General features: G+C 41.0%; 8 protein-coding genes and 2 long non-coding RNA genes across 12 annotated transcripts in view; 5 read left to right on the top strand and 5 right to left on the bottom strand.

The window, feature by feature from the left end:
• Window positions 1-4,597: 4,597 nt before the first annotated feature.
• On the bottom strand, window positions 4,598-7,627 carry LOC128893909 (uncharacterized). Its single transcript, XM_054155239.1, has 2 exons — window positions 7,302-7,627; window positions 4,598-5,719 (listed from the first exon to the last, which is right to left on the bottom strand). Exons 1-2 carry the CDS (start codon window positions 7,375-7,377, stop codon window positions 4,626-4,628), a joined length of 1,170 nt encoding a protein of 389 aa, XP_054011214.1. The 5' UTR covers window positions 7,378-7,627; the 3' UTR covers window positions 4,598-4,625.
• Window positions 7,628-15,941: 8,314 nt separating this feature from the next.
• Window positions 15,942-22,881, bottom strand: LOC128893889 (outer dynein arm-docking complex subunit 4-like). Its single transcript, XM_054155212.1, has 5 exons — window positions 21,851-22,881; window positions 20,872-21,150; window positions 19,723-20,149; window positions 19,176-19,439; window positions 15,942-16,750 (listed from the first exon to the last, which is right to left on the bottom strand). Exons 1-5 carry the CDS (start codon window positions 22,089-22,091, stop codon window positions 16,123-16,125), a joined length of 1,839 nt encoding a protein of 612 aa, XP_054011187.1. The 5' UTR covers window positions 22,092-22,881; the 3' UTR covers window positions 15,942-16,122.
• A 141-nt stretch (window positions 22,882-23,022) lies between these two features.
• LOC128893896 (uncharacterized) lies at window positions 23,023-27,320 on the top strand. 2 transcript variants are annotated; one of them, XR_008461419.1, is made up of 4 exons: window positions 23,023-23,767; window positions 24,609-25,420; window positions 25,534-26,328; window positions 26,422-27,320. XR_008461419.1 is itself a non-coding variant. In XM_054155218.1 (3 exons), exons 1-3 carry the CDS (start codon window positions 23,600-23,602, stop codon window positions 26,000-26,002), a joined length of 1,449 nt encoding a protein of 482 aa, XP_054011193.1. In that variant the 5' UTR covers window positions 23,023-23,599; the 3' UTR covers window positions 26,003-27,320. The 2 variants fall into 2 exon arrangements, 1 of the variants encoding a protein (XP_054011193.1); XM_054155218.1 differs by having other exon boundaries at window positions 25,534-27,320.
• A 7,225-nt stretch (window positions 27,321-34,545) lies between these two features.
• Window positions 34,546-44,256, bottom strand: LOC128893938 (uncharacterized). The gene is made up of 3 exons (XR_008461428.1): window positions 43,221-44,256; window positions 36,991-37,132; window positions 34,546-35,691 (listed from the first exon to the last, which is right to left on the bottom strand). It is a non-coding gene; the product is annotated as an uncharacterized LOC128893938 (long non-coding RNA).
• Window positions 37,564-40,072, top strand: LOC128893901 (solute carrier family 52, riboflavin transporter, member 3-A-like). Its single transcript, XM_054155225.1, has 2 exons — window positions 37,564-38,415; window positions 38,483-40,072. Exons 1-2 carry the CDS (start codon window positions 38,204-38,206, stop codon window positions 39,564-39,566), a joined length of 1,296 nt encoding a protein of 431 aa, XP_054011200.1. The 5' UTR covers window positions 37,564-38,203; the 3' UTR covers window positions 39,567-40,072.
• LOC128893899 (solute carrier family 52, riboflavin transporter, member 3-A-like) lies at window positions 40,228-42,681 on the top strand. The gene has a single exon (XM_054155223.1). It carries the CDS (start codon window positions 40,613-40,615, stop codon window positions 41,969-41,971), a length of 1,359 nt encoding a protein of 452 aa, XP_054011198.1. The 5' UTR covers window positions 40,228-40,612; the 3' UTR covers window positions 41,972-42,681.
• Window positions 44,257-44,447: 191 nt separating the features above from the next.
• On the top strand, window positions 44,448-47,584 carry LOC128893907 (F-box/WD repeat-containing protein 9-like). The gene is made up of 7 exons (XM_054155235.1): window positions 44,448-44,683; window positions 45,292-45,451; window positions 45,822-45,964; window positions 46,042-46,271; window positions 46,563-46,812; window positions 46,878-47,153; window positions 47,217-47,584. Exons 1-7 carry the CDS (start codon window positions 44,600-44,602, stop codon window positions 47,301-47,303), a joined length of 1,230 nt encoding a protein of 409 aa, XP_054011210.1. The 5' UTR covers window positions 44,448-44,599; the 3' UTR covers window positions 47,304-47,584.
• Window positions 45,305-48,194, bottom strand: LOC128893944 (uncharacterized). The gene is made up of 2 exons (XR_008461433.1): window positions 47,870-48,194; window positions 45,305-45,497 (listed from the first exon to the last, which is right to left on the bottom strand). It is a non-coding gene; the product is annotated as an uncharacterized LOC128893944 (long non-coding RNA).
• Window positions 48,195-48,248: 54 nt separating this feature from the next.
• On the top strand, window positions 48,249-63,186 carry LOC128893884 (transportin-1). 2 transcript variants are annotated; one of them, XM_054155194.1, is made up of 15 exons: window positions 48,254-48,414; window positions 50,112-50,187; window positions 50,273-50,452; window positions 50,536-50,884; window positions 50,962-51,163; window positions 51,237-51,627; window positions 51,717-52,028; window positions 52,115-52,352; window positions 52,434-52,723; window positions 52,824-52,922; window positions 53,009-53,104; window positions 54,425-54,500; window positions 55,809-55,983; window positions 56,082-56,208; window positions 56,574-63,186. In XM_054155194.1, exons 1-14 carry the CDS (start codon window positions 48,310-48,312, stop codon window positions 56,187-56,189), a joined length of 2,697 nt encoding a protein of 898 aa, XP_054011169.1. In that variant the 5' UTR covers window positions 48,254-48,309; the 3' UTR covers window positions 56,190-56,208; window positions 56,574-63,186. The 2 variants fall into 2 exon arrangements, 1 of the variants encoding a protein (XP_054011169.1); XR_008461418.1 differs by lacking the exons at window positions 54,425-54,500; window positions 56,574-63,186 and having other exon boundaries at window positions 48,249-48,414.
• A 5,393-nt stretch (window positions 63,187-68,579) lies between these two features.
• LOC128893904 (short stature homeobox protein 2-like) overlaps window positions 68,580-70,205 on the bottom strand; it is an 11,675-nt gene continuing 10,049 nt past the window's right edge. Inside the window, exon 4 of the mRNA XM_054155227.1 lies at window positions 68,580-70,078. Coding sequence (XP_054011202.1) covers window positions 69,714-70,078 — 365 coding nt within the window. The 3' untranslated portion in view covers window positions 68,580-69,713. The remainder of the gene's footprint in view (window positions 70,079-70,205) is intronic.

The raw sequence follows: 70,205 nt of genomic DNA, 5'->3' as shown, positions 1-70,205 counted from the left end.
GGTATCCCTGTATACTTAAACGAGTTCAACGTTCCTCGCGTTACCTCTGTCCCCCGATATTTTATTCGTAGACCAGTTACCATTATCCACGGAGGTGGGTCGTTTTTTAAAGTAGACGATCCTCGCCAGATCATTCACATTTTCCTCCCGTATCCCACGGCATCTTCCACGGTTCGCGTATCTGCATCTCGACTGCAAAGCTAACCTATCGATTTCCCGTAACGTTATCCTCCACGCGCGCGAACCGAACACGAACGGAAAAATGAAAGCCCGTGGCGCTAAAATCGTTAAATGAAAACGAAACCACGATGAATTGCACTCGGAATCGAAAAAGATGAATTGGTCGTCTCGACTTCTAAATGCGTAAGAAACTACGATGAATCGCACTCGGAATTGAGAAAGCTGAATTGGTTTTCTCGATTTCTAAATGCGTAAGAACCTACGATGAATTGCACTCGGAATCGAACAAGCTGAATTGGTCTTCTCAATTTCTAAATGCAAACGTATACAACGGAACATCTAAACACTGGACTTCGAAATTTATAAACTAACACACTCAGAGCCTTACACAGTTTGGACTTGTAAACTCCTGAATTTCTGAGTACCCCATATCAAATTGTTCAACCAGCGTAACGTTCAACCATCGAAATGGATCCGCAAATAACTAACCATCTAAATACCGAAACCCTACCAGAATCCCAAATAATCGCAATCCCATTATCCCAACAAATCGGTTCCCCCAATAGCCCGTGTCGCACGTCCCGTCGGGTTGTAATAATTTCCTAACGAGGTGAGAACAACCGAAGTCACGAAGTCACCGTCGCGTCGTTCTTTTCGCTTGATTTTCCCCAAGCGGGTTGCAGCAACCGTTTCCCAAGGAGACGTTTCTTCGTTTTATCTAATGGCGGTAAAAGCCTTCCAGCCACCGTTGCTCCCGTGGTTTTTAATCCCGGTAGAATTTTTCGAGGCGAGTTCCCTCGAGATCGGCGAGATTAAAGAAGAGCGTTGTTGCGCTTCTATTCGGCCAGAGGCGGTTAAAAGGTTTTTGAATGGAGTGTTAAAGAAAAATCGATTAAACGTTCCCCCGTTGGTTTTTCTAATCCCACCCTCTGTACCGGTGCGAAATGATTATGCCGTCGTTAAATATCGATCTTCCCAAAGCTCTCGAGCGTCTTCTTGCCATTCTCGGAAATTCCGTCGCCGAATATTCAAAAAACGGAGATGGAATCGCGAGAGCCTCCGGGACAAAGGACGCTAAAGTATTTGCCTATCCCCTATTTGAACACCAATTTCTGCTAAAACTTCTAATGCACAGGGGGTCGGTAAATAAGACGATTGGTAAATAAGTATCCTCTAAAAGGGATGAAGATAAACGAAAAGGGAGGAAAAACGAGGTTTCTTGACGAGTTCGAGAATATTCCCATGCATCGTCGCGATTGAACTTTGCGAAGATCGGGAAAGGCGTTCCTCGCGTGATTTTCTAAAGTGATCGTCAGAGGTGTTAAACTTAGCTCGATAGAGCTAAGTCAGAAGAGGCAGTTGGCTGTGTGTGTTACCACTGCGTGACTCGTATCGTGAATCAGTCTCCTAAGTGGCCACTACATGATTCATATACCCAATACTCACACTGTGTGTCAGTCATATAAGTGGCCATTGCATGGCTTCTACTGTGAGTCAGCCATATAAGTGGCCATATAAGTCACTGCATGACTCGTATACCGAGTCAATCTTTTATACACGTAACCACTGCATTCCTCACGCTGTGAATCAGTCATCTATATAACACGATGAGCCAAATAGTGGCCCGATTTTCTATACTACTAACCACTGAATGACCCACAGCGACAGGTTCTCACCCCCAACAAGACATCCCTGTAAAATACGCGATCATTTTAAATCAACCACACGAATTTCTCGCCTAACTCCCGGAGCAAATGCCGGGCGCCAGGGTCCTGGATATTTCCCGGAACGATTCGAGAATTTCATCGTGGGTGGAACACGCCACGCGCCCGCGCTAGTAAATGTCAATTCCAGGGCGGAATGTGCGTGCGTAGACACGAGGAAAGCTCGTTGAGCATAAAAGGAGGCCAGAGTGGCAAATGGAGGGGGCGAAATGTACTTTCCGAGCTACCTGTTGAGCTACCCTATGTATTCTAGGCAAGGCCTCTTTTGTATGGTCATCAAGGCGGTGGAAATAGCTCTTCGTGCTCGCGTTTTGAAGTCGCTGGCGCCGCGAGGGAAGCGACTGGACCGACCACTCGAATTACTACCATTTCACGGTACAATTGCCGCACGTGTCTCGAAAACGTTTCGCGTTTTTCTCGTCGGGCTGTTGCTTCCACCTGGAAAGCTGCTTTGAAGCTTATTTCGTCGTGGACTAGCATTTAGGAGCTCGTCTTTAAAATTCTAAGCTGTGTCTACGCGTGATCTACGCCTGCGAGAACGTGCGTAATAAAAAAGATTTATGTTACGAGTCCTTGTCCCATTACTTTCTGATTCCAGAAGCCGAAGCCTATAACATCTCAGGCCCAAAGACCATCGAACAGTTTCAACCTCTTATCAGCGATACCCACAACCAGGAGTATAACAATTGCCACGGACTATCCCTGTCATCCCTGTACAATTCATCGGGGTGCCCGGTTGGGTTTTCCGGGGATTTAACCTCTACGCTTCTGGCATACAAATCTCATAAAAATCCCGTAATCCCTTCCCCGAACAAAAAGCCCATCCTCTCGCCGGAGTTTCATATTTCATCATCGAGGAGAATCAAAGGTAGCCGGCAAACCGTGCCGACGTTCCCCTCGATCCTCCCTGAATCCTCTTTCAACCGAGACCACCGCGGATCCCAGCTATTTCGAGCACAAGGGATTATCAGTTATCAGCCGAGCTCTGACGGTCGATTGAATATTCATTCGCGTTACCGATGGCCGAATGACAGATTTCTACGGACGTGTCTAGGCATCCGTGAAACGTTAAGGACGGAGAACCGAGAAAGACAGAAACGCCGGAAACCTCTGCGCGGAGTTTTTGTCGATCCCATCCCGGATCGAGCGGTTCTGCTCGACTCGCTCCTGCAACGAATTCCCACGTCTGCGCCTGACATCCCTGAACTACTTGTCCGATCCTCGGTAATATCTGGAGTGCCCGAGGTACTCGCATCTGCGACCACCGGCGTTCCCTCGATTTATTAACGCTACAACAACCAAGCAAACCAAGTATTAATTACAACAAGTTCTCCATAACGGATAAGTAAATTTATAATAAGCGTTTCGCCATGATCGAATCGCGCACCTCGTCCGTGGAATTTAATTCGTCCCCGATAGTTGGGTTAATTAAGCCGGTCGTGCCGCAGGTGGAAGAATTCCTGAGCCATCGAACGCATCGGGAAATAACGAGGCGTTCCGCGATTGTACGCGCCATTAAAATCGAGAGCCTTTAATCTCCCGCTGGAAGAAGCTCCTGTTGATCGATAATTTATGGCTGGTACTCCAGGTGATTTTAATGGCCGCCGACGCAAGGGTGGAACGAGCTACGTCGAGCAGGCCCTTCTCGGGCTTTTAATTGTACTGGTAATCCACTCGAATCGATTCAACGACCAGCGTTTATGAGTCAAAGAAACATTTCAGGTGAATACGATTCGATCCATGCTGTTTTCCCGTACGAAGAACGTAATTTTGGCGAGTTGAATGGGATTGCTGTTTGCAGCGAGATTTAGTCATCATAGAGTACTCCCATATAAGTACTGCCATTTTTCATCCAAAAATATCATAGTCGTATCAAAATACAGTCGAGCACCCGTTATAAGACTGGTCTAAGAGATGTAGGAGAAATTTTTCTCAGAATTTCAACTACCACGCAAATAGTTTTGTCGCCCGATTACCTCTCATAAGCCTGTTCATTTTTCTTTCAAACGTTATATTTATGTCTAGTATTGATTTAATTATTTCCCGCAAAGTATACACTGTAATATTCCCGTATTATTTTGTGTTCTTTTTTTTGATTGTTAATTAATGACAACAGTAATAATAAATTTTATCTTCATGTATACTCTGTATATCACCATACATACTGGCATGTATACTCGCCAGTCGTCCAGTTCCTGAATGATTAGAAGTAAACGATGTCAGAGGTGGGCAAAATTTCTATTTGAACACAAATTTCTAATTATAAATAAAAAATAATTCAATTTTATATTGTGTAAGAGAAACTGAGATCTAAATGATAGAATGAAATAATTCGTGTCATACTCTTATAGATTACTTGCAATTTGCTTGCAACGTCTTTTCGATAAGTTACATTTTATTTAGCAAATCCTAACTGCGTTCCTATATATATTTAGTTTATAATTTTGACAATTTTAGAGCAGGCTTATACGAGATAGTCTGGCACAAAACGTGCAACTGCTGATTGAGTGGAAGAGGCTTATTAGGGCCAGGCTTATCGCTAATTATTTCGTCAACGTGAGAAAGTATTTTCTCAACCGTAAAAACGTAGCAAATAAGTATTGTGAACCGTGAACGAATCGATTTTACTATTTACCTCTAAAGAGACAAGTGATGTCCCAACCTACAGACTAGATACCTTCTCGCCCGTAAAAGTTTAATGTACTGATAATAGAAATACAATCAATTGGACCCTGAAGTAGCCTCGCAGCCATGGAAATCCTCATTGACGTCGCGTTTCCTAGGGCTGGAGGGCAGAGAGTGTTTATAAAGAGAATGACACGCCGCGACCTTGTCCTGGCTATCCTCGCAGGATCTCGTGTTCTCGTATTTCTCCCCGCCGGCGTCGCCCGAGTTCCCGAGATCGCGCGATCGATCTTTCCCATCGCGTGTCAGCAGCATGTCCGTCAGAACATCCAGCAGCTCCACTTCGTTCTTATTGGCCAACTCTTTGATCGCCCGAAAAGCATTTAGCATACCCTCCCTCGCGTTCTTATCGCTGGAGCCAACGTTCTCCCCGGCCCCCTCGCAGCCCTTATCGGACCTCCAGGACGTCGTTTTCGGTTCGACCTCGTTGTCCGACTCTCCTTTCGCCACACTATCCTCCTCGCTGTCTATCACGTAGGTGGCACCAGTGTTCACGGTGTTCATCGACGTTTTGCTGTCTATTGACCGAATCAACGACTCTTCTTCGAGATTCTGCTTGGTATCGCGAACTATACCTCTCACGGAATCGACATCGGGCTCTTCAGCGAGTTCATCGTCAGCGGATGACGACGAGGATGACGAGGAGGAGAACGAAGCGACTTTGCTTCGATTTCGCGATATTCTCGGATTCCGAGTAGACCTTGATAGACCTCCGGAGCTTCCTTTGAAATCCAGCTTGACCTCGTCGAGGCTTGTCGAACCCTTCGAGTGCATCGTTATCTCCTCGTCCGCGGCGACCGACGTTCCACTACTGGAACCTCCGCCACGGAGCGCCGTAATCACCCTCCTCTGGGAGAACATAGTGGTTATTACGGTTTCCGTTCGGCTGATGAACTGGTCGGACGGTTTCGCGTCCCGGTCCTCCTCCCTCTCCGTGGCCGGCGTGACCTTCGATTTCTCGATTCCGCGACGCTCGTTCTCGATCCTCCTGAGGACGACCGATACTTGGTCCATGAGATCTCGGATGTAGGACAGCATGGGATTGTCGCCCTCCTCCTCGGTGATCTTCGCGGCGATCTGAAGCTCGTCCAACGCCTCCGCGAGCCTCCCCAGCTTCGCCAGGGTCTGACCTTAAACGGAATTTAAGGTCACGTGGATAGTAGAGGTTGAGGAAGAGTCTCGCTTTTGTATCTAGAACTTTTTGAAATTTATGATACGATCCAAGGTCTCCCATAGACTAAGTTTACCCTGACGATCGAATGCATTAAGTAACAACGTGTCATCAATAATTATTATGAGCAATTATAATGAACTTCTTTCGTTGATAAAACTGTTATGAGTGATCAAAATGAACTTCTCTCATTGATAACTGTTATAGGTGATCAAAATGAATTTCTCTCATTGATAATTGTTATGAGCGATCGAAATAAGTTTCTCTCATCGATAACTGTTGTGAGCAATTGAAATGAACTTCTTTCGTTGATAACTGTTATGAGTGATCAAAATTAACTTCTCTCATTGATAATTGTTACGAGCAATTAAAATTAATTTTTGTCGTCGATAACTGTTACGAGCAATTAAAATGAACTTCTTTAGATAGATAACTGCTTTGAGCAATCGAAAAAGTATTGGACACTAATAACTGTTACTTGTAATCAAAAAGTTTAAAAATCGATATTTTGTAATCATTGTACTCTTCGATTGTTTTTCCTTATACTTTGTGTTGATTATCTTGAATTCCAATTATAATCAATTTTTTATTAACAATTTTTATCATTGAAAATTTTAGAGTAACTGTTATTTTTGGTCCCTGCTTTTATTTAATCTATTCTACCCAACGTTCGACGATCGAAAGCATCGAGTCACCGACTACGGATTGTTTTCCATACACCAAGCCTTGCTTTTCCTATCTAGAACCTATCTAGAACCTGCTGAAGTCTTTGATTCGACCCGAGGTCTGCCAACATCCAGCCCGATCGAAAACGCGAAGTAATAATTCGCCGGTTATTCGTGTACACCGAGCCTTACTCTCGTATATGTGGTCATCCTACCGCTCGCAATTCGAGTGGAATGAACGGCATTAGCATACCGGCGGATTAACGGTTCGAGGCTTCCACAGAGCCAGTGTTCCTATCAATATTCCCAGGCGCTGGGATGTAAATCGTGCTCACGTGGAAATTGATTCCGACGTTGGTACCGCAGCCAGCTTCGTCGAAGGCTCGATAGGCTGGATGAATTATAGACTGCGCCGAATATACAGCGTTTAGAGATCGCAGCGTTATAGAGTAAGGATTAGGCGAATCGTAGCCCGGTCATGCACTATCCTGGAGGAAATATCCTGAAGGAAAGTCGCGTGATCGATCGTAGGACAATGTCAGGCCTCGGAGAAGCTAGCTGGACCTCTGTCGGTGCACTAATACCGGAAATCTCTATTATTCTCTTAGATTACGTCTTGCTAAGCGCGTAGCCACGAACGTCGAACCTTTTTTTTATTTTTAACGCGGAAGAAATGCTTTATGCATTTATTATGTTATTGCATTTGTTATGTGGGACTCGCTGGCGAATGGACGCTCTTCGTGGCCCCGATCTGGAAGTGTACCCACTAAAAATCTCGCAATGACTTCCCTGAGCTAATAAGGAGGTGGCCAGGATCTCGTACCGAATGCAACCGACCACCTCCCACACGAACATCGAACCTTGACGCATCCTAACCTAACAGGAGCCTTCCATGGAGCATCCACTTCTCGGAGTTGTCCTTCATCGCTGCATCTATGCACCTGGACGCCATCTCCAGAGCTCGTCCGTACCGTCCAGTCTCCAGGTAGCATCGTCCTATCTCGTGCCTGATCCAAGCCACGGGTATAGGCTCCTTCAAGTCTCTGGACAGGTGCTCCCAGGCTTTCGCCGCCGCGTTCAGGTGACCGAAGCTCAGATGGACCTTTCCCAAGGTGGCCAGCGATCGACAGAACTGAACCACGTCCCCGGTGCTCTTGGACAATCGTATCAGGCGGGAAACGTTGCATACCGCTCGATCGTGTCTCCCCAGAGCCACGTGGATCAAGGACAAGTAATGATACGCGCCTATCTGATAGCGACTGGGGTCCTGGAGTCCGGCTGACACTATGAGCAACTCCTGGGCTATCTTCAAGGAGACGGACATTTTACCAGAATCGAAGGCTGACTCTAGGTTTCTCAGATACAAGTTTGCCAGGTTGCTCTGCTGTCTCAGCATCGTTCTCGATCGCGCCAGGCGGATGCTCGACGGTCTCGGGGATGGCTGGGTCTTCCAGTAACTTTTGTGGTCGTCGAAGTAGCTGAAATTGATGGTTAGTTAGTTTGAGATTGAATAAATAGTGACCGAGTATGTATCGAGGACTGCGCTGGTTGGTGGGCGTTAATTCCTGTGGAATGTATTGTTGGCGCGTTGTCGAAACGCTCTAGCCACGTAGCGATACTAGACTGCCGAAATCAGCCGAAATATGGCTCCCTACTACTAATCAGGTGTCGAATAAGGAGCGTGTTATCGCCGATTGAGTTCCGATAAGGCGACAGTTTAAAGATAAAAACCTGTGTCAGTTAACACTTTATCTACCGGGCTATTTAGAAGCAGACTGTAAAAAAGAATTTTCTACAGTAGCATATGCCAATCTAGGCTGACAATAATTTCTTCATACTGTTACTAGGTACATTGAAAGCCAAGTCTGTTACCAAACACTGAACACTGTTCGTAGACATCCATCAACACAGTAAATAAATTCGAATAATTAAGTACTGCAATGAAAAAGCCTATAAATAGGCTCCCGGTAAGTGATTTCGAAAGGACTCCTATTCTTTTTCCCTTCTGCTCACCTGCGGTATATTGAATAAGTAGACTGAGAAACTGTAGATTCTGAGTATTCGCTGGAAAAGAGAGACAGCTTAGGTCCTGATCTAATTGTCCCGTCTGTACAATCGAGGGTAATTCGGGTGGATCCAGGTCTTAAGGCTTTCGCACCGTGCGTTTCCATTGAAACCTACCGGTACTATCTACCGAGACTCTAAGCCCACACCTATATACGCTACTGTTGAACAGAACGCATTTCAGTTAATCGTAGTCTAAAGGCGCGATGATATCTCTGATATAGGTAGACAACTTGTGGACTATAGAATACAATGATCCCACGTTGACAGACTATAGATATTTATGTATAGACTAGACTCGTTTAATATGGATCGAATGGTCTACATAAGTTTTAGGTAGGTCCACGCGGTGGACTCATTCATTATTCATTAGATGAATCCTGGTAGACTGTCGTGCAGGTGGGCAACTAATGTCGTACTATTACGGACAGGACGGTGGATATACGCGGTAGTTAGGTTCATGGTCTGGCGAACGGCAGAATAGGTCAGCTGTAGTCTCGTGGATTATAGATCGGTTAGATCCGAGGAGTGGAGACACCATCTAATTATTGGTAGACACCTAAGCTCAAGCTCCGATACCTTGCTAGCTCTGTGAAGATCCCATTCGGTGATCTCCTTGCGCCGAAGGACGAAATCTCTAATAGGAAGGTTTACGTTCTCGAAAAGTTATTGTAACGAGACAACGAGGAGTTCAATTGTTACTCGAACGGAACTCATAAAATGAACGAAATTTTATTAGAACGAGTACTCTATCCATATTCGAGTGAGATTAATGGACCAGTGTCTCCAAGTAAACCATTTAAGTAAATTCCAAGATGGAAATCCTATGGCGAGTTTCAAAGTGTCCAAGAGCAATTCTTAGAGAACCTTCACCAAGTCATACACAGTTCCTCCGAGTTCTCACCCTCTCCACCTTAATGTCCCTGCAAACAATCGCTAATTAACATCCACCTCCCAAGCACAGTACCAATGATAGGGTCTAGCAAGATGAGAATAGGTAATCGGCCCTGCTCCAATTTTCATTGCCATTATGTGCCTTGAACGCTTTTGACCTGAAACATCATTCCACAAAGTTTCTATTCAGATATTTAAATTCTGCAAAAACGAAAATATTCGTACTTATAAACTGCATCTCATATATCTTTTTCAGGGTATTCTTTTAATTATTAAGGATGGATATGCGTAGCTGTAACGATACGCGTCGTGTGTCTGACATATATTGTCTCATTCTACTTCAGTCCATTGCACGGAGCGCAACGCATGGAATTTTTGTTTCTTTTTAATTATTTACAACCGAGTCCAAATACCGTTTAAGAAATAATAAATAGAATACTTTTAAGGAAAATTTTATATCAATTACAAAATTGTTGAAGCTGGTTGCCTCCCTGTCGTATGCATAGGTGTAACGCTACACGTAGTATGTCTGGCATATATTGTCTCATTCTACTTCAGTCCATTGCACGGAGCGCAACACATGGGATTTTTGTTTCTCTTTAATTATTTAACCATGTTCCAGGACTCCGACCGTTCTGAAACTTTAACGCGTGTCAGCTAAATAACCGATCATCACTCCTGATTTTTTTGATAAGTGGCCCTCACAGGGTTGTTTGCAATTACCACCCGCAAAAAATAAATTATTTATTTTCTACACTTACTAATAAATAAGTACCCTGAAAAAAATATATCAGATGCAACTTATAAATACGAATATTTTCGTTTCCGCAGAATTTAAATATCTGAAATAGTAACCAAGAAAAAAAAAAATAAAGTTAAGAACGTTTACCCCCATATTACTCTTAAACGGAGGGGTAACAGTCTGAAACTTTGTGGGATGATGTCTTAAGTTAAAAGCGTTCAAGGCACATAATAGCAATGAAAATTATGGTGGTGGCTGATTGCCTATCCTTTTCCTGCTAGACCCTTCTTATACGAATGGCGCACCTGAGGACTTCGGCCACCGAGGACGGGTCCGGCGACTTCCTGAGCTTGTCGTTGGCCTGGATGGCGGCCGATTCCGGGCACAGGCTCGCCACTAATCGCTCCTCAGTTTTCGCGTTCGATAAAACCCTCCGCAGGGCTTTCGACGGATTATTGCAGGAGCTTATCGTTGCCGCCGTCCGCCTGGCTGCCACGCTGTGGCTGCCGTCCCGTGGAAACAAGTTCGCGGCTCGATGATACAGGACCAACGCGGACTCGTAATCGCCGCTGCAAATTGCGATTCGACGGTTGACGGTCGTCTACGACGACGTGACGACCGCTTAGCCGTGCCAGGACGAACCCCGACTCGCGATTAATTACGACCTGACCGGGGTCCTGGTTAAGCAACTCGAGCGCCGTTACAACGACGCGGGACGACGCGTCACGTGGAGCAATTAACCAACGGAACACCGACGCCTAGTCCTGGCGAGCTTGGAATACGGAAAACATGGATGCAATTATTGCTCGGGACGCGACAACTTGGACCGTGCGGGAACGGATTTCGCGATGACGCGGGTCGCTCTAATTTTGGCTGGCTTGGACCATCCTTCTCACATGTCGCTGCTATTAAATTCCACGAATACACTGAGAGGGACGTCTCATATTCTCAGCATCTTCTAGACTAAAGCACGGATATGGAAAATATACGAACGAAATATCCAATTCTTAAAACTAATTTGCTGCGTGAAACCTAATGGCAACTGAGAGTTACGTCTCGAATGCAAAGAGTTAACGAACACCGTAAGTAGAATTGGCGAGAAATGGTCAGACATGAATGAGATGCATTGTATCCCAGACAATATTAACCCTTTGTACTCGAAGGCTTTTTTTCTGGTATCTTTTAGCAACTCGAGATGCTTTCTTAGCATTCTATTGTCACGAATGCTAAGCTTAGATTGACTTTGAAAATGAGATCTCTAATTTGAGATTTGAGAATCAGGACACCTTTGCCTCAACAACAATCATTTTATTGATACTTCCAAGTTCCGAAAAAATTAAACCTAAAGGAAACCTAGTGGTGACTGAGAGTCATCTCTCGAATGCAAAGGTTAAATCGCATTGAGCTTTTTAAATAGGAACTCCTTAACTCATTAACAATAAGCTCGTCTTGAGCACGACAAGAACAAAATAATTTGACGAGTGTACTCTCCCAAAGCACCGAAAAGCTTAACCTCTTTTTCATTTTTCTAAACACTGTAACGTGTATTTTATTCTTCATATTTTCTATGTTTTCCTTGTTTCTACTAAAAGTAAATCTCCGAGTTCCAATCGCATACCGCGATGTAACTTTGCAAAGTAACTTTGTCTTCACCCTAAAAAAAAAAGTCATCCTTTGTTCCACCTTCTGTGACACTTGAGCAATTTCAATCTGAAGCAGCAACAACTGTTCGCGTTTATTGTTTATTTCAGTTGGCGGAAGTCACTCGAAATAATCTGTAAATGGGTTCCATCGCGAGCCGATGAATGCAGCGCGTGTTTCAGCATCGTTGCGATTTAACCGGAATACCCGGATCATTTAAACGAAATTCATTGGAGAGGCGATCGTGTCCACAAACGATCGTATGACAAAGAACCCGAACAACTACCGACGACCATAATTTCGATACCGGCATTATGGGATTACGCGGTCTCGCTCTGGCCGTGTTCAATCGCCCGGAGAGCGCTCGAGTGGGTTCGTCGCGTGAAATTCATAGTGTTTCGCAACGTCGACCAATTGATAACCAGCGAATAAAAGTGCGACGTCGATAGCTTCGACGAGTCGGGACCTGATAATTGTAAACAATTCGTGACTGTATTATTCTTCGAGCTCTTTGAAACCGAACAGTTAATATGTATACATATACTTTGTACCAAAGAGGTGCGTATAATTATTAAAATATATATAAATATAGGAGTATTATATACGTATACAATATTTAATTATTCGTACATGTTAGAGCTTTTGGTGCAAAGATAAAATGAGAATGGGTATTAAAGCTCTCTGAAAACGAACATTTATTACATGTTCGTTTGTACCAAAGAGGCATGTACGGTTATTGAAATAAATATACATATGTGAATATTAAATATATGTAGGTATGTAATTTAGGAATACGTACATACGATATTTAATTATTCGTGTACGTATGTCGAACCTTTATGGTACAAAGCGAAAATGAAAATTGATATTTAATTTCGAGTGGAATCGTAACGCAGAAATGAACATAATTACGCGTCAGGCTTTACAGGTTTGCGTTTCTTTAAATAATTTAAATAATCGTTGCCGATAACAGAGAATCGCGCACGCATCGTAATTAACGATGCAAAAGTGATTAAACGATAGCGATACGGTCGCTCGAATAACTCCACTGGCATTTCCAAAGGAATAAATTAATTTCCCTGATTAAATCATCAAAACCGACCAGGAACAATACAAATAGAAATTCATGGCGTATTAAAACGCGGTTTAATTCTTAGTGTACCGATTTCAATCGTTACTAGTGTGATATTATCAAACAAAAAAGCTATCAATAAAATATACTCGCTGATGCAACATAAGCATATCGAAACATAAATACTATCATTTATATTAACCCTTTGCACTCGAGACCTTTTTTTTTTGTATCAACCAGCAACTCGAGATGCTTTCTTGGCATTCTACATTCTACATTCTGTATTGCAACGAATGCTAAGCTTCGATTGACTTCGAAGATGTCATTTTATTGACACTTCTGGTTCCAAAGAAATTAAACCTAAAGAAACATTATTGCTGGTAGATTTGCTACGCGAAACCTAGTGGTGACTGAGACTCACTTTTGATTACAAGTCACTAAGACGCAACTTTTATTAGATATTTATTTTTATTAAGGCTGCGTTCACGTACTTCTGAGCGAGGGTGTACAGGGTGTCACAGTCTAATTGATACGGAGCTCTAACTCCAAAACTATCGGCCAAATGCAAAATTTCAAATATGGAAATTGCGTGGTACAATGGGCCTCATGTTTCAGCGAGAAAGAATTTTTGTTAACTTTGTTATTGAACGAGATATGATGGTCAAGTTTCGTTTTTCAATTGGAACTATGTATTTTTGTTTAAACCACGCGATAGTGCTTTTCAAGACGAATTCATTAATCTTGAATGCATTTACCCGATTTTATTAGCTTTCAAGATATAACGCTTCAAAGTTTGCTAATTTTCAAGGAAAAAACTCGCTTGGTATTCTAGGCACAGAATATTGGGATTCCTACCGTTTTTAACCGACTTCGAAAAGGAGGAGGTCACTCGATTCGACATGTATATTTTGTTTCTCCTTCATTGAACCTAGAATATCGCACCTGTCGGAACGGTGCCGCTATCGAAAAGATCGTATAAAGCGAGGAAACCTAAATTCGATACCCGACGGATCGTTATCCCTGACAATTAATAATGCATAAAACACTGGAAAGATATAACGTCGCGCGAATTCGCTCGTTAGAGCTTCGAAACGGAAACGACCGCATCCGGTATTCCGTTTGCCGCTCGAGTCGCTTTGAGAACCGATAACCTCGTCCGCGATTTCCGTCGCGGAGGACGTCCCGAAGGCACGAAAAGTTTCGCCCGGGATATGGTAATATGTCTTGCCTGTGGTAGAGCCTATCGGCTTCGCGATGAAGGGACTGCGCTAGCTCGCGGTCGTTTCTGCGACCGGGCTTCGAGTCGCTCTTCTGCTCGAGACGCGCCCGATTTTCCGCGCTTTCCACCGCTTTTCGCGTCTCGTTCAGGTCGACCAGACCGTCCTTGAGGTCTCTGCTCGCGAGGACAGCCATCGATTTTCAAACTTGAACACGCAATGACATCGCGCGGCTTGTTATCCGCGGAGCGACACGTCTGCCTGAACTCTGTCGCGAGATATCAAACAGGATCTGTCCTCGCGAACGACTCGAATGACGTTCGAGAATCGAGAGGTCGAAGCTTTTCTTATCGGAAGGTAAGCGAGGGAGGGATCTCCATACCTTTGCGATTACAAGTGCATAAATAATTTTACGTTGAATTATTTTACTTTGCGATAGAGTCCAGTTGCGCACTTTTTAAATGTACACACATGTATACATATACGTATAAAATTTTGTTGAAATCATTCGGAAATAGAGAACGCTTAAATTAAGGGTGTCCAACCCAAATGATTTCCCATGTTAGATTTAGACCCATTATAGACATTTTTTTTGCTCTTCGGCTCTTCAGCTTTTTTCGACACGTAATCGATGGGACGTGATCGCGCTCCTTGGCATTTTTCGACCGCGTTTCGTGAAAACTTTCTGGTACTTCTGGTATAGTTACAGCTATGCATACGGCAGGCGCTGCACATTTTCACTGCAACAATCTAATAGCTTATAAGAAAATGAATCCATCGAGGTTCGATATGTTGACCTTCGCGTGACATTTAGGTCGTTTCATACTGCCAGTTTTGTTTCTTTTTAATTATTTACAACTAAGTTACAATCCATCGGGCGACGCACAGTTTGTAAATAATGTCTACATATCGTTTAAGAAATAATAAACAAAATACTTTCAGTCTTGAAGCATGGTTAAATAATTAAAAAGAAACAAAAATCCCATGCGTTACGCTCCGTGCAATAGCCTCAAGGAGAATGAGACAATATACGTCAGACACGCCACACGTATCGTTACAACCTCCTAATAATACTCCAAACACGATAATTCCTCCCCGAAGAGACTGAATCTAAGATCTCACCATTCCCCCATAAGACTGAAACTAACCCTCGGGCAATTGTCTGTTCGAGACACGTGTAACTGTATTTACAGACAACTGAACGTTTACAAAGGTTTCGCCTAAGGGAAAGCCCAGAGGGACGAGATAAGGAACTTTTTATCACGCGATGTCTGTTCCACTCTTCGCCAGAAAAAAAGAACGCCGGCTACCTTCTCTAGTTAATTATAAAGTATCCGTAGATACAGACGGTATCCGGCAACGCGCAAACTTTTCCAATAGAACGAATCCGATGTTCCCAGAGAACTTCTTAGACGTGTTCGGCGATGCAGTCCGCGGGGGAGAACTTTCGAACCAACGGCGTGGCAGACAACGACGAAGTCATCCCATTAGGTGGCGCGATTTTCAAGGGCTTTGCGAACGGTATCATCGATTCGATCCTCCTTAGTGTCGGAGAGTGGAAATGAAGCATGGGACCATATAACTTCGCGATCGTTCCACTTTAAAACTATTCTTCGAGAGGGAACAAAAGGAACTCACCTCGGAGACTAGTAAACCCTGGAATGATAATCCGAGAACGGATCCGGGTGTCCGATTCATCCTCTTTACTGTCACACGGTGAAAGTGAAGTATCGCACCGTATGACTCTGCGATCGTTTTACTTCGGAGCTGTTCTTCGTAAATGAGTAATTAGAGCCCACCTAGGAGGCCAGCCAACCGTCGGATTTTCTAAGAAGCTGCGAAAGGTCATGGGTTCACGAAGGCAACTCGGAAACCGGCTCAACGAGCTTCCAAGTAGGTGGCGCTGAATCGAAGTCCTGGAAATTTAATTAAACGATTGAAGCTCTTTCGAGGAACTCTTGAAGGCAGGATTGGTTGCTCTACAAAGGAACTCGCAATCTTTACCTCGACCTCTCTATCAGCATCAGTGCTATATCCTGACAGGATAATTTACGCTCCCAGGGATTGTCAGTCGTACTCGTCGAAGTCCACGAAACCTGGTCTCTCCTTGGAGGGCTCGTACTGCGCCAGCAGAGCCCTCATAGCTTCCAACTCGGGGTCCTTCGCAGGACTAGGCAGAATAGTCATCCTTTTGCAAGGTAGCTTGGTCTTCTTGTCGACGGGTTTACAGCCAGGCATCACGGACAATCTCCTCTTTGCGGGAACGGCGTCCATGCTTCTCCAGAGGTAGTCAACCTTTGGCTTCATGTCCTCTGGCATCAGGTCCAAGATCAACTGCTGCCTCGCGGCGATTGCGTCGTCGTCCAGCAACTTCTCCATGTCCATCTCGTCAATCGTCTCCGCGATTTTCACGTAAAAGTCGACCAGGAAGTCGAGTCCCAGCTTCTTCGCGCTGGTGAGCGCCAGCAGCGCCGACTCTTTCGCTTCGTTTCTATAGTTCTGGACGATCTCGATCCGCATGAACAGGTGGTGGCTGTTCAGCACCCACTGCTCACTACCTGCCTCCTCGCCCTTGTCCAGGGCCTTCTTCCCGTAGAACCTGGCCAGGTCGTAGCGATTGATGCTGATGAGGTACTTGCAGAGCTCGTGGAACAGCCAGGCGAGCTCCAGAGGCTGGGACGCCATGGCCAGTCTCCTGATGGGAAAGGTATTGGGTTGATGGACTATCGGGGCATGGTTTGTTTATTTACTTAGGTTATTTACTAGGGTGTGGACTTCCCGAGGGAGCAGGATGGAACGGGGCAAGAGGGATAAGGGTTTAAGGGAGAAGTAGTGGATAGGCATGGAGTATAGTGTGGAGGGTTCAAAAATTGAAGTGAGCTAGGTGGACTATAAATGTGACAGGCAGCAGCATCAAAGGGAAAGGGATCAAAATAATGATGAGCACTCATGGAGTACAGCATAGAGTGTCTAAAGTAGAGATGGCTTGAACTGCTACTTTTGAATCACTCGTGATTCAATCACGTTCATTCTCAATCACGATGATTTTTCACAGTGATTCGTGATTCTTCGTGATCGCGTCTGATTGGTAGAGAACATTATTTTCACGAATTATGTTGTTCTTAGATTATATATGTATCATAATATGGTCTGAAAGCAATGTTAATATAATTTTAGTACGATTTAAATTTGACTCATTTGTAGTTTCTTGAATTTCCGCTAAGGGAGACAGCGAGACACTAACAATAACAATTAACATGAACTGCTTCTGAAAACGCCATCACGGTCGTGATCGAAGTTTAATCACAACTGCGATCGTGATTGTGTGATCACCGTGAAAAATCACTGTTAGTGACTCGTCTGCTAGTGGACTCGTTAGTAAGGCTATCTAGCAGGCCCGTACCTTGGACGTCGGTATATTTGGAGTTCAATCGGGAAGGGCTTATATAGAAATGTAAGGTGGGACAGTAGGTACCACCACAAGAATATAAAAAAATGGCCACGCGTTACTACAAACTGACACTAACGAAAATTCTACCCAAACGATTGTAAACGAAAATTCTACGCCTCCCCCATGGGAGTTCCTGATATAGCTTCCTAAGAAACCTTCCCCTGGTTAGTTTCGTCTTCCCACTCGTATAAAACTTGCGGTTACTGAAAGCCTACCCGATCCTAGAGAAGGATATAACACGTTCCTGGACTTCGTGACTCGGCGGCTGCCTTAGGAGAAACTGTGCCGTCTCGAAGAATTGCTTACCCTTGCAATTTAGTTTGATCAGGACGAAGGGATACCTCGGGAGAGCCAGAGGGAGGGCTAACTGGCGTTGGTCCGAGGAAATCGATTCAGTTTCAGCGGGAAAACTGTTCGCGTGGGAGATGATACGGGCAACTCCTAGGTTTCGCGGATGCAGACAGTGACAAACAAAGTGGATAAAATGTAATGCTTGACTTATGGCATCCGAACACTCCCGACCCAATTCCGCCTGGCTTTATTTCGCATAAATTCTCCTGGACAGGCTTTGTGTAGCATAAATTACCTCGCCTTTTGTGCTGCTCCTCTCATTCTGTTTCGTTCAAAGAATACCAAGTGTTGCCTAAAATGCCTAAGAATGGCTTCGCGGAAGGATCCGGATTTAAGTTATGCCCGATGAAATATGGTATCGCGATACCATATCGCCGTCAACCGTCAGCAACCATCTCCATCTCGGACGTTATTATACAGGGTGCCTCGGGTTTTCATGGACAAACTCGGGGAGCATATCAAGTTTCGCATTTCTACAAGTGGAAATAAGAAGAAAGTGTTATTTGAAGTTTGCTCGGAAACGCTGTATTACAAAGTTATAAGAAAATAAAATTAGTATTTATCTTATTTGTCTATAGTGTGGTGGGACCTCTTGTCCTCGCCACTAGAGGGACGGACGCCGCGAGTCTTCTCATAAGCGCTTGTTTGGATGGGTATGATTAATGACCAGTTTGTTGGTCCTTTCTTTCTGCCTGAGAGATTGAATGGACTGCTTTTTCAGTGATTCTTATCAAACGATTTACGAATTTTGGTGGAAGACGTGCCACTGATGCTTCGACAAAACAGTTGGATACAGTTAGACGGTTGTCCATCACGTTATGCCAGGCCAATCAGAAATTGGTGAAATGAAAATTACGATGACAGGTGGATTAGTCGACGAGAGCCAGTTCTATGGCCTCCAAGCTCGAGTTTTATTTATAGGAAATTTTAAAAGATAAAGTCTACAGTGCAGAAGTTGTTACTTCGTGTGAAGAATTAAAACAACGACTCAATCCCTCCGTTGCTGAAATGCAACAAAATAAGGAAAAGATTTGTTCCGTAATAAGCTCCATAAAAAATCCAAAGACGACATTTTGAAATAATCCGACAAACATCTTCGACCTTTCAATGTTCAGCGAAGTAAAATCCACCGTCATCAATTCTATTTGTTTGTAAACTTTTTAATAAAGCGATTCTGTGCAAACTTCAAATAACATTTTTTTTCTTATTTCCACTTGTAGGATACGCTCCCGAAGTTTGCCCATTAAAACCCGGGACACCCTGTATTCCGAAGCAAATGACGGATTACGAATATTGTCGGAAGTTCGTCGATTCCTACCTACGAAATACTCTGAGCGCATCCTTCCCATGATGAGAATGTATCCAGGCGATGTCGCAGTCGCGTGGCAGTTCGGCCACGCGTATTCCCATGTGATGCTTCAGATACGTCATCTTCTGCTCTTTGCTCTGGAGCTGGCTGAGGTCTCGAGTGTCGATGTACGCCCACGCGACCATGTTGTACACCGTGTCCAAACACTTCTGCCTCAGGGGGAACATTTTCAGAGAGTACGAATCGAACTTGTCCTTCACGCGGTCCACCATACTAATGAGGCGGAAACGAGGATCAATGAATCATTTGTCTTTGCAGTTCGAAGACCGGGAGGTCTTTGAAACTATGTGGGGGTATTTCGGATTAGTCCCACTTGAGGTCAAGAGGAAATTACACAATAGGGGTGGTCTCTATGGCCCCTATGGAGGAGACAGAGGCATTTGGTGACCAATCGACTCTGCCTCGACTACGATGGCACCTGCATTAGACTTCAAACGTATCTCTGAACAAAACCCGTAGGTAAAAGGCTGTGCTATGACTTGTTCCGAAGACTCACTTGAAGAACGTGATGTAGTCTCTACTCATTCTCACGTCGTGCAGACGGCGCAATAGGAAGTCCGCCTCGATGATGATGAGATTACTGCGCAGTTTCTTCTCCTCCTCCATCATCATTTTGTGACCCTTCGGTATCGCCATTCGTTCGAACATCATCACGTAAAGGGGTTGTCGCATCCGAAGGATACGTTGCCTGCGCACAACCCTCCAGTAGTTCCTCGTCGCCATATGGTGAAGCCGTTTCGTGGACTCCTTGTGGGGGGACTCCAGGATTTCAGGGTATTCGGTCAACTTCTTTAGGAACTCTTTGTCGTTGGCCAAACGGTCCAGATATATTTTCGCGATCACACGGTACAGTCTCCTCAATTTCATCGTAGCTCGTACTTTTGGGTCGTTTACTTTTAACCTTGTCTGTTCCTCGTCTATGCCTGAGGAATAAGCAAAATATCGAAGCTTTCGAGTTGTTTTCCAATAACTGCTGTACAATCTCTCGCACCGTTTGCTTCATAACTCTAAATGTTAGTCGTGTCGCTAGAGAATACTCATGGTCCTACTATAGCTCCTCCGCTCACGTCGACCGGCAGTGTTTCGGAGTCAGAGAACATGGCGAATAATATTTACCAACCTCCCGTGCGTACGATGCCCCCGAGGACCAACGTAACGGAATTGCAATCTGACGTAGCGGGGAAGTTAAACCGTTCAACGAATAGTATTAAGTTGTAACGAGCTTTTTTCCCCCTCGAGGAGTCATTTTCGTAACCGGGACGTCGAGTTACAGTCCAATTAGTTCGCGGAACAGAAAGTTCCAGGCCAGTGGCGGAACAAGTGCAGCTAACTTGATTTTCCCTGGGACCGTATTTACCCGTATTAAAATTAAAGTCGGTAAATCAGAAAGTTAAGTCGAGTCTTAGGAATTACGCGAGCGTTCCGGCGACCCGAGTCTTCGGCGGAAGCTGCGTTTGTCGCCGATAAAATGTACAAGAAATTCGCTCCCGTGAGCGGTCGGAGGGAATTCTCTGTTGAGAGGGTGCTTTCGAGTAATAATCTAGCTGCAGTTACCGTCTGCCTTTTATTACACCTCGGAAGGAAGACCCCGGGAGTTATTCGGGACGCGACACTAGCGCCACCGTCGTGACGCGCGCAGTTATACCTTCGAATTCGTCTACTTCCTCTTTGAGCTTCTCGATCATCATCATTCGATGTTCCTTAAGGTGTTCTATCCAGGGTGAGAGAAGCTGAAGAGCTCTGGGGTGGGTGTTTCTACCGACGCAGTCTTCCACTGTCTGGTTCCCTTGAATTATTCCATGCAATAGAGCGACAGTTTGGCGTTTCTGAAAACCCTGGTGGGCGTGAATCAAACTGGCTCCGAATTCACCCGCTAGGAAGAACGATTGCAGCTGCAGCTCCTTCACTTTGGAATACGCTGGCTCTGAAAGTTCATGTGCAGTTGTCAACGTACAGTTGCACTCGTGCGCTTTAGTCGTTTCCGATAGATTGATTATTTTACATTAGACGATAGAATTCGAAAGTCCACGGACATTGCGAGCCAGGTTTCACGGTAGAAATTTGTAATAATTTAATTACAGCCACTTCACAGGTAACAGTCTTCGTGCGTGCAAAGTAAGAATAATCCGACGGAAGGGCGAGCTAAGTAATTTTATTCGAGCACCGAGCAGCCCCGTTCCGGGGTCGTGTGGTCCGCTTTAAAGTTGCTTCGCTCGCATAAATTATTTTAAATTGCCTCCCGCCCGTTAGAACAAATCCGACGCGTCCGCTTCCCGGCTTGCCGAGCGGAAGTAGGAAATTTACCCCGCAGACTTTCCCGAATTGCGCGTTATCTCTTAGTACCTAAGTACTCCTTAAGTCTTGATGTACAGAGGGCGCTTAAGGACCTTATCCATCACGGTCCACGAACAAAACTTTAATTCTACGCGTAAAAAATATCACGAGGTGCCTCGGACATTTCCTTACGAAATATGTTTTTTGAAACGAGAGGGAGAACTTTGAGAACTTCGACAAAAAATATAATGCAGATTTGCGATCCTAATGTTTACATAACAGTTTCTCCCACTTCTTTCAAGTTTCTTCTAAGCTAAGTTTCTTCTAAATGAACCAAGTACCAGTCTAACCTATAGACGCGCACATCTTGGTGGTTTTCAACGCCCTCCCGTATCTCGCGTAATTGATCTGGGTCTTGAGGAGGCCGAGGAAGGTCCTAAAGTCGTCATACTGATTCTGTTGGATCGCCTTCCCGAAGTAAATCTCCGCGATGGGGTAGTTCTGGCTGATGGCGAAACGGTAGGCCCACTCTCGATAAACAATCCAATCCCTGAAGAATTCTGGACCCTCGTCCCTCTTCATCTTCGCCATCGCGACGAATTTTGCCTAGGGCGAGAGAAATTAATCGGAAAATTTGCTCCTGTCGGTCGATCTCCGCGGATCTCGAGCCGGCTAACCTATTCACCGGAACGATATATAATTCACCAAACTGAAAGCCAACCCCCGCGAACTTCAAAGGTTCCCCTTCACTCATGAATTTTGCACCGCAGTCTCGGAACGGGAATCGTTTCGCGATCACATCTTCATGAAATCGATGAGATCTTATTTTTCTTCATTTTAATCCAACGTAACGAGACCGCGGTTCTGTGCAACCAATTATGCCATCCGAAATGGGCGCGCGCAGCTCTGCAAATCGCGCAGATGGCGTTGCGCTACTTCCGACTGCGTCCACGAAGCATTAAAATTAATTTTCTCCGTGATATTAATGAGGTTTTATCCATAGATAAATAAATAACACGTTTTCATCTGCTTAGCCTATCATTGTTTGTTGATCTTCTTCATCCTCCGTTGAGTCCACATAACCGTCCGTTTGAATATTTGAGAAACTTCTTTCCCAGCCCGTGTTACTTTTATTCCCCAAATTCCAGTCGCTTTCGAGGAAAATTTCCATCCCCTTGTCCCGTTAAAGCGGTTATCGACCCCTTTCCGAGTTTGCCAAGCGACTGACCCTTTTTAATAATGCACACTGGGACCTGCTCTCGTTCCCGTGTCTTCTCTCCCAACTTCGCCAACTGTTTCCGGGTTAAGGACACAAGTTTCCCCGTCTCCAACCTTGCACTGAGACACAATTCACCCTTGCTCTAGCGATGAATCCTCCGAACAGAGGGGAATTCACTTTGTCCACGTGATTACAGGTTCTTGTCTTAGTCACGACCGAGATAACTTACTCCAAGTTTACTCGGAGTGGTTTACGAATTTTACAGAGTTCGAACATCGACGATGATTCCTCCTTCTTTCAATTATTTTCATTTCTCGACAATGACTAAAGGAATTATCCCTGAATCCTCTACTCGAGTGGTATATTTATGGAGTCGCTGATTTATAGAATCTCTGTCAAGTCCTCGTAATTTAAGTTTCACGTGTTGGCATCGGAGTGTTCGTTTGAACGCAAGTGGAGACCCTTCGTAATCCTATTTCAACTGTGAAATACTGCAGTTGCATGTAAGCTCTCTGTGGCATTAATTGTCGCACACGGGAAGGGATTACATTACAAGTACCGAAGTGGATTCCTGGCCACGGTATTTTGTCTTTTTCGCCGCGCTGACAGAGAGCTTCGTTATATTCTCGAAACTTTTTATCATGGGTGTTGTCGAACTCCTTTCTTGCTCCTCCATTGATGAAACTATTCCAGTGAAATATAAATGTATGGAATTCCATGAAAACTTACGAATAACCGAGTTGTTTTACATCGATTATTTCAAAGCATTTAGATGGAGGAACTCTTTTCTCTGTTGCAGAGCAGTCCACAGTATCCAGCAACGTAAAGGCGCCGAGCAATCGCGGACCCATCGATTTAGCTGTGCCCTCGAGATGCGGTGATGGCTCTGCTCTACAGATTCGCGCAGCTGCCTGACAGCAGTGGCACGCGGGTCTTCTCTTTCGTCGTCACCAGGAGCGTGGTACGCGATCCCGAAAGAGACGTCACTAGCAAGGAACTCGTCTGCGGCTTCCAACGATGGTCCGTCGCGTTCTCGCGTGGAAACAAGGTAATTGAAGCAAATAAAACAGTAATCTCTCGCTACACAGAGAGGTCATTGTCCTTCGCAATCTCTTATCAGAGGTCACGCTATTCTCACTTTTACCACGGCGTAGATTAACGTTCTCCGTCGCGTATGCAAACCAATCGATCGAAAGTATACGCGAACGTGTTTATTAAATCGCCATCGCGCGGAATGAACTCGGAAAATCAATCGACCGTGTCGATGCTTAAATTCAATTAGCGCGAACGCCGTCTGCTTTTGTAAATACGAACGGAAACGCGGCGCGTCTCGCGTACCAAAATACGCTGCGATTAACTCGGTAATTGAATAGCGATATTATCGGGAAATTAATGAACCCGCCAGCGATAATCCACTATCGAGAATAAAATCTCGCAATCTCGGTTCACGAACGTGTGACCAGGAAATAAAGGCAAAGCCAGGATCGATGAACGGCGCGTTTGGTTATCAGTACGTACAGGATGGGCCACGAGTATCGAAACGATCCATAGTAGAGTGACTTTATAAGTTGAAACTAAATGAAATTTCGATTGGATTTGTAAAAAAAAAAACACGCTGATTTCCAGATTTTTAGTAGAGACAACGTTGCTGTTTGTACAGGGTCGGTATACGGATTTGGTGGCGCCATCTGGGGTCGATAAAGGGAACTGTTTCGTTAGATATGGCGCTTAAAATCTTCTGTACATTGGTACTACCGAGTATATAGGGTTCAAAGTCCTAAAAACTTGCTAATTTCTTCATTTTCATCCTAATGAAATCGAATCTAGAAGTCACTGTAGTAACAGACACCTAAGAAAAATCTAAGACGAAAGCTTGTCTGTTCTCCAAGGTGCTGGGCGCGTACCTGGTATGGCGAGGTGCATCGAGAAATCTGCGGGTCTATGTGGACTTCACGTTCACCTTGCTCAACAGAGAGCACTTTTCGATGAACGAGGGCTTCTCGGGTAAGCGTGTCAAGTTCACCTACGAGGCCCCAGCCCAAGGCAACCGAAACTACATCCCCGTATCGGATCTGTACAACCGCAACTTCGCAGACACGAACGGCGAGTTCCAGCTGGAACTGACGATGTCGAACGTGAGAACCGTCTACATGACAGACCTTAAAATGCCCAGCAGCACGTTTCCCACTGGACAATCGAAGCCCAATAAGCTGGAGACCGATTGCTTCGCTTTCGGGGGATTCGATTGGAACCTGGTCATTTATCCCCATGGGAACAAGGAGCCTGAGGGTTACCGCGGCCACGACAGCGGCGTGAGCGTCTATCTGATGAGACTGAGGGGCTTCGACCACCGCTGCAGAGTCCGGTACAGCGTCACCCTTGGCGAGGGTGATCGTAGGATCGACTCTGGCCAGATAGAGGATCTTTCGGACGAGGAAGGACGCGGTTTCGGCTGGCATCCCCGCGTCAGGTGGTCGGAAGTCTCGCACAAAGGAGCTGTGCGAGTGTCGCTAGAGATGGTCGAGGCTAGGACCATCTGCGAGGTGGCGGTTCAAGCACGAGGACCTGCCGTGCTCCCTGCCATTCCTTGCTACGATCGGGACAAGCAGGCCTGGACCATTCGCGCCGATCTGCACTCGGACACCGTCAGGCTGCACTTGGTGTACAAGGATATCCACAACGTTCCTCGGAATCACTTGAGGTTTGTATTTCCTAATGGAACCTGAAATCAAAGGAGCTAAGTTAGAGTTTCTGTTGATCGTTTTGTGAGAAACTCGCCGTTTAAAAAATCCAATTTTATTTTTGCGTCGACAGGTACGTGAGCTGGTCGGCCTACCTGCTCAGGGAGGAGGAGCCCAGCACCGTGGCGACCAGCCTCCCAGGAGCCCCGTTCAGTCGTTACTACGCTCAAGAGTCTACGGACGAAGGAATCATCATGGAAACAAACCTGGATACGAACGAGGTGAAGGAAAACCACTGTCCCTACCTCACGGACAAGGGTCAGCTGAGGATTCGCCTAGAGTGGAACGAGAGCCACCTACTGTTCCAGGCGACTTACCACAAGTACGACGACGTCTGTCGCATACACAATCAGCAAATGAGACGCGAGATAGCCTCGCTCCAAGGGGAGAATTACAGTCTAGAGAGGCAGTTGTTCAGCTACCAGAAGAGCCTGGCGTACGCTGAAGCGCAACAACAACAGCAACAGCAGAACCAACAGCATCACGGTGGCCATCAGGCGCATCTGGAGAGATCCGCATCCACGGACACCGAATACGCCTGACAAGTGGAACAAATGAACGAGCTGCCAGCCGCCGGTTGCAGACGACAATTGCCGGTCGTGCAAGAGAACGATCGTCGCGTCCACCAGAATCTGGTCAGGATGATGGACCGACGGCTGAGCAACGTCCAGCTCCAGCAACACCTCTACGAGGAGGCGCAACAGTGCCAGCAAAGGTACAGCGACGGTTCCCCGCGGCAGAGCGTCGATCAGAACCAGGAGCACCGACGCAGCATCTTCCAGCAACCGAAGTCGGCCCGGTCCAGCGTGGGCAGATCGGACAGCGCCTCGGAACGTGGAAACGACCATTACGCCGGCTATTATTTGGGGTACGTCGGTCAGGCAGCGCACAAAAGACGTAGGACCACTTTCTGGGAGACCCTGACGGGTCTCGTGTGCTCATTGGGCGCTTTGGCTTCCAGGGCTGCCAAGATGGCCACCAGACGGGGAGAGCCTCTTTGAAGGAGCGCGCTCGCGGACCAGTGGACTGGTACGATACGGGATTCGAACTGGGTACCCGGATAACAGTGACGTATTTGTGATGTGGAGAGTTTAGAATGTTGGACGGTTACGGTGGAGAAGAAACGTCGACGGAGAAGCAACGCGCGACTCGTTTGTGTTCTCGTGGACTGGAGACTCGACGATGACGTTTGTCGTCGACGTACGCCGTGCACGTCGAGGATAACCAAGGTCGAAAGTGCCAGCACGCGGCTACGTTGACGGTAGAGCATTGAGAGCGAGGATTGGGACGCGGACTCGTCCGTGAATTCTATCGAAGAGAAGATGCGCAAAAGGGTTTCTTTCCTTCCGCGCTGTACAAGCTCGTAATTGGCGACCGGATGGACAATGGGACAGCAAGACGACGCGAGACGAGGACGATGGATCGCTCAGTCTGGGAAGGTTTCGCGGGGATGGTCGATTGATCACATTCGTCCATGCTACTTTTTTTCTTTTGCTGATGGAGTCCGATAAACAGAGACCAAGGACGGATATGTATCTCGTCCGGTAGAGGGCACTCGACGATGAAACAGCTCCGAAGGATGAAGCTTCGAATGGAACGGCCCGTCCAGGGCTGTTCGTTCTCGAGTACCACGGACGGAGAAACCAAGAAGGCTTTGACGTTTAATAATAATCGACTCGGGAACCGGTCGAACCTGCAACACACGAAACATACAGACACACAGACACACGGATACACGGTAGGAACCAAGAGGGAATCGACGGGGGAAATATACTCGAATGGCCCCGTCCCGTCCGTCGATTCGATTCTACACACGATTCTATCTACTTGTCAATTTACTATAAAAAAAAAAAAAGAAAATGGATGAAAAACAAACAAACAAAACCTATTTTCCTCTAAAGACTTTTTTCACCTATCGTCTGCGACTTCTTTGATAATAAAGGATCCGTGCGGCGTAGTCGCCACCAACTCGTAACAACGTAATAATCGTAGCACGTACACACCTTAAAACGAATATACAAAAAGAAACTACAAAAAAAAAAGATTATAATAATTAAAAAAGAAAAAAACAGAGTTTAGAGTGCAGTCGATGTTACATAAACGAAAGTAGGGGAACCGAGGCCGTTGTATACGCGCAAGCGTCGATGTCCGGCACGACCATTGCGTTCCAAGATGGAAGCCAACAGACCAGGGTAAACATAATGCGAACGATGCTGTCGTTCGATTCGTTTCACGCACGGGATATTCGTTAATTTTGTTCGATAATTTCTATTCTATTATATATCTATTATAATTCCAGCAAAGAGATTTATGTATTCCGGATAGCTTAGAAAATATCGTTGAAGTGAAAAGTTCGCAGTGATGGGCGAAACCCTAGGTTTCGAATAAATCTGAAGTTTGCCGATATGTTTGCTTCGTTTCCTTCTTTGGAAAATATTCAAGAGAGGAAACGAGACAAACATATCAGCAAACTTCAGATTTATTCGAAGCTTAGGGTTTTGCCCATCACTGAAAGCTCGTTAGAAAGATATTCGTGAATCTTTTATTTCCTTATTAAACGTGTACATATCATCTACACTTTTGATGAATTTATATGTTAAAATGGAACCTTCCTGTATGTTTACTTTCTTTTTATTAAAAAGTATTCTATTACCTTCGAGAAATAATTAACGAAAATCCCGGTGCGGAGCGAAGAGGCACGAACGACGTACCGCGTATAACGCCTAGATCGAAGATGCATCCAATTTATCGCTCGCCGAAAGTACACACTTATTTTCCTAGAACTCCTTGGTCGCGTTCTATACCGTGCAACAGCAGGGATGGGCAAAATTCTTATCTAAATATAAATTTCGAACAACGAATACGAAATGAACGGTTGAATAAAGATCAGAGAATGGGAAGAAAATTTAAAAAATGAAATACTTTGCAATGAAGAAAATTTAACCGTTTCATTTGTTGTCTTTTATTCCGAATAAAATGTTGCCCATCTCTCTGCGACTGTACGTGCTGGGTCGCGAACGATATTGCGCTCGAACCTTGGGGTCGCACGTTTGTCATCTAATTTCCTGCTCGTCCCGTCCCGTCGAGCATTCCAGGATCGACGTTTCGATGTTAACTTTAGCGTCGCTATCCGATTACGAAACGGACAGTCCGTCGATATTCCTTTTTTCTCTCCAATTCGTTCGTCCGACGGAAGCACACCAATTAACACTTCATTTCGTCGAAACGAAACAGGCAAACGATATAAACTGAGGGTTCCTGAACTCTACGAGCGCTTTCCTTGCCATTTTCCGATCCACGGAACTCTTCGACCCTGAAAATTCCAACTAAAAATTTGTTCTATTGAATAAAAGGCTGTGCAGTGGATATTATTCGTTGCCCAATATTCGTATAAATGTCTCTGTAAAATTGTTACGCTATTAGGAACCTTTCTAACCTTTATGAGTTTTTAAAAGCACCCTATTTGCCCAATATTCGTGTAAATGTTTACCTTTGTAAGATTTTTACGCTATTAGGTATCTTTTTAACCTTCGTGAGTTTCTAAAAGCACCCCTATTTCCCATAAATCTTTTATCAAAAAAATAATAAGCTACACAAAACCTCAATTACTTCAAGATGCCCTGGGAATCCCTTGAGCTCCCCCCCTCCCCCTCCCCTCCCCTCCCCCTCCTCGTCCCCCCCACGCCTTTACTTCCCCTAATATTTAATATCATCTAACTCCTAGCTCCCCTGTTGTTCCTAATCTCTATGAAACTTGTTCTCTTGAAATCTTCTTCGCTCCAATCCTTCTTTCAGCAAACTGGTAAGTACCATCTACTACTAAGCAGAAGATACGCTACCCTTTCCGCCTTTTCCCAAAGAACTTCCCCGCCGTAAAGTTCAGGAAGCGCTGGTTCACGCCTTGTGTGCCATCTCGCGTCTACCTGAAAACAAAAACTTCCTGCAGTCTCATCATCGTAAGTGACACGTACGCTCGATCCAATATCTATCGGCACCGCGGGGCACATTCGAGCCCATTGCTGCGTCCGGATGTGCGTCAGCCAGAGATGGGAAGAACTCTTGTTTCCATGAAACAACTCGAATAACGAATAAAAAAAATAAACTTATAAATCATCGTTTGTACAGTAAAAATTAGAGTGCGAATTATAAAATCTATTTACGTTTCAGGTTCGAGTTTCTAAAAGTCTCGCCCATCTCTGTCGTCCGGACACGACGCCATTGGTGTTTCTTCTCTCCTCGCGTATGTACATTTATTCATCGCTAAAGCCTATCGAATAACGAATGAGAATCTGATTCGAATATTCGTTCGAAGTAAAATTTGCCCAACTCCGGCTGCGAGTGACACAGCACACCGAAACACGTGCCCGCGAGCGATACGTGCACGTCAGGGCACCACGTCCGTCTCATCGTTAGCTAACGATCGATAAGGCGCCGTCAGTCCACATCGCGTACACGCTTAACAGACCACTATGAATCGTCGTGTGCAGCGCACGTGTGCCCGCAGGTAATTCGGGCGCACCTGTGTACACGAAACCCGTCAGGTCTCGCAACAGCCAGTTAAAAGCACGGACGCAAAGCCAGCGTCCACGAAGGGAAGAGTCTCGAATATCTCCCTTTCGTCAATTATTCCATCAGCCACGATGCTTGGAACGTATTCCGATTTCGTTCGACGAACTTTGCTTATTTATCTGATTAATTTAGTACGACAGATCGCTGTTTGTTTAAACTGTACTAGCCTCCGTGCTTTTAACTCGCTGGCTTGTCACGATACGTCGCATGAAAGTTGTATCCCTCCTCTGTAATAGCGGAATCTGTATACTTTGTATATAACTGTACTAAACTGTACTAAATTGTTGAAGATTTATGAAAGATGATTACGAGAGTTGTGCCTATATACGTGCAAAGCAGAGAAGGATTTTATGAGAATCGCGGGATCGAGCTCCCTTTCGAGACTCCAGCAATCGCGGCCATTTTGTCCACACTTCGATCCTCTAGCTAACTCGCGACTATATACTTCGTCGTTTATAATTCCATCGAGGAAAAACGAAGTTTTCCGAGACTCGTTACGCAACGAAGTATGTCTGAGTCACCCAAATTATTGAACAACTGTTCAATGTGTACGGTGATGTCACCTTTAAAATGTTTTTTAGACATTGCGTAAAAGAAAAAAATTATCTCCACCTCACGGTGGCTCTAACAGAGTTAACAAACGAGAAAATTTCGTAACGAACCTCGTTATTCGAATTAGAATTTGCCCAACTCTGTAATTCGCAATATCTTTTAAACTTCGACAGTCGCGACAATTTGTATGCTTCTACCGGCGGCTGTCGCGATAGCCGCTATCTTCTTCGATTCCAATTTTTCTTGTAACTTCGTCCACGACTTCAAACTTAACGTTAGAGTTCCGCGCTTGTCAGGCAAAATTCGTTAGCGACGGTGATATTCTAATTGCGACAAAGGGAATTATAATCCAGCACGTTCTCGTTAACGATATTCTAAACGTGGTTCAGTGGGTCAAATTTGGGGTAAGCCTTGCCCCGATAAGTGGTACGTGAGCAAACATAACCTGTACAGCGCGATAAAAATGACAAATAGCGGCTCTTCTAGAATTACCTGCGAAGAGTCTCCGTTTCTGGGGAAATTCTCGTTTCGAGTCAGCGGGAATTTATTCGGTTATATGTGGTACCATAGAAGACTCGCGCGAGATCTTATTTCCATTTTAATATGGCGGCCTACCGCGCTTACATCGCCACCGCGATTACGTTTTTCCATTTCCGGTGGAATTTCCACTCCCTGTTGAGCAGGATTGGACCGCGATTAGCTATTTTATTTTGTTTGTGGTCACTGCGATTATAAGATTCCTCGAGTGGGGAATCCCAATATTCGAAAGAGACCTCGATCGCTCGATTCCTGACGATTGTTCCTACGCCTATGGAGGCCAGGGAATCCTTGGTATTTACGCGTTTCCGTAATGTAAGGTCACCTTGCCAGTAGTTGATCACCGGTCGCGTTTTTTAGAAATTCTCGTCGAAGGTCTAATGTCACGTGTTAATAGTCGAACGGGAGAATTTCAAAGCTTCAAGATTAGCTGGTCTACTATAAACTTTTTCGATTAATAAATTTCGGTGGTCAAACATTGGTATCGAATATCGTTCATCCGCGAAGTATACCTCCTATGTCTGTGTAGTACCTCTGTGTCGCGACGATAGCGGGGTACGGTACGTTCAATGGAGCGATAAAGCTGGATGTAAACTAAGCTTGTCACGTGACTAACATTGTAACGAAAGATCACCTTGCCAGTAGTCGATAAACGTTTGCTGATCGTTTTCTAGAGGAGAAATACACCTACAAGAGGTACTTCTACTCTAAACTAATCACAATTTCCAAGAAACAGTCCTGTACTCGTGCCTCGTGCATCGATAATCGACAGTCTCGATTTTCGAGGGTTACGCGAGGCACTATCGTACAGCTGAAGGGCCCCACAAGCCGTCCTGATGGTTCTTACCATTGAATATAATTTACTCCGTCAACTACTGGCTAGATGATCCTAACAACGCGGAGGAAACGATAAAATAAAGCAAGGGAAGTGGTCTCTCTCGTAGCGAACGCACTTCCCGCGGTGTCCTCGAATAAAAATTTCTTATCTTATATGCGGTCACGTATACAGGACCATCGTCGACGTCGATGCGTCATCGAAGACTAGTCGAGCCTACGCCTATGGCCTGGGCTGACCCATCGACTTGGCTCTAATGAAATAGTTAGGAATCGTTCGAGCGATTCCTGGAACCGAGTCGACGGATATTATCGACGACGTGAACCGATCGTATCTAATGTCATTGTATCGTTGTGTAATTTGTCAGATTTTATCGAACGAAGCGTACTGTAAAGAGCGTCCCGTGTTGAAGCTCGACTTTCTCACACGTACACACATACACAGGCACAAAACCCTGAATTTCGAGAGACCAACGGAAATTGTCGCCCAGGAATCTCACCCTATTCCCTATCAGTCTATATTCTCCTGTTTCACGGTTTTCGATCCAGAATTTTCTAATCGAAACGCTGGCGACAGGCGTGACAGCAGCTCTGACAATCGCACCTAATCCGATCGGGGTGAACACCTTAACGTCTGTCAGCGCGATACCCCGCGATTCTACTTCCGGTAGGATAACGATGTCGAAGGGAGAAAATGCTGCTTCGTCGGACATCGCGCAGCACCTGGAAGGTTCGGTCGTATCGATAACAGGGATCTTAAATAGCGGGAAACACAAGTTCGGGTGCTGCAGGATCTTTGAAACATGAAATTCCAAAACATCCAGAAATAGTTGGAAATCCTCAGGCACCCACGATATTCGATACTAGGATGTCCAGCGTATCTGGAACGTCGCGGATATCTAGAACACCTAACATCTATCTCCATTGCAATCAATATTTCGGTTAGTATGCTGTCCCTTACAATGACCAAAGTAACTTCAAGCATCGAGCGCGCACCATGTTTTAGGAAGTTTGGAGTATTCGATACTTGGTGGCACTCGAGATACCCAATAACCCGAATTTCCAAGTATAATTGAACATCCAAGGGGCATGAAAGTTAAGAGGGAGACGAGAGCCGCGCGCGAGAGACCGCAATAAATTCATAAACCACTCGACGATGTTATCTTCCACGTGTTGTCGGTGTTAACGAGGTCGCAGATTCAAGACTTCGTGCCCGTGATTCGGTTCGGCACTTCAGTCAATTAAATTCACTCTCACGAGGACCGAGCGCGGGCATCGTCGCGTCGTCGAGGAACGCGAGAACACGAAGTACGGTCAGAATTCACCAGACGGATCGACAAGTCAGTCGGGTCAAGGAGCCCCGTTTCCTCGGATCTCCGTCCTCGTCTGTAATTCCGTCTTTCGTCAAACGCCACTTATCTACCCGTCTGCGTACCTAGTCTCTTATCTCGTATTATCTATATATTCCTGCTGTCTCACGATCGAGCTTTGCTTACTGTTGGCCAACGAGAAATGTTCCGCGATCTCATCCTCTTACGTCAGTCTATCATGGCATCAATTGACCTCGGAGAACCTCGATTACTCATACGAGCGTTAGACGGGAGAGTTTACAATCGATGTAAATATTGTAACGATGTACTTTTCTTTCTACTTCAAACGTATTGAATTATCCATCGTGGATCGATGTCGCGTGAACTTTTCGAGATGAAAGTCTCGGCCATCATAAAATACCCATCAGCCGGGACGATCTGATTATCTCCAGAGATAAAGACGTTTCAGCTTCTCGCGACGAAGCACTCGAGTGGACAGCCTTGTCTAGAGATCGTCAATCCAGGCTTTATTCGTGGTTTGATCTAAAAATAAGTACGAGAACCTATCGATTTCGAATTTTGTACGCGTATCTACTCATACTTCGAGTATTTTTACACGTGTTTTCAAGCTTTAATAATCGTTCGATGTCAGGTTATATTCTATTGCGTCGAAGAACATAAAGAACAAGTCGTTATGAAGTTAAGTACTCGCAACCTTGCGGGTAGTTTTCACCCTTTAAATCTGTCTGTACAAAAATACGTGGTGTCTAATATTTTTCGATCGTACCGTGTTCCTCGTTAGTAATATATTCATTCTATTCGAACATATTCTCAAAGCTAATTCTCCATACAAGAAAAAACTACTTGTTTCAAAATTCTAAACCAGGCTACCTCTTTAAAATCGAACCGAATGAGAACACTTTGCTTTCGTGTACAAGTTTCTAAGTATCGGTTCGCTGGCCTCCAACCGAGTCCCGATTCTTCGAACCAGGCCCGATATTGCGATCCCCCACTCCCAGCATCGCATAATTAATTTTTGTCCATCGATATTCCGCGTCTGTAACTCTTTCCAAGAGGGCGGAAGTTAATATCGTGCCCAGCTCCAGGTTATCGGTTTTTCCTAAAAACGAGACGTGAAATATAGAGGGCATAGCTGCCTTCATACATTCATCGCCGTAGGAACCCTGCAGAACTCGTATCATAAAGTGGACGGAAGATCGTTTGGGACCGAAACAAACGCTCTCTGACCTATTTCATCTTTTTAGCCGGCGACTGACTTGCGACAGAACGCTGTAATGTAACTGCTCGGCATGAATTTTAAGCCGACGACTGACTTGCAACAGAATGCTGTAATGTAACTGCTCGGTACGAATTTTACGGTTCGACACCAACGTTACATTACAAGGTCGTTTTTGGAATCACGAATGCTCGCTTCGAACTCTCGGTTGAATTCTCTCGCAATGCTTCCTACTCAGTTCAGTGAAAAGTAGACGATCAAAGAGGTTCGTCAAAAAACCGACAGACCAGTGGACCACGGTCGAGAGCGAACCGAGCGCAGGAGGCCGTCCAGACTAAGCGAATGCTCGCGTTACATTATAATGTTCTGTTGCAAGTCAGTCGCCGGCTTAACGCGAGCATTTGCTTAGTCTTAACGGGCTAGCGAGCAACTAAACGAGCCGGTCTTGAGTTCGGTTCGCGCTAGTAGGAAGCATCGAGAGATAATTCAGCCGAGAGTTCGAAGCGAGCATTCGTGATTCCAAAAACGACCTTGTAATGTAACGCTGGTGCCGAACCGTACAAATCGTGCCAAGCAGTTACATTACAGCATTCTGTTGCAAGTCAGTCGCCGGTTTAACAATAAGCGAATGTTCTCGTTACATTACAATGTTCTGTTACAAGTTAGTCGCCGGCTTTACATAATCCCTACGATATGTCTAGATCGATGTTCATTTTCGCTAACAAAGGTTCAACTATATCCCGCGCTTTCCTACCGAAAAAAAAAACTTGTATTTCTGTTGAGAAACGTTCCGTAACCCGACACATGACGAACGATGATAAACGATCGCGAACAATTCCCGATCGAAACATAGAGATCGATCCATCATTTGCGTCGAACATTTCCATCGTGACGAACCGAGACGGTTCACACGGGGAAACGAACGTGCGCGCTGACAGACGGTGAAACACCATGAAACAATAAAGATTCGCTAGTCATTTACGCGGCGATGGCCGCTCCTCGATAGTTTACGAAACGATCGCCTGCGACGCGATTTACTACTCGAAACAATTTTTCTCGGAGTAATTTTTTCATGTATATTTTCATGTCCCTTTCGTTGGGGGAGGCGTCACGTTTTTTCTTATCGCCGCGACTTCCTCTTCCGTGATGCGCGCCATCAGGGTCGCTGTTTCGCGCCATTTTATCATCCTCCCTGTAAAATAAAAAGAAAAATATTAAAAAAACACACCGACGCAATCGCGTAACAACAAATCATTCCAAGGCTCGCTTGTTAAAATTTATAATACTTGATTTCGTGTATTAACGAACACTAAGAAAGGTATTTCTAAGTTTTAGTAAAAAAAAATGCAAAAGTATGTTAAACGAAATTTTTCGACGTTAATTAATGGCGCGACGTACAGAGGGAGGTCGTGCGTTTCCTTTTCAGCTTCCTATCTCCCTCGTGACGACTCTTTTTCGATTGATGTATGTTCGTACTTTTTACGCACGATGTAAACGCACCTCTAACGCAAAACAAAACCCTTTTTTCATCAGTGTGATCTATTCAGAAATGCGAACGCAACCGTCACACGTTTCTCAAGAAGTTTTGAGGATATACATATATATACTAATGTACTTAAACCATCTGTGAGTCTGCCTCGTCTTTTATAAAGTTCTTGCTATATTCAACCGATTGTGGTTTTTATTTATCGTTACCTACCCTTGTAGAGCTAATTGTAAGTATCCTTTAATTCGTTACTTATCTCTAGACTGCGGATTTTTCTGCAAAATAACATCTTGGCAAACGCGGCTACAAAAATTGAACCTAAATAGGAATTTATTCTGCAAATATTACAATATGAACTTTATCCTCCATATTTTTTATATTCTTGCATACTGTGCGCGTTTTGTAGTTTTGTTGCACATTCGAATTCCCTATAAATGCACAAAAATCCGCAGTCTACTTATCTCAATATCAATGTCATTAAAATTTTAACGAACACAAAGCTATCAGATTATACGATAACACGAAAGACCAAATTTTCTCTTGTAACAATAAAAACTTATTCTTAGATCATTGACCTTTTTATTAGGTTGTCCCAAAAGTTTCTTTCGCTTTATTTATAAGTAATACATGCACAATATTTTATGTTTTATGTTACATCACTGAATTGTGCACGATTCATTTTGCTCCATTACTGTTACAATATGAATATCTATGAAATTATAATTTCTATAGATTGAACAATCTATAGATTGTCTATTTATATAAACACGACCACATAAAATAATTGAGTGCAATTCGCGAAAAAAACTTTCGGGACAACCTAATAAATGGATTGCCCGATAAATTTGCTTTCGATTATCTTGTGCTTTCTTGCATGGTTCACGACTGTAATTACACGCATTACTATCACTCGTGACCGTTGCGACACAATACAAAACGGTCACAAGAGACATCGACCCCCAAGATATCTTCGTCTATGATTACATCAAGGTATTCGAAACTGACGCATCGTTACTCCGTTGAATGCTGCATCGATCACAGATACGCGAAACGGTGTACTATGATTACAATAATTGACCTGCCACGATGATTGTGGTAATTGACCCGCATATATGGAACGATAAACTATCGTACTGGAGTGCACAATCTGAAAGAGAATGCAAAGTTCAACATGAATAAAATCTTTTAATGAAAAACAAAATTATCATGCGTGAAATAATATTCCGCGAATTGTTAATTAACGCAAAACTGACCGCGAAAAAATAGATTCTACATTTAATATACATACGCGATGTGCTTGTATAAACCTCATATAATTTTAATCGTGTAATTTGAAATCTTAGGATATTAAAAACAAAAGTTATACTGTTTTCTTTCGTTCGTTGAATAGAAATATAAAAATAAAAAGTTTCTAGAATCATACACCTCGTTAGGACACGTCTCTAAACTTATATATATTGTATATCTAAAAGTGTATCGACAACCTTGACAGAATAAATTGACAACTGCATGCGTACTCGAACGATAGTTAATCGTCGAAAAGGATAGAGACAGTCAGAGACAGACGACAGTCGTGAGTCGAGCTGCGGCCGTTGATCGATTTGTACGTCAGTTAACGTTCCGTAGTTTGCCACGTTGTTGTCACTGTGTTTGCTCAACAATTTCGATCACGCAGTCGCGAACTTCGAAAGTTATATACGTATCCGTCAAATAATTGTATCTATCGGCAATTATCTCGTGGCTGTGAAATTTTGTCGGCGGTGGGTTATGTTTTCCGTGAAGAGGAAAAAGAAAAATGTCTTGAAACGGTGCTAAAACACGGCTACGAAATTCCTTTGAGACTGAAGAACAATTTTATAAAAATATGTACGTGGAAAAAGAGCTAGTGACAACGTATAATTCATCGCGAACACCGAAACAGTATCGAATGACAACAGAATTGCTGACTGCATCAAAAAATTGAATTTCTTTTTTTCCTGCAACTGGCACATATGCTTAATTAGTGAAGTCGTTGCGTAAGAGTTTTGGGGAACATTAAGTATAAGGAAATAAAAGTCTTTTACGCTATTGTGCTGCCTGTACCACTACGTGTCTTCAAATATAAGAGCCTAAAAGTGTTCCTAAAACAAGACAAACAACGGAGAAGAGACGGGAAAATACACATGAAGGTCGATTGACCTGTGTGGATCCACTGCTGGTGAATGACAACGGAATCAAAATGTTGAGTCAACGATTGAGCAATAGAAGATTAATAGTGGACCTGCTCGCGCTATTGTTTGGTCTTGGTGCATGGGTTGGAATAAATGGTATATATGTTCAACTACCTCTTCTAGTAAACAATTCTCCAGAGGGATGGAGTCTTCCAGCATATATGGTCATGCTAGTACAATTCGCCAACTTGGGACCAATACTTTACACGATGTATATAAAGTAAGCACTATAGAATTTGTTAAAGCTTTCATATCTTCAATTATAATAATATTGTTTTCTCTTTCAGGTACAGTCCGTGGGTATGTGATAAATACATTACGTACTCACTTCTAGCAGCTGCATCATTGGCTACATTTATATTAGCATTTGTATATCAAAAAACCTCTGTAGTATTTGGCAATGAGCATTCAACTGCTCTTTTGTCCCTAATGTTTGTAACAGCCGCCGTTGGATGTACAAGTTCAGTTCTTTTCATGCCTTACATGAGGAACTATAGAGAAATTTATTTAGTATCGTATCTCGTAGGAGAAGGGCTCAGTGGATTTGTGCCAAGCGTAGTAGCATTAGTCCAAGGGGTTGGTGGAAATCCAGAGTGCTTGAATACTACTAAACCTGACTCAAACACTATAGAATTCACACCTTATTATCCAGAGCCCAGGTTCACGTGTAAAATATTCTTCATTTTCATCGGTGCCTTATTGTTCTTGTCTTATTTAGCTTTCTTAGGATTAAATAATCTATCTGTTGCTATTAGAGAACGCGTGAAACATCCAGGGAGTATGGAAACATTGCCCACAGACACAAAAGCACCACCAAGTTATAAAACTAACTCTGGTTGGGCAATGTCCAAGCAAGTGTATACATATTTATTAATTATGATGGCAATTGTTTCTTTCCTAGGTAATGGTACATTACCGAGTCTTCAGTCGTATTCCTGTTTACCATATGGGAATATCGCATATCATTTAACTGTTACACTGTCGTCAATGGCTGGCCCACTAGCGATGTGTTTAGGTTTTGTTATTAAAGTACCAAAAATAAGTTTTCTCACTGTCCTCCTCGTAATTGTTACGGTACTCTCGGCTTTCGTTTGCGTTTTGGCTGCGAAATCGCCTACTCCGCCTTTACAAAACACATGGGTAGGAGAACTGCTAGTAGTTTTGTCGTGGATATTAATTAGCGGTCTAATAGGATTTATAAAATTAGGTATTACGACATTGTTTAGACCCGATCCCGGCAGGGGTCTATATTACACTGGTGTCGCAACTCAAGTTGGGTCATTAATTGGAGCAATAGTCACTTTCGTTTTGGTTAATCATGCAAAAGTATTTCATTCTTATTCTCCGTGTTCGATGCATACAGGACAATAACATTTCACATAGAATACAAAATAGTCCAATTGAAAAAAGTATATAAAATTTTAACGTATACAAAACATTTTAGTTCCTATGAGTAATGACTATTGTTTGAAAAAAGAGAGGATATAATTACTACTTGTTCCAGTAATGTGGATAAATTTAGAGAATGTAAACTTTCACGACTAAGGCTGATCCCTACTAGCAGATTTACACAAATAGGAATCAGTTTAGTTTTTATCAATTTATTTTAATTGACAAGCTAAATCATATATAATAGTTAAAAGTCCATGTACATTATTAGTATTAAAAGTACTTATACCGTGATACATCAGGGAAAAAGATAACGTGTAAATCTGTAAGAAAAAACAATTGTTTGACTAGACTTAAGTAAGACATAATGCATTTTTACTTAAATTTTGTATACGTATTTCAAAGAATTTGGACTTGGCATAGGTGAACGAATGTACTTAAAGAACAATCATACATTTAGGCACAAATATATTGTACATGACAGTCAATTGCATTTTCAAAACTCTCAATTAAAAAAATATACAATTCTACCATGTTATTCATTGTGAAAAGTTTATCTACAATAAACATGGAGATATTGGTACCTCAATAAGTGCTATAGAATCATCAGTTCAGTTACAATGACATAATGCTTTATTAGATACATGAGTTCATGTAGAGAACCACTTTTCTGAATGCTCATATTTCAAAGAGACTTTAACTGCCACTTTGACAATTTAAGGATTTACAAAGTATCAACTTTGTTGCTTTATCTGATAAATTTTATTGTTTGGATTAAGCAGAAGTCGAAGGTAGAAGCCATATCATCTCATTGCATCAGTATCTTTATTAGAAGTGTACTAAATACTGTAGAATTTTAATCAGTAATATTTTACTGTATTAAACTGTTGTGTTATTAGTGTTATATATCAAAAGAATTTATATGAAGATATTAATTTTTGCAAGATATGTAAGTTTATGTAGTGTAAGATTATTTATCTAATAGTATCGTAATCATATAAATTTGTTATTGATTATTATTCAGCAAAATGAGGAATGTTTCACAAGATTTAAGTAGATGCAAGGGAAAAAGTCGCATCGCTCTGCATCTTCTTATAACTATATTTGGCATATCTACTTGGACTGGTATCAATGGAATATACGTACAAGTACCAGTACTTATCAATACGTCTCCGGAAAGCTGGACTTTACCAGTTTACCTAGTATTAGTGATACAGGCTGCTAATATCGGACCTTTGCTTTATACAATTTTACAATACTTTCAATGTAAAACAAACGAGTCCTGGTGGATATTGTGTTTGCTAGTTTTAGGAACTTGTGCAATGGGTCTTTTAACGTTTTTCTATTCCGAAAAGACTGTTATTAACGAAACAGAACATAGCGTGATACTATTTACTTTAACATTCTTCGTTGCTCTATTAGGCTGTTTCAGTTCTGTATTATTTATGCCATACCTTCGCAATTTTAACCAAAGTTTTTTGGTATCATTTTTCATAGGTGAAGGATTAAGCGGCGTACTGCCGAGTATAGTTGCTCTAATACAAGGAGTTGGAGACAATTTAGATTGTACAAGTGTAAAAAACGATACAACAAATTCTCCTAACTCAGGTTTGAATTTTTCTCCAAACGATTATTTCCTTTTCATTTTTATTATTTTATTTTTATCTCTAACTGCATTTATTATTTTGGAATATTCTCCATTTGTGCAAAACGCTAAAAATCTTGATAGATCTATTGATTGTATATGTAATGAAACGAGAACAAGTATTTCTAATTGTCCTAATGATATACAAAATGTGAAACATTCTTCATTAAAAGGAAATAATAAAGATTTGGTTGTTCATAATCACAATGAAGGTCTAATGAAACAGACGCGATATTATTTATTCATATTACTCGCTATCTGTTACTTTTTTAGCAATGGCTTCTTTCCTAGCATACAATCATACTCTTGCTTACCATATGGAAATGTAGCATATAAATTATCAATTACATTATCTCAGTTTGCAAATCCACTTGTATGTTTACTAGCATACTGGTTCACAGTATCAGACATAAAAATTATAAATTACTTGTCTATAGTGTGTTTAACAGTTGGAAGCTATGTCACATATTTAGCATTAATGTCTCCTACTCCTCCACTGCACGATACCAAACTTGGTATTTTTCTAGTTATAGTGTCGTGGACAGGTCTAATAGGGTCTATTTCTTATTTAAAGTTGTCTATTGTATCGATATTTAGAAACACAATGCTTCCCAAAATACTCTTTAATGCAGGTGCAGTTATGCAAATAGGTTCTGCAAGTGGCGCAATATTTTCATTCATAGCTATTAATTTTACCGAGTATTTTAAAATGCCTGATAATTGTGCTCTAAAAAATGAATAAAATTATAAATGTTGCATCTTTGTTCATTTTCATGAGCATTCATAAGTGAAGCCAAAGATACATGTATTTTTACATTGCATTAAGTAATGAGAACTGATGATTGGTATATCACTCTGAATAGAGATACAGACACATGTATATATATATATTTTATTCATAGGGATATTTTTGTAATCGAGCATGTGTGTCTGAATTTACAAATACACTTATAATAAACACAACTAATAATGTTGTATGAATACTACATTGACTGCGCGTCACTTGCATTTGAGTAACTTGTGAGTTTAAAAAACAATGTATGATTCAAGTATGATTAATATCTAATTTTATCTCAAATATTGCATTCTAATATACTGTATGTACGTACTCAAGATAAACTGATTACACATTTTGGTCGAACAATCGTTATTTCCTCCTTATGGAAAATGATGGAATTATCTATAAATTACATCAATTGTGAACTCCAGATAAAGCGCGATACCATTCCAAATAAATATGTATGTAAGAATTTTGAAAATTAATATATTCTGTTTATCAGGAGCGCATGATACTATTGTTCTTGTAATTTGAGATTGTTAATTGCTTTATAATGAATGTTATACCGATTGGGTACAAAGTTATTTATAAATGTAAAACGCGCGCGATATTTTGTGGATTCAAAACAGTGTTATGAAGCGATCTGTGCTTTAATTAAATGATTTATAGTTCAACAGTGTTCTATTTCATCCATTCACCTACATTTTTATTAAAGTAAAGTCTTACTTTATTTGCATACCATGTAAAACATTACTTGAGTAGTATTCAAGTACTTTTTCATAAATGTTTCATTGGTGAAGAGATTCGGAACTACAAATTAAGACGAAAATAAAAAAAAAACTAAATTATATTTAAGACTCTATAATTTTCTAATTTATAAATACAGACGAGGTATAAAATCGATTTTTCGCTTTATAGAAGTATAATTTTGTATCACTTCCAACGTTATCGACTAAGATTGGTGTAAGATTTCAGTGCCGCCAATGGCAAGAATAAGAACTAAGCGTTTCGAAAGTTATTTGAAATATATCAAGATTCATATTCGACATTTGCGCGGGAACCAAGCACATACCCCAACGACACATTACTTGCCGTATTTACAGCATTATCGAGTACTGGTAATGAAAATAATGCTTCTCGTAAAACTACAATGTGTAAGGCACACAACTATTCGATCAAAAAACAGTAAAAATGTACTAAAATGACTAATTACCCCTTGATGAAATTTCGTTTGCACGTTGACTGTCATGGCGTCGAGATGCAACACTCGCGTTCGAATTTCAATCGCTTTCAATCTACAGACAAAACGACGAATTAATGTAAGCTTGTTGAAACAAATACAGCTGTACTATAACTAAACAAGAATCGAGTTGAAAATATCTCGCGGAAGACTGTATCTAACTTAAAAATGTCAACGACAATTGACACTCAAGCGGCGAAAAAAAAGTGTAAACCGGTACCAATTTTCTCGCGATATTAATTGAATTTAGTATTAAATATCTATCATTATTGGATAAAAGCATTAACAGAGGATGACGATTAGATTAGAAGCGAATATGTACAAATGAAGGACACTCACCACAATACACACGTCCTTCAAAGCGTCCTATCACATTCATTGCCGCGGAACAAATGACGACCCTTTCGGATTGCGTACTTAGTGGTGGTAACACTGATCAAAAAATTTTTAGCAGTTCAGCAATTCACTGCTAAATGGCAGCACCAGAAATCAAATTCTGTTTTATCGACGTTTATACGTTACTTATGAATACTTATTGCTTCAACATTTCTATCGATTAATTGTTTTTTTTTGGTAATTTCGTAACTTACATAAATAGCTATTTTTTTTTTGTACTCTATCTATTCTAGAGATTTCCGAGAATATCTAGAATGTCATTGTTTATAAAAAATAAGTTAATAAATTACAATTTTACATAGTTTTTTTGGAAATAGATCAGTGTACGAATACTTTCCACATCCACTGTATATAAAGTTTTATTATCAAAAGTACCAGAATATATTCATTCTACAATATAGGTTATCAATCCAATGAGAAAATGTTTATGAATGTTTTAAAAATGTATTCTGCCTCATATAACCTATATATAACATATTTTATGTAAACGACCAAATAACAAATATATTAAAGTGCTCTCATACGTAATTAATAAAGTGTTCGTTCATTGACTTGATAACCTCTCACGAAGCTAATAACCACGTTTAGCTTTTCAATTACGTGAAAACTGGAAGCTCATCGAAAATAAAGGGCCTCATTTCGACGTGCCGTGTTCTTTTTAAATTGTATGAGTTAATAGAATTCTGTGAAATTCTTTTTAAAATTTTTCCCATTCCTGGTTGTCAGCCCTGACTTAGGAGTCAGTCTCAAAATGCACTTAAACGGAGATAGTGAGTCATGCGCTCTGGTGCAAGACTGCAACGAGCACGAGGACCAAAACGGTAAATAAGAACGTAAGTGAAAACACCCGTTACTTTTATCTGTTCTCATTGCGCGTTGAGTCATCAGAAACTGAGCATCGATCGAATGATAGTGTTTACAATCGCGACGTTCAATACTGGCCACTCTAGAATAAAATGTGCGATGATGAACAAAGCTCCTCTCAAATTGAGGATGATAAAACGGATTCTCAGTTATCCTTGTTGGATTTTCCCGTTGAGGTATGTATTTGTAAATTATGCACATACTCGTGCACTAATAGCTTTCGTTGTTTAAATAATACCTAAAGAGCGAGAACATTGTAATTCCACAATTATTAAATTTCCTAATAAAGTTTGCCAATTTCGATAAATCTGTACGACTGTAGTAAATGATCTCAGTACAATGATTATTAAACGGAGTATTGTTATATCTGGTGTTTACAAACGTTAAAATAACTGTCATCGAAGTATGTGGTTTCGATAAAGTTTTTATGAAAAATAAACTTGTAGATATCTTTGAAATAAAAGTATGAAGCTGAATAAATTCGGTTAGCAATGACCTATAACGTGTACCATTAAAAAAACAAGTAGAACATTCCAAGAATTTTATCAAAACGTCAGCGATCCATGGTCGCCATTTTTAAATGCCTGTTCTTGTATAGGGTATTTAAAAATACGACTGTATTTAAATAATGCACGTATTAAAATGTTCTTAAATGCTTTTTCTTGTAAGCAAATTTAATCAACATGACTTAAGAAATAACTATGTAGTTTCTGGTAAAATAAATCTAAAATGTTTCTACGGAGATAGAAGATAATTCTAACACAATGTTATCGTTTTATTTCAGATATTTCTTCATATCTGTTCTTTCCTAGATGCCTCTACTTTAGTACATGGCTTGAGTTTAGTGTGTAAACAGTTTTATGAGATTTTAAGCAGTGATTCCCTGTGGAAAGTGAGAATCAATCATATTTGGCCAAATACGGGTTACCCAGTTTTGCCTCCTGGTTAGCTCAAATTGATAGAACCTTGCGCCTTGCACGACCAATCATTCTGTAAATAAATAAAACACCATCTATTTAATGAATGCGACAACTAACCATTGTACTTCAAGTGTTTTATGTATCAAGTTTTATTGTACATAATATAGCTTTTAAGTATTTAACACAAAACCTAATTTTCATGTATTGCATTTGAAAAATGGTACGCGTGGTTTACAATGAATTATTAGTTTAATTAACAGCAAGATAACACTGAATGAGTAGTTATATAATGTCATATTACCTTCTTACTTGAAATGTATTCTTACACACTGATAGCAATTGCTAACTGTCTCATTTATATATTGTTCATTTATGGATATGTTATTTCATTTAGCTGAAGACGATGAACTGTTTTGGAAATTATCATGTGTTGCATTAGAAAAACAAACTTCATTATGGAAGAAGGAGGATTCGATGGAGAGAATATCACTTAGTAATTTACAGTACAGTACCATTGATGGATTGCTGTTAATGCAGGTAGGTATTAAATTCTATCTAACTTTATATGAAAATTTGTGTTAGAGTAAATTAGTATTATTTCTCTGTCAAATTAGGATGGACACATTTGTATATCAGGAGCAAGAGATCGATCCTTGGCATGCTGGAAGCTTCCTACAGAAGAAAATGAAAAAGAAAGTGTTATGTGTAAAGAATTAGCCCATGATGGATGGATTTGGGACCTAACAGCAATAGACAATACCATTTATAGTTGCAGTTGGGATCAAAGCATTAAAGCATGGACGCTTACCAATACTGGTTTTTACCCCCTCAAAACTTATCAGATGTACATGAGAACCAAACTGGTTATTTTCGCTGCTCACGTTATGGGAAGGTCGAGCGAGGAAGGCATGAAATTTTATCTTTAAGAAATAGTTTAGTCACATATTGTTACAAAACTAGCATATTAAGTTGCAGACACTATACGTAAAGATTTTTCTACAAAAGGAACTCAAGCAAAGAAACGGCTTAGTATTTTTTTGCATGCTTTCGCTCGATCTGCCAAAAATGACTATGCAAAATGCTGCATCTTTCCAAAAAGTTATAATGTTTTACATAAGCATTAAATATTTTCTAGGGACGTCTTAGGTGCTCTGTTGTGTATTACGTCATGTCCTGAACTAGCCACTTTTGCTACGGGTTCATATGGTAGAACTATATTAGTATTTGATCAGAGATTGGGCAACCATCCTATTGCAAAGTACCGACCACATAAAAGAGCTGTTATTAGACTAGCGATGAATTCTCAATTTATTTTGTCGGCCAGCGAAGATAAAACAGTCGGTATATGGGATCAAAGGGCGGGAAGAATCATGAAAAATGTTACTGTAAGGAACTTACAGTAAAAGTCTTAGAAAAAGAAGTTTAATTATTCTTAGTGGATATATTTCAGATTTCACAAGAATCATTTCCCATGAGTATGTGCATGCAGAGAGATATGGTCTACGTAGGAGATGGTAGTGCAAAGTTGCACGTATTAGATCCAAAGAAAGACTTTAAACCAGTTAAGTGTTATCCTACTGAACACAAGAAAGGTATCAGTGGTGTTCATGCAGGACCTGGATGTTTAATAACAAGTTCCACGGATGAGACAGTAAGAATATCCAGTCCTACTGATCCTCCGCAACACCTTGTCACTTTGAAATCGAATTATGGCGAAGTGGCTAGCGTAAGTATCTTATATAATATTGATTTATGTAAGATTTGTATAGGAGTGTATCTTATTCTTCAGATTGATTACTTGAACGACGTCCTTGCTGTTTCTGGTACAGAGGGGATTGAAATTTGGAGACCAAAATCAGGGACGCGATGTGCATAAAGATGTCAATAAATTAATGGTTTCTACGAGCATTTTCATTCGACATGCTATATATTATAGTAATATTTAATAAAAAAAATCTATTAAATAAGAATTAAGTATATATAGATGCAAATAAAAATTTAAGAAACGCTTTTCTAATCGTATTGTTAACTACTTACACTACTATTGTCATTGGTCATTTCTACAGAAAAAAAGGGATTAAATTAAGGATACAATTCATACGAATACTCTCGGATGATTAGATGACATTAGTGAAATAAAAAAATACTTTTCGTAGTATTTAATTCTTATTGCAAAATACCCATAACAAAATTGAACGATAACCTATAAAACTACTTTCGATCGATTACTTATTTAATAAAGATTTCAAATCATAAAATGGAATTACATTTCATATCGAATGATTTAAATTCGTCTAAAACGAATAATAAATAACAAATGAGCGTATAGCGATCTATTGTCAACGGTTATTTTCAATAGTTAACTCTCGATCTATTCGTTCATATTTCGACATATTTCGTTCCATCATTTAAATTCTAATACCTATTCAACGAATAACGTACAAAAATGTGTTTATCTTCCGCTCGTTGTTCGAAACTTATTATCTAGATAAGAATTTCGCCTATCTCCGATTCGAAATACAATTCAAATTTCACCCAACTACCAATGCGAGAATCGAAACAATAAGCCGATCGATGTCTCTGCCATCGCCGGAAGTGTTCGTCTGCTATGCCCCGAGAACGTTCAATTGTCTGTCCGTATGAATCCCCGAAAAACCGTATATCGTCGCGAAACAATGTTAAACGAACGTGTAATAGCCATCAATGATTAATTAAGAATCCACCGTTGAGATCCAACGTAAATCCAACTTGGTATTCTGGTGTCGTTAGCCGGTGTCCCAATGCTTTCGTGGCGCGGTGGTGGGGGTAACCGTGGGGAGCTTCCGTTTATCTGCGAGGTCAGAGAAGGCTGGCTGCGTTCAGTGGTGCTGTTGAAAAACACGATGAAAATGGCGTGGCAACCGCAAGAGGAAGGACTTAGACAAATTTTAACGCTTCTCAAGGAGTCTCAGAGCCCCGATACGGCTACTCAGCGAGTTGTGCAAGAAGTATCCTTTATCGTTCGGTGTCAAACGATTTCGTGGTGCGTTAAATGCGTACGAGAGTTTCGTTCCCGGTGAGTACACCCGCGACGCGGTAACGCAAGTGAAGCGGGTAAGATAGGTCGATCGAGGGGCGTGCTTTTGCCCTGTAGAAGCTCCCCGTTTCGCGAGCCTTCGTCGAATTCCATGGAGGAACCCTTAACGGCTGATATCGATGAATATTTCAAGGCTACTCGTTCGGTTGGGCCCTGGGAACGTGAAAACGTTCGGCGCGCTTTTGCACAGCCTGTCACGGGGGACCCTCTTTTTTGTCATCCACGGGCTCGATTGAAAAGATGTTTAGACACCGTATTCGCGACGAATACGAATCCCTGTACAAGCACGCGTGTCCTATCACGCTATCGTGTACGTGGATTTTTTTCGAACGCCGTCCAGTGGCTCGATATTTAGGGTTCGTGGGATAATACCGACCGTAGTTGCTAACTTTTTCACTAATAACACGTGAGCTATACCCTAAGCGCTAACATTTACGTTTAGCTACAAAAATCTATGCGCACGTGCAAAATACATGAAAATTCATTTGAAAATTGCATGAAAATCGCTTATTTTTGTTGGAAATAAACTACATTCATACAACTAGTTTTTTATCTTTATTTCTAGAAAGTTGTAGCTATATGAAATTCTTAATTACGAAAGTATATTATGTAGATCAGTGTTCTTTTTTTCAATTCTTTTATGTTTATGTCACATTTCATAAGGAAATGCGTAAAACTTGTAGTGTATATTATAGATCGAAGGAAGATTCTTAATTTTTTAGCTAATGACACAGCTTTAGACGTAAGGCATTAAACGTAAATAATCATAGTAACAGAATTAAAAATTACAAAATGTCAAAATTTATTGAATGTGTTGCCAAGCATTTGCGTCATAGTGGTTATGAATCATTGATGTAGGATATTAAAGGTACAACAAAAGTTTGCATATGTTCCATCCAGGATTCGTTCCCTGGTGTATTTATTGGAATATTTTAATTCTATCTATTATAGAATATGTACTATCGAGTGATGGAAAGTCAAAGTGGAAAAGAAATTATGAATATTTCAAGTTATATGAATTTTCTTCTTATCAAGGTTCTTATTTGTAGATACTATGTAAGAAATCTTAACTTATCAAGATATTTAAAAAGAACAGTTACAATTAAAAGTTCAATATGATTAAACATTTAGTATTTTTTTTCAATTGTTTTGTTATTTATATTAGTGTACATTAACATTGTAGCAGAGTTTGTTCTTTTATCACCATGATAATTGTAGTAGTTATGTCAAATAGACATGCTCCATGAAATAGTATGTGCAAATGTTAGTAAATATTTGCTGTGGATTATAGCCAACATGGCACTAGTACAGTTACAGAAATATAAATTTGATGTAGACACAGTTATTTTTCTTGTGTTATATTTGTACTGTGTATATGTATGTAGCCAATTAAATATGGTTGTGATGGTTGTAAAAATTGTATACATTTGTTAGGAATTTATTGCACATGACTTATGTACTCTATATCGCGTCCCTTTCTTATGTATCTAATACATATTGGGCATAATTGTACAATATCAATTTCTGTGTTTGTTACATAATAGTAACAATTATACGAGTTCTTTTTGGGCTCTTTTGTTCTACATTTCCTTAACAATTCTTTCTCAGAAATTGGAAGAATTAAACAAGTTTCCAGACTTCAACAATTATCTTATTTTTGTTTTAGCAAAACTCACATCAGAGGGTATGTATTTTAAATATTACTTTAATGCATTGAAATTTATTGTTGTCTACTATAATAAATTTTAATTTGTATGTTTCATTTCAAGATGTACCCACGAGGTCTCTTAGCGGACTGATACTGAAGAACAATGTTAAATCAAATTTTTGTAAGTTTTTACCAGAAGTTAAAAATTTTATCAAACAAGAATGTTTATCGGCCGTTGGGGATCCCTCGCCCCTAATTCGAGCAACCGTTGGTATTTTAATTACTACCATTGCATCCAAAGGTAAATTTTGTATTACCAACAAAAAATTTAGTGTTTATAAGTATGCATTCACAACGTTATAACGAATCCTTTTATTGTAATAGGTGAACTGACTTTATGGCCAGAGCTGCTACCCGCGCTTTGTCAAATGTTGGATTCGCAAGATTTCAACGTCTGTGAAGGCGCATTTGGCGCTCTTCAGAAAATATGCGAAGATTCTGCAGACATATTAGATTCGGATGCGCTTAACCGACCTTTGAACGTTTTGATCCCAAAGTTCCTGCAATTTTTCAGACATTCTAGCCCTAATATTAGATCGCATGCCGTTGCCTGTGTTAATCAGTTCATTGTTAACCGTACGCAGGCTCTCATGATTCACATAGATAGCTTCCTGGAGAATCTCTTCCATTTGGCTAATGACGAAGATGCCGATGTTAGAAAAAATGTTTGCAGGTACAATTATGTCTTCTAATTGAAAATATAATAACGAAACTTGAATGATATGACACTCATTATATTGTTCGCTGCAGAGCGCTGGTTATGTTGCTCGAAGTTCGAATGGATAGATTAATACCACATATGCACAATATAATAGAGTATATGTTAATGAGAACTCAGGATCCTGATGAAGGAGTCGCTCTGGAAGCTTGTGAATTTTGGCTTTCATTGGCAGAGCAACCAATTTGTAAAGAAGCACTTGCACCACATTTAAGTCGTTTAGTACCTGTATTGGTAAGTAATCGTAAAGTACTGGGCTCGAGTATACGACAATCTATATAAATAAATTTATTATTCATTTTTATAGGTAAGGGGTATGAAGTACTCTGAAATAGACATAATACTCCTAAGGGGGGATGTAGAAGAAGACGAAATGATCCCAGATAAGAAAGAAGACATCCGACCAAGATTTCATAAATCAAAAACGCACCATATGCACTATAGTTCCATCAAACACACGGATGAGAATGGTGGTTGTAACGATGAAGATATAGACGTTGAAGATGGATGCGACGATGAATCGTCGCTTAGCGATTGGAATTTGAGAAAATGTTCTGCCGCTGCATTGGATATGTTAGCAAATGTCTTCAGAGAAGAACTGTTACCAGTTTTAGTACCAATTTTAAAAGAGACTCTTTTCCACCAGGATTGGGAAATCAAAGAGTCTGGAATATTAGCATTAGGAGCTATAGCAGAAGGTTCATTTCTTACCGATTTCTAGAATCTATATTTTTTGTTTACGCGCTTTCAGTTAAAAGATCATAATACAAAATATAATCTTCTGCAGGTTGTATGGTTGGCATGATTCCACATTTATCCGAATTAATTCCATATCTAATTAATTGCTTAAGTGACAAAAAGGCGCTGGTACGCGCCATCACATGTTGGACGCTTAGTCGTTACGCACATTGGGTTTGTGCGCAGCCACACGACACGCATTTGAAGCCTTTGCTAACTGAATTACTCAAAAGAGTACTTGACGGCAGTAAACGCGTCCAAGAAGCCGCGTGTTCAGCTTTCGCGACGTTAGAAGAGGAAGCATGCACAGAATTGGTCCCTTATTTAGGATTTATTCTCGAAACACTTGTTTTCGCCTTCGGTAAGTCGGATATAAGTTCGGATATTTTTATTTCTTTTTAACGAAATTAATTACTAAATTATAACATTTTTGTTCCGCGAATACAGGTAAATACCAACACAAAAATCTTTTAATATTGTACGACGCAATTGGTACGCTTGCTGACTCAGTGGGACATCATCTTAATAAACCGGATTATATTAACCTTCTTATGCCACCGTTAATTAATAAATGGAATGTATTAAAAGACGAAGATAAAGACCTATTCCCATTGCTGGAATGTCTTTCTTCGGTTGCAACTGCATTGCGATCAGGTTTTCTTCCTTACTGCGAGCCCGTTTACAAGTGAGTTACTTTCTATTCAAAGATCAGAGTTTGTAAATTCGATCGTATCTGAACGCTTATGTGTACCTTTTTTTTCAATAGGCGGTGTGTATCCCTCGTAGAGCAGACGCTAAATCAACATATAGCAAATATGCAGAGCCCAGAACAATTCGAGGCGCCTGACAAAGATTTTATGATCGTTGCGTTAGACCTTCTTAGCGGCTTGGCGGAAGGATTGGATGGGCACATGGAACGCTTAGTAATGAATAGCAATGTAATGCAGCTATTGTATCAGTGTATGCAAGATATTATGCCTGAAGTTAGACAGAGCAGCTTCGCCTTTTTAGGAGATCTTACAAAAGCCTGCTTCCAACATGTTCTCCCGTGCATACGTGAGTCTTACACGTTCGTTTACGCAATCCATTTGTACATTACAAAATCCGCAATACCTTTGTACGAATTGAATTAACTTTATGATTATTTTCAATGTAGCGGATTTTATGCCTATACTTGGTCAGAATTTGAATCCCGAATTTATATCTGTGTGTAACAACGCAACGTGGGCTATCGGCGAAATAGCTATTAAACTCGGTAAATTTCTTTTAAAAGATATTCGGATGATGAAACATTCTGAAATGAGCCTCCCTTATACAACATGTTTCTTTTCTGCTTCGTAGGATCCGATACGAGCGCATATATTCCATTAATTTTGACTCAACTTATCGACATAATCAATAGACCAAATACGCCAAAAACACTGTTAGAAAACACGGGTGAGTAGCTGTACAATATTTACTAAACGTATAGTTTTTTTTTTTTATACAGCATAGTATATGGAGCATACTTTTAAATGGTAGGGGGTAATGCGTAGGAAAGTTACATTTTTGAGTAATGCAATAATGCCGACTACGTTACCATTGTTCACCTATATCGTAGAAGTAATGTACCTTTTCTTACACGGAAAGTTTAGGCGCAAGTCTATCTGGGACTAAAACCAGTGAGCATGGTTTTGTAGGAATACTTCGATAGTTGAAAAGTTCCTGTAAAATCATAACCACTGGTTTCAATTGAATCTATCGAAACTTGCGCCGAAGGATGTTTTCTTATTAGAAGTAAGTTCTGCACACGAGGGGAAACTTTTCATTTTAGGCATAAGTGTCACGTGTTTAACATAAATCGCAGAAACATATAGATTAGAACCGACGTTTCCGTACGTGTATTAATATCACGCGTTAAAATACGTGTATTTTATATACACAAATACATTCAACGTGTACGCGTGAATGTCCCGTGTACACATGAAATATAAACCTCATTGTGTACCTTAGGTTATAATAATCACTTAATGAGAAGTCTCCCATGTATACGAATAAACGAAAAGTCCTCGCGTTAGATGCAGCACCCGGTGGCATTTAAGTTTAGGTGTATTGCTCTGTAAATGATTTTATCAAAGGTAATAACCACACAGATTGACGACTACGAGTGGTTCCACATGACCACGCTTGCACGTTTATCAGCGGGTTAAACTATTAGTATTTGTATATTGGACCTAATTTAGTGGTGTGCGATTGCCTGCAGGCTTTATATGGCTGGTATTGCCATGAAAACTTTACTGCGATTCAGTATATACTATGCTTGCATCTAAGCCCCAGATATTGTTTCAACCAGTGTTATTTAAATTGGCCTCAGATTCACGACAAAATTTTTTAGTTTCTGTGTTTCTTGGTTGTTCTTGTTTGTATTGACATTTATTGGTAGAGATCATACTCATGTCGGTTTTACAAATCATGGGCTCGCACGCTGCTATCTAATTTTTATTATTGTTTCAGCAGCTACAATAGCACGGTATTGCCTATGTTCATTGTCGGTATTTCATATGTTCACCTCTGTTCCCACTGTCTCTATTGATTGTTAATATTAAATTGATTATTATTGATTAAATGATTAATTGCAAATTAATTGAAATTTATAAACGACAACATGTTCGCCTGAGTTGATCGTTGGTTCGCTATCAGTTTGTCTTATTGTTTGTGTTTCCGGTCACTTCACTACACTTCACTTGTCTACTTACCGAAATGAAAATGAAACCGTAGCCATAACGATCGGTCGCCTAGGTTATGTGTGTCCCCACGACGTCGCCCCCATGTTACAGCAGTTTGTCCGACAGTGGTGTGTAAATTTCTTTATTATTATATTCTATTAATTATTATATTACCTTCTATTTTTATTAGCACTTTATTATTATATATTATTCCCGATTATTCAGTACATTGCATCAGGGGCTGCTAAGAATTTTTCCGCAAGAATACTGTAGCGTTAATATACTACGTATCGAGTCCATAATGATTTTGTTTTTAAAAAAAAGAGGTAAAACCTTTTAACTACGAAACTTCGGACCCGGTTTATCCTAAACTTAGCATTAAACTTGGCCAAAGTTTTTCATAGTGTTAAAGGTTTTACATCTTATCATTTGTATGGTTTAATTTTATTGATTTGCCACCGTGCAAGTATGTTATGGGCTCTTAAATTATGCAGTTCAAGAGACTAGGGTAGGTTTACATTTGTCACATTTAGGTCTGTGTAATATTTTGGCCTATGTATTACTGCCTTGCATTGAAAATTAGAAATGTACCTTTTTTCTTTCTTTTTTTTTACATACTTTTCACTGTGTATAGGTAGTTTCAGTCAGAAGTGTCCTTTGCATGTTAACGATAACACAGTATTAATATTTGTCAGGTATATCTTCTTAGTTACATTCTTATCGTAACCGTAACTATCGCTAATGTCTCTTTATGTTTGCAATAACGAGGAATTTAACGTTAAAGAGATGTCAAATGTAAACCAAGCCTTAATGAGATTATACTATCATATGATGCCAGTCACATTATTTTAGTAAAAATGTGAAATTTTCTTTGGGCGAGGCATTTGTAAAAGGAGATCCGACGAAATTTACAAAATCATGTTTTACAGTACATTGAATTATTTTTTATTTACTCGAGGTAGTTTAAATTTTAAATTCTCAGTTGATTATTAGGCTTGTTAAATTGAACCAGAGATAAGAAATTTAAGATAGGATTGACTGACAATGTAAAAGAGATATTTATAGGAAACTTCAGCATAGGACTGACCTCAGAAAAGCCAATAAATTTGCCTCGTTAAATGTTAATTGTAAGAACCTATTTATGTATAAACTTATAGGAATGAATATTATACCAAGTGACTAGCTGTCATTTCTTGTCATAATCACATTCTTATGAATGTCATCATTTTAATTAGAAAGAAGGTACATTTATCGCGATTATGTGCCTAATACTTTTAACTCGAGACGAAATATGTTTAGTACAGCTGCTATGCAATGTGGTAGAGTTACAAATTTTATATTAAATATATATTCCTCAATTCAATTTCGTGCGAGTATACCTTCTTTGTACAGTGTGCACATCGGTCACTTGGTAATGCGTATATCTATTTTATTAGGTGCACATCTTTGCGGAGCATCAGAGACAATGAAGAAAAGGACTCAGCATTTAGAGGTATGTGTCAGATGATTACGGTAAATCCAGGGGGAGTCGTACAAGATTTCATCTTCTTCTGCGATGCTGTTGCATCTTGGATCTCGCCAAGAGAAGACCTCAAAGACATGTTCCAAAAGGTATAGAAAACCCAAACGTGGATATATATTATTTCCGTTGCTTACTGTACAGTTCAAGATACTAAAAATCCATACTCATTTTTTTTTTTTTTTCGCAGATACTACAAGGGTTTAAATCACAAGTTGGTGCGGAAAATTGGAAACGATTTTCAGATCAGTTCCCACCACAGCTCAGTGAACGACTCCATAATATGTATGGCGTCTGAGCAGCCCTCCCTAAATGCGGTAAGCTAATATTTGAGGAATTATAGCAATGAACATAGATTAATTATCGTACAAAGTAGCATCGACGTTACTAGTATAACAAGTAGTAGTCAAAGTTAGAAATATGTGCAGTCATGATTAGCCCTCGTCGATTCTATCTTCACTCCAACTATAAGTACTTCAAGGAGAGTTACAAAGAATGCCTCTGAGTGCTCACTAAGTACTTTTCACACTTCTAACCTTCCCAGCCAACATGTAGGACAATAGTACAAATTAAAAAAATTTTGATTGGTAAGCTCCGCGTTCATCCAGGGGCGTTCTCTTCAGCTCTCTTCGGTACGATGAACTTGGAGGAATGTTAACGTGAAGTAATGTGTCTATTTCAGAAGGCCGCTTAATGGGGCAGGCCGAACGGGGTTGGGCGGGAAACAGAACTATGGGTGGACAGGGTGGGTGGGTGAAACCACGGCCTCTTCTCAGCAACATCGTTGTCGTTACCGTGTTATATGGTCATCGTCAGGCTCTCGGGGGAACTAATACGCGTCATGAGCTCTGCGGTTGGCAATGAGCTGTAAAACGAAAAATAACAAAAAATCAAATCGAAGTGAGAATGGAACGAAGAAACAAAAAAATGAGAACGACAAAACAACGTGGTGGGCCGAATCGTAACGCGTGGGTGGGCGGGTAGGGGGGAGGGAGGGAGGGAGGGAGGGAGGGAGGAACTGTGTTGGGGTCACCGACCATTTTAAAGTGAAGGTATCTACTACACAACGGTAAACCGCATTACAACAACAAAAAAAAAAAAAACAAAAAAAAAACGAAATGATACCTTAACGTAGTAAAACCTACACGCTGTACACTCCGTTTCCATTAGCGCTGTGTAACACTGTTAAGTGTTTTTATTCTCGCGTATCGAAACGTGACAAAGAAAGTGCTGCTGGCGACCGCCATCTTAAGCCCAGCTGCAAATCGAAAAACCGACTCTTCTCGATTAGTTGGAAGGGGAAACTTATGCGAAGGGAAAAACGAAAAAATAAAACAAAAAAAACGAACGAGAAAATAATTAAAAAAAAAAAAACCTGAACGAATGAAAGAAAAAGAGGAAAACATTCAACGAGCATAGATCTCACGTTATAGAGCTTGCTAAACTACTGTGATCGAAAATTTGTATTGATATAGATATTGATTTTTCGAGAAAGAGAGGTGTGCATACATACACACACTACCATTCGATGAGTTGCGTAGATCTTTAGAGGACAAAGAGTATAGAATATTTATTTGATAAAGCTACAGAATAGAGAGTATGTTATTAGAAATTTCATAGTGTACAGAAGGTTTTTGAGAATATGTATTTTTATACGTTGAAACTCAATGGATGTAAACGCAGAAAGTGCCATTCCGTTCGTTTTGAACCAAAATTTTTCTGCTTACTTTAACTCTTCTCCTTGCGCTGATTGTGATATTAGGTTATCTGACAACTACGTCATGTATGTGAAACATATTTCAAATACGATTAATATATACGTACATATAGAGTGTATATGTATATATATATTACTGTTATTATTATTGTATATCGAACATACGATGTTTTAACCTGCAGACAATTTTGTGATTTTTTTTTTCTTTTTTGTTAAAGATATTAAATTAGGGTCATTAGCGTTAGTGTAAATAGATAATACAATTTTAGAATGGACGTTTTTGTTATCACATGATATAAGAGTGTATTTCAAATTTGCTTGTATCACCTCTTCGGGTTAATTGTTATTTAACAACCAAGGGACATATAAGAAGTTTATGATTTTGCAAGAACGATTCACAGAGTTTCTAAATCTATGACGTGAAATCTATCGCGATAGGAAAAAATTTTACGTGCACCGTATCACAATGCTGATCTCCCATTTACGTTTCGAACATTAATTTTGTTGTGTTTAGAATTGTGTTTGAAATTCAAGCGCAGACTGTGTCATTCCAGTCCATTTTGGGCCATTTCGAAAAAGGCGAGCACTCTTACCGTACCAAGATGCGCTTTACCATGTTTCTTGAAGACAAATTAAGGAAACGAAAGAAAAAGAAAAACAAACAAAAAAAGTAACAACAAATTTTTGAAATTGCGAGAATGTAATGTGTATCGAGACTGTAAAAGTTGTAAAAGCCTGTAAAAGCGATTTCTAGTACTTTAAATGACGTATTAAGCTGTATTTTTATTTTCGTTATTCTTCTCATTTTTGTCAAAAGTGTTAAAATACAAACGGAAAAGAATAAGTATAAAAGTATAAAAGCTCAACGCATGGAAATCGTGGAAATAAGCTGACCATCGTTAAGTCACTGTTGTCAATCAAACTTTGAAGTTTATTAATAAACGAAAGTACTGGCAGGATGAACTAGCGCAAGCGAGATAAATAGACGCTGAAAGAATGAAAGAAATGCGTTGATTCCGTTGCATCGTGTATCGTAACGTGCAAGATAATTTTGTCGATCCACCATAACATAGATCGAGTATCATACACACTCTCTAACCAAGTGTGACTAGTACAATCTGACGATAAAAATATTTTTTTATCATTAAACCGTAGACTATATGAAAAAAGATCATTATTTTGCTGTTCTACTATTTTGAGCGAAAGAAACCACACACACATACACACTCGTAACGAGAAAATGGAACTTGATAATAGTTTCTTTTCGTCTTTAAAAATAGAAAAAAAAAACAAAAGAACTGCGCAGAGAACAGAACAGTACGATTCGTGACCGCTCCTTGATTCGATCCATGCTCGTTAAATGGCAACGATTCATATTGCCATCACACTTATCCCAATATTTTGGTCCTTTCCTTGCCCTGCCTGCGCCATTTTTGTGATATTACTATTTTTTATAATTACTTAAGGGCTTGGATGAAAATAGAACAGAGCCACGCGACGTGTCTCAACGAATGTCTTGCAAAAATTAAAACGGTTCGCGGGCAATAATTAAACGATGTTTCCTTTAATCGCATCTACTTTGTTGTAATGTTTCACGTATGTACATAATGCAATGTAAGATCATTTTTTCACTTTTTACAGAATTAACTAGTGCTTAATGGCATTCGATTCACTCGAGGTATACGCAAGGTGTTCTTGTCGTTTGTCGAAAATGTACTCTACATTCAAAATGTACTCTACATTTTCAACTTATGTTCAATGTACGAGTCATCCTACTTTTCGGTTGAACCAGGACTGAACACCCTCTGTATATATATTTTAAATAGTTCCTAAGCTAAAGCAAGAATGTTTTTCAGTGGTACACTCGTGTTTATAGATCTCTGGTTTTTCATATTGAATTTTTTATACTATCGTAGACTCAGAAAGAACATTTCATACTTATCTTCTACCTTACCATTGTAAATATAATTTCGATTGAATGACTTAGATAAGACACAACGCGTGCACAGGATGATATTGTAAAGTAGGCTTCCGTCGAGAACTCGCGTGGCTCGCGATTATTTATTATGCTCGGAGCTCTCAGTCAAGATAAGGACGAAAATAAATTTATAAATGGAACATTAAACGTAAAGAATCATCTATTTATACATATATAATATTATATAATGAAGGTGAAACGAAGTTGATTGATATTTGACAAATTTCCAAGTTTTTTCTATTGCAAAGAGAGAGAGAGAGAGTGAGAGAGAAAGTAAACTAGAGTGTGTTAAGTGTAAAGAGAGTATGTATGTGGGAGAATATACGGGGTGATTGCAAACAAACAAAACAAAACGAACACGGGAGAAACGAAGAACAAAATGGAGACAAATGACGAGTAAAATAATTAAATGACAAACACAAGTAAATAATATTGTTGTATCTTTATTGTTGTTGTTGCATGAGCATAGCGTAATAGACTGAGCCATACATGTGGTTAAATAATAACTATTAACGTAATATTTCTTAATTAATACTATATTATTGTAATTATTGTACGGTGTGTATTATATTTAATCGTAATGCTTCGTGCGGGCAGTGTTTGGAGGGGGTTCCTATCCTTTGGGGATTCAAACGCGTATGTAAAGAAAATAGAGAAAGAAAAAAATACGTAGCTCTCGATCGTCGCCTTCTTTTTAAAATATCCAAACACTTGTATATTTTTCTCCCTACGCAAATTCGTAAACATTTTTCAAAACGGCTTTGAGAACAAAAATTATGGACGATCACATAACAAGAATCGATACAGCTTTTTTGGATGGGTGTAATTTTTTGCTGTCTTGACATTGTAAAATAGAAATGTGTATATGCGTGTGCGTGTGTGAATATATATAGTATACATTGTTTGTCCCAATCGAGAAGAACGACGTTTTACACGAAGTATTTGTACGTAAATCGGAAGAAAAGAGAGCAAATCTTCCAAGATAATTTTCGCTCACTTAAATTACTGCATATATTTATATAGCTCTTAAGAATAGAGAAGAAAATTATCTAAAATTGGAACATATGCGGTAAACTAAAAAGTGGAAAAACTATTTTTATTTTTAACGCTGCAGAATCATGCTGTGCATTTTCTTTTTCGATGGTACTGGAACCCACCAACGACTGTAGGTCTTCGAATTTACGTTTGGTCAACAGGGTGTAAATAAACTCAGAGCCAAAGGTGGGCAAAATTATTATTCAAATCAAATAACGAATAAAAAATACACAATTTATGATTGGTTTATTATATTATGTGGAACGTACAAAAGCTTGTCTTGGTTCAACTGTTCAATTAAATATAATATTTGTCCACGTCTGCTCTAGGCACGATCCTCAGGGGTTATTAGACGTCATTTACAGAAGCAGAAATGTCTTAATTAATTGACGCGCCTATTGACTTTATTTCAGAGTTCACTGTATCTGTTCCAGGAACGATATTTTAAGTACTCTCGATTGGAACATAAGCGTGGCATAAGAATTCTCTTCTTTCACTCAAAGGATCGGAACTTCATGGGGCTGTTCCTAGTACCTGATTATCCTATCCTTGCGGCACGAACGAAGGCTCTTCTCTTCTTTCGAATCGAACCATCGTCATCCGTCTGTATAAGAATTCTCTGTTCTCTCGCGTCTCGCAAGCGCCAGCGAATTCCTCTGTCCAGTGTTTCACACTCGGTATAGAGAAAAACGTATAAAAAAAAAAGAAAATGGTGTTCTTTTTATTGTTGCATACCTTGACTGCTTAGTACTTAAGTATATATATGTACATATACACCTAGACGGAAACTCAAGACTAGAGATCGCAAGCAGAGATAGGGTAAAATTTTGTTCGAATAATAGATAACGAATAAAACTAACATTTAGCAATCTCTTCGTGACGTTTATTCGACAAAGTTTGAATTGTTCCATACTGCGAATTTTAACGAGTAACGGACGAACAATCGTTTATCCTTTTACTCGTTATTCGAAATCTGTTATCCAGATGAAAATTTTGTCTATCTCTAATCGCAAGTAAGTTTTTTGCATGTTAAGTAAAAAGAAACTAGAAAAGAAAAAGAATGGAAAATGGAGACTGTTATACACACAGAGACACGCATACACACGTCCTTATTCCTTACTTCTTACACGATAAATATTCGCCAGAGATGGGCAGAATTTTATACGAATAAAATCTCTGTAGCTATTCATTCGCAACAGTGGTTATGCGGATAAATTTTTATTCAACGTAATTTTATTGTATTATTTAGATTGTAATTTTTAATTTAACATATTAACACGCCAAAACGAGCGTTTCTATTGTTCGTTATTCACAATTCTTGTCTAGATAAGAATTCTTGTTTCATTTAATTAAGAATTTTGCCCACGTCTGTCACTCGCCAAGATGCAACGAAAGGTGCTGATCTCGACGTTTACGATTAAGACTAAAAGTGCGAACGCTGTCGAACGAAAAACCTGAAAGGAAAACATCTCGCTGAGGAAGGAAATTCAGGACCATCATGACAGGAGAAGACAGAAACAAAGAAAGAAACTGAGAGATAAACGGAGACGGTACTCAGTATTGTATATCGATAATAAGCTTCAGGCAATCGTCTTATTGTGATCACTGAATTTATTTTATGCTGTCGGTTGACAATTTATTATTATTATTATTACTGTTGTAACTGATTAATGGAATGAGCGCGACTGCGTCGATCCTTCTGATCACATTATCATCTGTAGGAATTGCGATCCTCAGGGCCCATGATCAAAAATGTCGGCATTTTATTGTAAAAAAAAAAAAGACGTAATATAAAAAAGAAGAAAAAAGGGAGGAGGAAGACGCCACGTGGACACGCAAAGACCGATTGGAAAAGCTTCAAGCGTTTTATCCTGTAGAGTTGTTCGAGTACTTGAAAGGAATTCCTATTCGTTGTATTTAATTGTCAAGTAATTGCAATACGATCGAACGAAATCGTACTTATAATTTATGGATGTCTTGTAGGTTTTTTTCATCAAGTATATCTTGCAAAGCTTACAATCTTTATCTGGATATACGTTTCTAATAATGAATGAAAATTAAATAAATGTTACTTCTTGAGTAAAAACTGCGATTTGAATTGTACGATTACTGTGTAATTATTATTCATAAATCAGTAATCCGTATCTGATTAATCATAGTCATGGAATACATTTAGTTCAACACTACCATGATGTATGATTTAGTTTTTCTCTGTTCAAATGTTTCGAGTACTCGACACCTCTGGACTTTTATTTCATTTCATTTCATTTTACGCCAAAGCCAAGCACTCGACACCAAACAGGGGCAATTCTTTGTTTCATTTTTATTTTTAGAATTAAATATATCACGTGTACGGATGAACCGATTCGAGGCCTCCTCTTTCGCAGAGGACTACCGGTCCAGCAGGAGCACATCACTCTCACCGATTCGCACATTGTACATACGCATGCGCACAATCAGAATGATAGTTCCGTCGTTTACTTTTCTCTTGGTTCTTTGCGTGCTACGCGACGCCATCATTCGAAAAGTAATTCGAAATAAACCTTGAGGAATACTGGCGTACAATACCAACCGTGTAAGTGTCTTCTTTTTTCAGCATCTTCGATGAATTTTTGTTTTTCTCCTCGCCCGCACAAATACCGATTTTACTTACACCATTTTCTCATATGCTTTTGTACTAATTTTTAGTTTGAATTAATATTATTTTAGAAGCTTGCTTTTATTGGCGCTTCATTTAGAAGATACACCTGTAATGTCCTGTACGACCATCAAGGAGTCGCGAGAACCTGCCAAAGAGGTAGGTGATATTTCGCTGTTACATTTAGCTTGCTCGCTTTGTATAGCTAAAGATGGAATACTTATTGAACACAGGTTTCTTTCACAAATAATTTTTATTATGAAGTGCAATAGAGTACGAATGGTATGATATTACTCATAGTATCTGTTGCTCAGGAGGCTACTAAATCAGGATGTCATGTTATATAAACAACTAAAACGGCATTACTGTGAAAACATGAATTAGAAGGCAAACTTACTCTAGCTCCTTTACAATCTCTTGCAGTACAATTGATGCGGTGCATGCAGTTCCGGAAATTGGCGAGGACAACGTATGACAGACTCCCACAACGAAAGAATGATAAATGCATAATTGAAGCCCATGGTGCAAGAACTTTCCTCTCCAGAAATGAAGATTCTTCAAGGACTTCAACAGTCTTTCTTTATATAGAATATATAGAAAGATATTATATATTAGGTTGTCCCAAAAGTTTCTTTCGCTTTATTAATAAGTAATATATGTACAATAATTTATGTTTTATGTTACATTACTGAATTGTGCACGATTCATTTTGCTCCATTACTGTTACAATATGAATATCTATGAAAGTAGATTGTCTATTTATAGAAACACGACCACATGAAATAATTGAGTGCACCTCGCGAAAGAAACTTTCGGGACAACCTAATATAAGATATCATATAGAATAGCCTGCGTTCTAACTCAAAAATATATACGACTAATTTTCGCGCCAGTCTTCGATGTCCCCATATCGATACTGTCCGTCGTAATCGTTCAAACGTATCTCAATGATTAAGAACGTCGATAAAATTCCGTTCACAGCGTCGTCAGAGAATCCATTTCGTTGAACGCCACGCGAACCAGTTTCGAAGTCACGAAACAACCCAATGTCACTTTTATACGGCAAGAGACCCGTAATCGTTTCTCGTAGCGGCACATAAAAGCGCAGATAAAACGCGTTCCCACGTCCGATCGGTCCAACGGGCGACTTAAGTGATTGCTTCTCTTCATTAGAGGCTGGCTCGTTTCGCTCGACCCGATCCACTTCGGGAGGGAGAACGAAACTTGAGGGACAGGTGCGGTAATGACCCGTATCCGAAGCGGGCACCGACTCGAGATCTCGATGCTCGAGAAAGAGAGAGAGAGGGGTTGGCGTAGGGGGTAGTTGCAGTCGATTTAACCCCTGCCTTTCCGCCACCAGTCGGGAACCCTCGAGACTATTACGCGAATTGATTCGGCATCGGATCTGCCCGGGGGCGGAAACACCGTTTAGCTCCTCGTTTCTTCCATTCTGAACTCCGCTGCACCCCTCCCGCTTCTTACGGTACTCCTCTAATCTTGTTGCGTCGAATCTTTTGTTTGTATCGTTCCACTCCTTTCTTCTATCTTTTTCAGAAGTCCTTGAGTTTATAAGAAGAATTTATTTTGAAAGCTGAAGGCTTTGGATGACAAGACACGCGAAAAATGAAGAGTAAATCAATCTACGTAGAGATTCAGAGCTCTTACAGAAGTAACTATTATATTTAAACCAATATTTGAACCAATGTTAAGTTGTCTAAGGAACTATATATAAAAAAAACTTGTTATTGAAACATTCTAATTAACTTGTCTTCGTCATAAAAGGTGAAGGAATGTAAGAGGCAGGACTATTGCACGCGAGTAATCATCCATCTGCAAACGCTGTCCAGAGGAACCGCCGTAGGGATATATTTACCAAGAAGCAAGAAATCAATCGTCCTTAGCCACGCGGAAGAGCAAGCGGGAAGGGATACTAGAGGACTTGAAAATAATTCACGCGGGCACGCCGCTATTCGGGTACGGCACTGACTAGCGGACCAAGGGGCAGGTTGGCTTCACCTTCCACCCCTCCGCCCCTTAATCTAATCCAAGGATAATCTAAAATTCATGACACACATAACTGCCAGGCGATGATATATCTGGTGGGGGTGTGGAGGCAACGTCTTTCCTCTTGCACCCCTTGGTCCATTCGCTCGCGTAACCCCTCCACCCCCTCAATCTCACCCCTTGGCTCTCCGTCTATCGCAGGGTCTACCGGCGAGTTTCTCGCAATCACTGGCATTATTATTTAATGTATCACGGTCGGATACAGGTTTGCCTTCCGGTAAATCGCGATATCCCGCGGCGTTGCTGTTTATCAAACCCTCATAACGTGACTGCGCACCATCGTTTTTTATTACTTTTTTCAATTTAATCCATAACCGGATATTCTAAAGGAGATCCAAACAATCCAGATTATTCGTTGGTCGAACCGAACGTGCCCTGTAGTTGTCAGAACAAGCGGAAAGATAATAATTCCCAGTCAGAGAAACTAGAGCCGACGAAAACCAAAGGTAATCGTTTTACCTTTTACACCGACCATCCCGTTTATATTACCCCAACGATATTTATTCGCGCGCTCAGGCCTGTTCTTTCGTTCACTGGAAATAGAATTACGCGATCGGGTTAATCGACGGTGTAATTTGAATAATTTATTCGTCCCGACAAACCGAATTGTCGCTCATTACGCCGTTCATGGGTCGGTCGGTTAACCGATTGATTATCCTGTCCAGTGTGAGTCGATATCGTGTAAACAGTCGATTCGACCGTGCGTCGTCTGTTTCCACGTCCCGTGTACGGTGGATAATTATTTTCGGTGCCCGACCGTAGTACGACTGCGATGTCGATTCGCCGAATTACTCGTCCATCCTGCTGATTAATTTACTTCGTCGATTCGTCAATCCTTGTAAACCTTGGTTTCGTTATGGAAGTCGGGGTAAGACAAAGGTTGACTCTGCGTGCAAGAGCCGAACGATGTATTTTTCATTTGCTTATCATTTTTCAATGTGTCCACATATTTTTTAGGTTTAAAATTTACGTAAATTGCATCGACGTCTCAATGAACGCGACAAAAAATCATCGACGGCCACAGAATAATAATATCGCATCGCATGAGTCGCGATAAGCAATGGGGGTCCCGCAAAGCCACGTCGATCCATTTTCATTCCCCGCGTGATTATTCTGCGCTCGACTCGTCGACTTTTCGCCGTAGGGCACGATAATTGATGATGGTCGCTGGTTTTCGTGGGACATTATATCCCAGTTACCAGTCGACCATAGTTGTCGTTTAATGTCCACCGTTCTATTTCCCATACATCCAGCGACGCACCCAGATATTTCAAATTGGGGGACTGGGGGCACCATTTTGTATCGACCTTTTTAATCTAATTTAGATTGTAACTAGACTTAGATTACAACGTGACTAGATTCGAAATCTACCAACACAGCTGTTGCAATGTAACTTGGGTGCCATTTTTAAAGTAACCCTTACCAACAGGACCTGTATATCGATACCGTTCGTAGCGTTCACGATGAAAATCATATTAAGCTCCCAGCGTGGCTCCATTATACTGCGAAAAGGACATTTATATACAAATGCGGCGCGTAAATAGTCGAATCGCGTCGTTGCCCCCCGTTGGGGGGGAGGGGGGGTCGAGAGGAAGCAACGTTTTCTCGCCACCAGGGGAGAATTTCACCCCCCTCTGTAGTACCCCTTAGCGGCAGACAAACGACGGCCAATTTACGAGCAGCGGGAAAGAGAAACTTCTTTAAACTCGGATTAAAATAAGCGACGGACCTACTCGACTCGCTTTCCCTTGCCCCTTTTCTTTTTTCTCCTTCGTCTTGCTCGTCTTCCCCTGCACCCTTGAAATTCATTTCGGGATTCGAGGCAATCTTTATTTCATTCGCGGCGAGAGAAGGGAGGTTTTCTTGTCTCCTTTACTATCGTGGGGTTCGGAGCTAGGTGACAATTCGTTGGGAGCAGTTAAATTGATTACCGCGAGGGTTGAATCGATCCTTTAAGCCCATCGATTAGGGTGGTCCACCTGTGAGAGCACCGCCATTGAATCTCTCTGTGTCCTTTTGCGTGGAACGTTCACGCGATTCCAATTGCGCTAGTTTACAGTTCCTTTACTTGAATTATAGAATTCAGTTTTATCTAGAGAAAGAAACGAAAATATGAAATAAGTAATTAACACGATGGAAAAGTTGCTCTGCTCCGTTAATATTCTTGATATTAATTTCTTTTATTAAATTTAACGATTCAATAAAGCCGCCATTTCGGTGCACGCGCGCAGATGTACACGGACAGGACAATAACGACGCCCTCGGGAACGTCCAGAATGAATCCCAGTTTAACGCGATTACGCGACGTGGTGTTTCCAAGTGATTCCGCCTGCTTGATTTACCTCCACGCTGGTTCAGGATTGCAACACCTTCCTAAAAATAAAATTGCGAATTTTCTAATCGAATGGAAGCGAACATTAGGAGGGTTACTTTGAGACTCTGGCCGACATCACCAACCCTATCGCTAGCGACGACTTCGGAATAATATTCTTTATTAATAATAATTATGACTGTACTTCGTCCCTGTTCAATGCCAAATTGCAGCGGGTACAAGGAGCAAATAACGCCAAATTTGTGTCGCGAATTGGCTGCGTTATTATCTCGCGGCGAATCCCAGGAGCCACGTTTTCATGGGTTGAGGGGGTTGGCCCTTAAATCGCGGATCTTGAGCTCGGTGCTCGACAAATCGTGCGTCCCGTGAACACCGTCCAAGACATAATTCTTGAGGATGATTCACGGGTGGGTGGACAGACTGGCCGTAGAGGACTTCTGGTGTTCTCTCTCTCTGTGGGCGTCCTCACGGCGATGCGCCCCCAGGACGATGGCCAGCTTCGTCGTCGTCGGGGCGCTAATGCAATAACGCGTCGGTACGCGGATAAATCAAGCCGACCGAATCGCTCCGCCAGTGCTGTGTCACCTAATCGTGTTACCTCGTCCCACGGGCCCCATTACGATTCGCGCCTTTTCTTGGGAAGCTTTCTTACAATTTTTAGGGCATGTAGAGGTGTCTCGAGAAGAGACTGTAGACATACTTCCCGAGCAAGAGAATATTTGATCCCTCTTGGAACCTAAAACTGCGCTAATCTTGTATAAACATAGAATAGATGGTTTTGAGAGAATAGTATTAACCCTTTGCACTCGAGAGGTGACTCGGTCTCAGTCGCCATTAGGTTTCACGCAGCAAATCTACAATACCTAATGTTTCTTTAAGTTTAATTTCTTTGAAGCTTGAAGTGTTAATAAAATGATTGTCGGTGAGGTAAAGGTGACCTTATTCTCAAATCTAAAGATAGCTCTTTCGGATAGCTTAGAATTCATGGCAATAGAATGCTAAGAATCATCTCGAGTTCCTGGCAGATACCAGAAAAAAGGCCTCGAGTGCAAAGGGTTAAAACTGCGCTAGTCTTGTACGAACATAGAATAATTGGGTTTGCGAGAATAGTATTAAGCTAAGGAAAGCGTTCAACTCTTTTCCTCTAAGGGTAGCTGCAATAAATGAACCAGTGTCCGTTTGAGATTCAAGTTTATATATTTTAAAGCTAATAGTATACAGAAATGACAATCGTGTAGTCAAGTACAGCCCCACGACACCGTTGCGCCCGCACAATGTTCATTTTTCATCTACCCAGAAGTTTTATCGACTTTCACGCCTGCCGGACGATTATCCAAATTTCAGTGTTTCATTTTCTTGTTTGGTCGACCGTTCTCGCGAGGTCTGCCCAGCCGAAATCGTTCGCGTTTGTGTCTCGAGGACTTGCAAGTTTGAAGCCCAACTACTGACGACCCTCGACTATTTAGTATATAACATATTATATATAATACACACGTCTCTCGAAATTGTTCACTTTATACACATCGAGTCACCGTTTGTACTTCACGGAAACGAATATCCGTACGCGCTGATAAAACCGTCTCGTTGGCGAGTGTCTTTAATGTTATCCGTGGCGTTAAAAAATAGTAACCAGAAGGCGAAGCACCAAATGTGAAGGTATAACGTAAAAGAATTCCATGGTAATTCAATTGAAACATTTACAGTCTTTTATCTAAATAACATTAAAAACACTCGACAACCGAAAGGCCAGATTGTTATTACCAGCATTAAATCCAACCATGGTTCCTGCAACGGCGGTGAATCAATAATCAGTTCTACTTCTCACGAGACTCTTATTCCTTCTAGGTCACTTCAACTTCTTCGAAACTACGCGCCTGGGACAATCGATAAATAACAAAACGTTCTCCGCAACGAAGAAGAAGAAAACGAAGATCCCCAAAGTGTCCATACTCACCGCCGCGCAACACAACGACCCTAATCGCGTCTGGTAACGTCCAAGAGTCTGGACTTGGCATTCGGAGTAGTATCCGAGGTCTTCTTGGTCTCAGTTAGTCTCCCTTACGCTGGCCTGTCGAGCCCCAACGCCTCTTGATGTCGTCTGGCCTTCAGCCTGAGGTCCGCGATGCTGCTGTTCTTGGAACGAGCCGCAGCGGCGGCCAGAGAGGCCGCCAGGCTCAGGGGATGAGGGTGCGGATGGCTAGAGGTTGGCGGAGGCGGAGGAGGTGGTAGACAGAAGAGACCACCAGCTGCCGCGTAATGGAGAACCGCTGGGTCGAAGGCAGAGCCTGCTGCCGCGGCGACGTTTCCTCCAGCACCTTGCATCGGGGGGTGCAACCTCAACGCTGGCAGGTAGGGCGCCACTCGACAAGGCTCCAAGCTGGTTGGAGGGCTACGTGGTGCCAGCACCAGTCCACCTGCTACCCCTGTAACTTTCAATGAGACGTTTGTTTATCCATCACATTGTACAAGTGTGCAGAGATGAGTAGCTTAAGTTTAAAGTGGTAATACAGTCTGTCTGACAAGAGCGTGTCGGCTATTTTGTAAATATTT

This window comes from Hylaeus anthracinus, unplaced genomic scaffold (assembly GCF_026225885.1).
Source record: "Hylaeus anthracinus isolate JK02 unplaced genomic scaffold, UHH_iyHylAnth1.0_haploid 3, whole genome shotgun sequence".
NCBI classification, from domain to species: Eukaryota; Metazoa; Arthropoda; class Insecta; order Hymenoptera; family Colletidae; genus Hylaeus; species Hylaeus anthracinus.
Note: the sequence above shows the minus strand (reverse complement) of the source record. Positions and strands in the feature narration are given on the sequence as shown.

Bases quoted from the DNA above. Each gene is read 5' to 3' on its own strand.
- LOC128893909 (XM_054155239.1), bottom strand. From the start codon at position 7,377: ATGGCGTCCAGGTGCATAGATGCAGCGATGAAGGACAACTCCGAGAAG. The intron at 5,720-7,301 runs GTTAGGATGCGT...ATTCCGTTTAAG, and splicing joins CCATGGAAGGCTCCTGTTAG to GTCAGACCCTGGCGAAGCTG.
- LOC128893889 (XM_054155212.1), bottom strand. From the start codon at position 22,091: ATGGCGAAGATGAAGAGGGACGAGGGTCCAGAATTCTTCAGGGATTGG. The intron at 21,151-21,850 runs GTTAGACTGGTA...ATGAACTTTCAG, and splicing joins CAAGATGTGCGCGTCTATAG to AGCCAGCGTATTCCAAAGTG. The intron at 20,150-20,871 runs GTATAACTGCGC...CTTATTCCTCAG, and splicing joins GGAAGTAGACGAATTCGAAG to GCATAGACGAGGAACAGACA.
- LOC128893896 (XM_054155218.1), top strand. From the start codon at position 23,600: ATGGCTCTGCTCTACAGATTCGCGCAGCTGCCTGACAGCAGTGGCACG. The intron at 23,768-24,608 runs GTAATTGAAGCA...CTGTTCTCCAAG, and splicing joins CGTTCTCGCGTGGAAACAAG to GTGCTGGGCGCGTACCTGGT. The intron at 25,421-25,533 runs GTTTGTATTTCC...TTGCGTCGACAG, and splicing joins GTTCCTCGGAATCACTTGAG to GTACGTGAGCTGGTCGGCCT.
- LOC128893901 (XM_054155225.1), top strand. From the start codon at position 38,204: ATGTTGAGTCAACGATTGAGCAATAGAAGATTAATAGTGGACCTGCTC. The intron at 38,416-38,482 runs GTAAGCACTATA...TTTCTCTTTCAG, and splicing joins CTTTACACGATGTATATAAA to GTACAGTCCGTGGGTATGTG.
- LOC128893899 (XM_054155223.1), top strand. From the start codon at position 40,613: ATGAGGAATGTTTCACAAGATTTAAGTAGATGCAAGGGAAAAAGTCGC.
- LOC128893907 (XM_054155235.1), top strand. From the start codon at position 44,600: ATGTGCGATGATGAACAAAGCTCCTCTCAAATTGAGGATGATAAAACG. The intron at 45,452-45,821 runs GTTAGCTCAAAT...TATTTCATTTAG, and splicing joins TTACCCAGTTTTGCCTCCTG to CTGAAGACGATGAACTGTTT. The intron at 47,154-47,216 runs GTAAGTATCTTA...CTTATTCTTCAG, and splicing joins ATTATGGCGAAGTGGCTAGC to ATTGATTACTTGAACGACGT.
- LOC128893884 (XM_054155194.1), top strand. From the start codon at position 48,310: ATGAAAATGGCGTGGCAACCGCAAGAGGAAGGACTTAGACAAATTTTA. The intron at 50,188-50,272 runs GTATGTATTTTA...TTTCATTTCAAG, and splicing joins AGCAAAACTCACATCAGAGG to ATGTACCCACGAGGTCTCTT. The intron at 52,724-52,823 runs GTGAGTCTTACA...TTTTCAATGTAG, and splicing joins ACATGTTCTCCCGTGCATAC to CGGATTTTATGCCTATACTT.